Genomic DNA, 55,057 nt, shown 5'->3' with positions numbered 1-55,057 from the left:
ATTATGTCCAAATTTATTTAAGGATATTTCATTAAGGTAACTGAAAAAGACAAACAATAAAATAGGAAGTTTAAATTCATTTAAGCATATTTCATTAATGTAACTGAAAAGACAAGTAATAAATTAAGCAGTTTTATTTGTTTTAGGATATTTCATAAATGCAACTGAAAAAGACAATAAAAAAAAGGAAATTTAATTAATGAAGTACGAACATTTTCAAATGGATATTTCTCTTTTAATAATATAATATAGATAACATATAAAAGTATCGGTAACACGCAAATCTTATCAAGATCTTTCTCTTACACTTAGGTAACTGATAAATATTTGTATATCTTTTAGAAAGTTTGTGACATATCTGGTCTATTAAATAAGTATGTCCCTTTAGAAACTTACCAAGAACTATTTGCAAACAAATTTTGTACTTCTTCCGTACCATTTTAAGTGGTGTTTAAGCATTTTTATTTTGTTTTATAATAAGTGATGTTCTCAAATTTCTAAATAAAATTTAATGTCAATTTAAATTTGCAACCAATTACAAAATACTACATGTTTTTCTTATTGGTTAGACTGATTTTATTTAATGCAATTTTATGTAACCAAAACAAATTACATAAAAATTTATATTTTTTTAATCTTTGTGTAAAAACCTTAAACACCACTTAAAATAGGGAGTATATTTTGTCCATATAGGTGTGTAGCTTTTGCATTCATGTAATTATTGTACTTTTCTATTCTTTTAAATATGTTGGTTACTTTTCCTTGTTTCAAATAAATCAGTCCAAATACAATAACCAATAACCTCCGATTAAAAAAAATGCATATTTTAAAGAAAACTTTTATTTCAAAAAATACATTTTTATATTTTTAATGCAATTTTGTCAACTAATAATGAAAAATTGTGAAGTTCAAAAACATTTAATTGCATTTTTAAAGTTTTATTGGTTTAAAAATATAAGATATATAAACTTACAAAAAATTATGCATTTATAACTAAGTTTTAATATGATTTATTAAAAAGTGTAAATTTTTTAAAACAAGTATTATTTTGAAACAGAAAGTGTATATTATATTTTAGTATATCATACATTAGTATATTAGAAATATTTTTTTATCCTACGTGGTAACATATTACTCATTTTCAAACTCATTTTCGTTATTTATTTATTTTAACTTCTCGAAAATGGTTGTTTGATAATTTCAAATATATAAATAACAGCCAATAAAAAAATAAGTTTTAAACCAATATTTGATTATTTAAATTGTTAAACTATCCAAGATTTTCGAAATTCTAATAATATATAATATTTATATATCAAAATAAACAGGTGTTAAAAGTATACATTTAAATTTGACCATAAATTTATATAAATATCTTATCTAAGTTACCAAATTTTATAACAAAGAAATCAGATTTTGTCAAATATATATGTAATAATATATATTTAAATAAGTTTCTCAATTTAATAAAATAATAATAACTTTATACCAATAAATCAAATTTTTTGTGGTTTAGCAATCCTGTTTTTTTATTATATATCGTAAACAAAAATATTATACCATATAATTTACTTTATATTTTTCTAACAATAATTTAGTCAAAACTCTTATTTCTTATACAAAATAATTTTGTTTACGAAAATTTTATACCAAAACTATAACATTCGTTTGAGCCACCTTATTTTTAAAGGCAACTAAATTTAAAACAAATCAAAAATTTAATATTCTTATATTTTCACTTCACTTTTGAAAAAAAAATATATCACATATTGTTACAAAATATTTTAAAAAAAAATATTGTAGATATGCTATTTAAATCCACTAATTTTGTTAACTTTAATAGATTTCAAAACTCATTTAGAAGTTAGAATATTTCATACATTATATAATGCTATGTCATCTTACATTATATAGTTCCAAATATTTACGAAATCAAATTTAATAAAAACACTTACGAAAACCATTTGTAAGAAAGAAAATTATATATTTTACGTTAAATTGTTTTTTAATTAAAGGATTCAAAATAAAATTTGTTATTTAATATAAGCTTTAAAATTATTAAAAAACTTTGCAAATAATTAGCCAAAATGTACTAAGTAAATCTTTAGTCTCACGAGCTCAACAAATATAACTCTTATAAAATGCACACAAAACATAATGGGAGAGAGAAGGTATGGGCATCAAGTCTCCTGGTCGGGTACGAATCGGTCCTTTCAGGTCTAGGTTTTCGGATCCTAAACATTTGGACATAACTAGGTATTTAAAATCTTATGGTTCAAATTCGGGTCGATTCATGTGGGGTCCGGGTCCATGATTCAAATACCTATAAAATACCTATAATTTTTGGGTACGTAACTAGTATGAATTGGTTTGGGATTTTTAGGACTCGAAAAAGACATGAAATACCCAAAAACTCAAAAATACCGAAACACAAAAAATACCCGAAAACACAAACAAATACCTGAAAATATTCAAATTCCCAAAAAACACAAAATTCTACCATAAATCTGACATGAGGAACCGAAACTTCAAAAAATATTCATATTACTGAAAACACATTCGAATTACCGAATACATATCTGAAATACCCAAATATACTTAATATACACAAAATATTTCAGGTATTTGGGATACCCGATTTAGTGGTTGTGTGAATGTTATGGTGACGTTCTGGTCAAAAAAATGCATATCTCATGGGGGAGAAAAGCATGGTGTGGTATGGTGCACATCTCGTGGGGAGAAAAACACATTTAGTATGGAAGTTTCCAAGTGAGTAAATGTGGTTGTTGAACCAGAAGAGTGTTGTGATTGATCGGCACACAAAGCTAAAAGGGGGAGATTGAAGATGCAAGCATTAGCTTGTAGATGTCAATAGTCTGCCTTGAAGTACCTGCTGACGTAGTCGCTGAAGCAGATGACGTGTGAAGTGGTAGAGACCATGTGGAATCAAGAAGCTAAGTTGTATCGTGTAAACTTGGAGAGCAGGTGTTTATCTTAGAGAAAAGACAAGAGGAATCCCCAAATTTATGACTGATACACTAAAAATGGATCTTTGTCTACTGTCAAGTTAACAGTGTAGTTGTAATATCTTTAGATTCAATTCCAGAGGATCAGTTCACATTTTATCTTTATGGGATCAGAATTAAGCTAAAACAAAGTGGGGTGTTTTTAAAGAAGTCAATAACGTAAATAACAAGTAACAAGATGAAGTTGTTTTGAATTGATTTAAAGGCGCTAGTCTAGGGTTTCTTCATCAGGTATGGAAATCGCAAGCCACGCAATTCTTCAAGTTCAGTTTATAACAAATCTAAACTCGGATCGCTCAGGTTGAATCAACCCACTCTCGTGGTATTGATTCCTTTGCAAGTCGTTCTTGATGCCTAAACTCTCGTTTGGATCAAGACGCGCTAGCAAGCTTTAGAGATCAAGTCCGATATGTTCACAATACACCCTAATATCTACTCTCGCTGACTAGGGATGCAAAGCTCATTCAAATCATATCAAGTTATCAATTAACGGCTGGCTAAATTGATTAACCCTAATTTATGCACTAAGTGATCGGTTCAATGCAAGAAATAAGAACAGATATGAATGTAGACAATCTTAAGATGACTTGTTTATGCTTCAGCTCACGAATCCAAACCCTAGAACCCTAAACTAACTCGGCGACTACTCAGACATAACACAAGAACAGAGAAGCATGATTTCTGATAATAGAAATCAGTGGGTTCAGGGTAATCTTCTCTAGGAGATAGATGAGGCATTATCCCTTACAAGTAGCAATCGCCCAAAAATCAACGCTCTCTCAAGTATTTTCTTGCGTAAAAATTAAGGTAGGTCTAAAGTAATAAATAGGAGACTATATATATAGGAGTCACGGGCGACTATAGGGAAAAATAAGAAATCTAGGGCAAATCCCGAAATATTTGGAAACTTCCTTTTTTTATCTCTGCCGCTGGAGCAGACACTCAGGCTGCTCCGGTCGACTGTTCTGCGCGAAAGACTCCAATTCACACTCTTTTTCTCTTCTTTCCCTCCATCTCTCAAAAATGTCCATATTCATGGTTTCCTTGTAAAAATGGTTTGGAAACGTGGAGATTTCTACAAAGAGTCTGAGGGTCGTATGTATTCGACAGAGACACATAGACTGGTTTTACAGAGAGAGAAGTTTTTGGAAGTGTTCTTGGTCGTCTTGAAGCAGTCGTTGACGAATCAGGTGAGAGAGAGACAAGGTTGGGTAGATTAGGAATCCTTCAATAACGAGTGTTAATTAGGATGTTAACACTAGACGTGTAAAGCTAGATAAACAAGGTCTTGTAAGATTGTTTAAGGGTGATTTCTAATAATGCATATGTGTTTGATTGTACTCGCTTATCTCTTGATTTATCTTCTGCATTATTTAATTGTGGTTGCATCTTGCACTTACATGTTGAGTCTGGGCACAAGTGGCTGTAGCGCATAGTAGACAGTGCAAGATCCCGGGCCATAAGCCGACATTCACATAGGGGCTGAAGGGTGGGCATTGCATGTAGGCTAGAGGGACATGAGCGGATAGTGTGTCTAGAAGGCTAGGAAGTCTTGTTTGATGTCTGCTAAGTGATATTATCATATGAATTGTGTTTGCTATGTTATGTGGTTTGAGATGAGTTTCCGGATTCCTCAAACATGATCTCAATGTGTAATCCAAATTAAAAATCCATATTGCTTTCAGGTTTGTTTGAAGAGTTAATCATAAGAGTAAACTAGATACGGATCCGCGCTGTACGCGGATATTGTTCTCCCTAAATTTAATTTATATTTAGCGTTATATATTATATATATATATAATATATATATGTAATTGACATCTATATAATATAATTTATAAATATTTTGAATTGTGATGGTGTACTAAAATATGTCGTTCATGGTAGTGTTGTTTTTCTCTGTGCACAAATTTTCAATGCTGTACCTGATGTATTTTATTTTCTTTTAATTTTAGATGTTTTGTTGGTAATGCTATAGTTGACTATAGATGAGTAATATCGATTTATGAAACTATGTTAACAAATTAATATGAGGTCTTTCTAATTATTTTGGATGTACAGAGAAATAAAATATTTGGCCCAAACATTATATGGATTTAATTATAAGATAATAAGGATGGGTTAATAAATTCATTTATGGATCAAGCCCAATAATTAACAGAATACAATTTAATATATAAATATCTAATCTGTTTAGGCCCAAACGTGTAACAGAATTTAGTCCGGGAAAAAAATGTGTAAAGTGAACTACTTTTGTTTAACTAAAGATTTTTTTTGTCTGTGTAAAATTCGAGAACCTATCTTCTATTTTTTTTTCTATTTTCTCTCTGTTCTTCGATTACCTTCTAATGTTCTACCGAAATAATCTACGAATCAACTTTCTCACCAGGAATTTTTTTTTTATCAAGACAAAGATGAGGTTTAATCTATTGATCGGAGGAAAATCAAAGGTTATAATCTCTACCCTTATTCTTAAACTTAGACGGATATGAAACTTTAATATAATAGGGTTTGTTCATCTAATTGATTTTCTAGATATACAATTCCTGGTAGATCAGACGGTGAATTGAGAGATGGAGTATTAGAAAAGGTGTCACAGTTTTTTCAAACGACCAGAAGCAATATCAATCTGGGATATTTGCAACAACGATGTCATTTATCAAGTACATCGTTTTTAAGAAAAGATAAGTTTCTTGACCTTATTGAAACCTAAATTAATGTTGGTTTTCCAAAAATATCCAATCTGTTGTTCTTTGTACTGCCTTTTTGTGTCAATTAAATTATATTTTTCTTGTCTTGATCTTATTTTTCCTTTGTTGTCTGGTAACTGATATTTGTTTTGTTCAGTTAAAGCTAACATATGATAATATATATATATATATATATATATATATATATATATATATATATATAGGTAATTCCCAAGACATGATTAAAGAAAACAGTGGAAAACATAGCATTGGAACAACTCAAAAGAAAACAATTTCAGAGAACAAAGGTTAGTACTTTATCTAATGTACTTTATTGAGTAAGCGTGAACTAAAATCAGTAGACTCATTATAGGGATAGACGGGTTAGGATTGTACCAATACCTGGATTTAAATTTGAAACTGATTGGTGGTGAATAGAATATTATCTTGATCGTTGGTTGTTCTATGTATTGTTCAAATCTCTTATAGTTAAGTTTTATTTTGACTGGATTGGTATTGATCGGTAGACCTTTACACGAAAATATAGTTAGTTGATGATTGGTTTGACTTCAAACCTCTATTAGGAAGATAAAATTATCTGCAGTAGATTGTGTGTGCTAAATAGAATAACAAACTTGAATTTATTTAGTTGAAAAGTCGAAACAACTTTGAAAACTTGAAATCAAATGTATCTGAAGCAAAAATAAAACACAAAACACCAGTTGCACTCCGCTCACTGAAACAAACTCACTTTAAGACACGATCATTACTCCTCTCAGTTTTCAAGATTACTGAAAACTTCTTTGAAAACAAAATTAGTAGTTTTGCTTTGCGGCTTACCCTCTTTATCAACAATCAGAATTTTCAAACCTTTCTTGGACGTAACCCTTGAAATAGCAACATAAAGCTGTCCATGAGAAAACACTCCTCTAGGAAGGAATAGTCCCACTTCAGACAGTGATTGTCCTTGACTTTTGTTGATGGTTATTGCAAAAGCCACAGCTAAAGGCAGTTGTCTTCTACGCATCTTGAAAAGAAGAAGTCTTTTATCTGTTGGAGTAATCAACAATTTAGGAATATAAATGACTTTACCAACCTTGGCACCTGTTATGATTCTAGCTTCCACCATGAAATCCATAAGTTCAGTGATTTGCAGTCTTGTTCCATTCATTAAACCCTCATTAGGATTAATGTTCCTAAGCAACATAACAGGACAACCAATCTTCAATCTTAGACTATGATTTGGTAGACCAGAAACTTTAATGCAGTCTTGTTCCATTCATTAAACCCTCATTAGGATTAATGTTCCTAAGCAACATAACAGGACAACCAATCTTCAATCTTAGACTATGATTTGGTAGACCATAAACTTTAATGCTATTTAGGAAGTCAGAACTGAGGGCATCATTATTGACCGAAGCAGTAACAGATGGATCTATACTGTCAGATGAGGTGTAAATCATTTCTTCACCTGATGGAAATAAACAAATTTCAAAAAGGAGTCAGTGTGTATGCAATATAATGAAAAAATATAATAAATAAAACAAATGTCTTACCATCAAGCTTAGATAACATATGATCATTAATCATATTAACATCCTCATTAGTTGGACATAAGATTGCTCTCTGTTGGAAAAACTTAGGATCTTTCATCCCTCTCAGTGAATCAATGTCTCCATAAATGGCAAGACTTATAGTCTCTAAAGGATCGTCAGGATCCATAATTAGAAATTCTTCTGGAATATCAATTAAAGCCTCCCCATCATTAGGCTCTGATACTCACCCGTCCCCAACAGCCAAAATCCACTCTGAAAATTCTTTTAGATCTTTGGCCTCTTCATCCGCTAGATGATTTGAACACAGTCTCACATTCTTTGTAAGTTTCAGAACCTTGCAATGTTCCCATAGATATGATGAGTTCATGGAAGCCAACACAATCTCAGCCCTACCACCTCCTGTAATCACATGAAGTACTTGTCGAAAATCACCTCCAAACACAATAACCTTTCCACCAAAAGGTTTTTATCATGATTCCCCATCAGATCATTTAAACTTCTATCTAAAGATTCAAAACAATGTCTGCTCATTATTGGTGCTTCATCCCAGATAATTAGAGACGCCTCTTTTATCAAATTAGCCTTATCTGATCCATGAGACAATGAACATGTAGTGAACTCATCTGGATTGATTGGTATGCTAAAACGGGAATGAGCAGTCCTACCACCTGGTAACAACAGAGAAGCCATCCCGCTAGATGCAGTATTAAGAACTATATCTCCCCTACACCTCAACGCAGATGAAAAAAGTTTCCAAAGAAAGGTTTTTCGTGTGCCACCAAAACCGTAAACAAAGAACATTCCGCCTCTATCTTCAACAACTGCAGTAATGATCTAATCGTAGATTTTTCTTTGTTCATCAGTCATCTTTAGAAAATCAATATCATGAGTGGCCTGCAATTCTTCCAGATCGTAATCTAGTTCATCCAAGATCAAAACATTTTCGATCGGTTTGGCATTGTCAGGAAGCTTTGGCATAGACTCATATAGTGAAAGTGAACTCCCATTCCTTTTCATAAGCTTCTCAATCTCTATAAGAGCATACAATTTCTTGTCATTGTCGCTCAGTGTAAGTCCTGAAAACATAGTACGAACACCACAAATTTAGTCACGCTCTACATCATATATACTTACAGATGGTAGTATTGTACCTTCGTTTTTTACAAAAGATTTAGCAAACTGAAAACATCATTCGCATGGTTAGAAGATGGTAGAATTGTACCTGGCCTATTAAAACGAAGTCTGCGATTATACTCGATATCTTCTGATAAGAGCTCCCACGTTTTTTGCCAAACAACCTCTGGTTGAGTCAGAGTGTCTGACAGAAGCATTAGAACAGATCACGAACAACGGCTGCAGAACTATCATAACTACGCCTCACTAAGTCATCTATATACTCCTGGTCATCATCCAGTATTCCCCGAGCATAACATGCTTCTTTGTACCCCTCATAAAGCACACCATTATAGGTTTTAATATCATCAAAGCTGGTAGGACCTTTGACATAGTTCAACAACACTCTTAAATAATAAGAGCTTTCCTGTTTACGTGGGGCATAGTTGATTCTTCCAACGCTGAATCCTTGTTTCCTTCTACTGAACTTCTTCTGACTCTTCGAATATGTATAATAGTTGGGAATCTGAATATATGTAAGAGTCCGAGCGAAAGCATCAACTTTATTCAGCTCAAACCAAGCCAAAAACATTGTATTTTCTAGGAGTTTACGACCAACAACGTCCTGAACTTTGTCCTTCCCCTTAAAGATAATGATTTGTTTCCCTGGTAGATGAAATGTAAGCTTCTCCACTGCTGTGGATCTATAATGTATTGGAAACTTAAAAATCCTCCACGATCCTTCAAAAGTGGAAACATATCTACAATAATCACAACAATATAAGTTAGAATATCAGAATGAAGTCATACTAAACTGCAAAATAATTTGGATAGATGCCTAAGTAAATATTCAACCTGCAATCAAAGAGATCCTTAATTTCATTCTTTTTAATCTCCACAGCAGTGGAGTTCGCTGCTTCTGAGCTTGCTGCTGCTGAGGTCGATGTAGCTGAGTTCGCTGCTGATGAGTTCGTTGGAGATGAGCCCGCTGCTGCTTGTGGCCCTGGTGGTTCGACTACCACAGTTACACGGTCAGCTCCTTTATTAATGTATTTAAATAAATATTTAATAGAACCAACTTAGTTGCACCACTCCACATTAATGTGTGCTCGATAACGAAGTGAGAGTTTCTTGTTATAAGGGATGACCCATCTGTTATCACATTTCAAACCATTCTTCTTAACATAACTGGTAGCTTGCTCACGTCTCCTATAAACCGGAAATCCATCTTTTTCACTCTAGTATTTTCAGCGAATGGTTTAGGAAACATTTTCGAACACTGACCATTTTCCATACATGGTGAATTCATATTAGCAGCTCCACACGTACCATGAATCATGGATTCCTTAACAACATCGTAAAGATCTGGATCAGTTGATTTATCTGGAATCTCGGCTGATATGATTCTATCAATGTCTTCTGTTTTTGGAAATTTGGAGGATGGATGCATAAAGAGCAGAATGTGAGCATGCGGCAAACCTCTCTTTTGAAACTCAACAGTATACATAGCTGCAAATAGGAAAAACAGTAAAAAAATACTATAAACAAACAAAGACAGTATATAAATTAATCTGAGATTCTTATATTCCTCCATGAGTAAAATGACAAATAACTAAGTGTTGAAAACAAACTTACCTGAAGCTGTCTTCCCCAAAATGTTCTTCTTTGTCAAATCATTCATCAATGAATCGAGTTTCATCTTAAAGATCCGACAACTAATATCCGGCCTGTCATCTGAATTCAAGCCTCTCTTTTTCAGAAATCTTGTAAGTTCAGGCCATTTTGGATTGCATGTGAAGGTGATGAAAAGGTCTGGAAAACCAAAATATCTACAGATGGCCATAGCGTCTAAATACATATTCTTCATGTATCTTGGACCCCCTGTGAAAGTAGCTGGTAGAACAAATTGCTGACCTTGTTGATTCATGTCTGAGTAGCCAGTATTTTCTGACTCCTTGATAGAGGCGTAACTATCCGAACGCAAACATGTCTGGTTAAGCTACAAATATCTCAATCTGTTGGATTCGATGGTAGTATAGGCATCAACTATGAATTGTTGAAACAACCTTCTTGAATAAAGCAGAACATGTGACTCATTTTCTCGCTCTTGCATCCGGAAAGCAAAAAACTGCCTCATACTGATAGTATCCTTTTTGAGCTTCTTTGAAGCTTCCGTGACACCCTTTTTAATACCAACCCTGAATCCATCTTCACCATACACAAATAGTAGAGGATACTGAAGTGCTAGATAGGAAATATGGATCTCATCAATCCTTGTAAGTCGACCAAACTTGTGTTGTATAACAATATCCCGCTTATCCATTCCTAGATTAAAATCTCCAGGAATCAATGCAGCAACCTCAGATGATGTTGGTGTATTATATGTACGACCATCTTTGTCACTTCTACTGACAATTCGCATATGGAAAGTCTGATCAGGATTCATTCGAAATCTCTCTTTAGCTGATCGAAACTGCGCGACATAGGGATTAACAACATTCAACATATTCATCATAGGCTGAATAATATCTTTCTTCAACCCTTCTATTGTACTCTCCGTCTGCGTATTTTTGCCACTTCTGAAAACATTCAGTGAATAACAATCGTTTAGTAAGTATACAAAAGACTTTTTCCTAAATGTAACATAACTTATTGACAAAACCATATTAGTTACCTCAGAGCATTAGATCTGTTTTGAACCTCGTTCTCTGTGTCAACAATGTAAAGCTGTCCAAACTTGGCATAGCCCCCTTCAGGTGGGGTTAAACTCCCCATGAGATGATAATTTTCACCATGAAGCACCAACATTTGTGGGCCTCGTTCCTTTTTAACAGATTTATCTACTTTTCCACCAAGAGAAGTGAATGAGAAACCATATTATATGATTTGGTATTCTTCTGAAAATGTTTACTAAGCTTATCATTTCCTGTGAGAAGCTTCATTAGAACTTCAGGGGGTTTCTTTAAAAATGGCAGCTGGACTTTACCTTGCATGCAACACAATGTAAATATAGGTTTTCTTCTATATTTGCTCTTATTTATGCGTTCGCCTAACCACATGATAGCTCCACAATTAACACAACTGTAAGATGGGTCACCTTCATCAACATAATCTGTTTCATAAGATTATTGTAGGTTAGAAACACACATTACATATTTAAGTAATAAAATGAGAAATTTTTACTAACCATCTTCTTTGGATGACACTGCTTTCGCTTTTGTCTTCACCTCAGATAAGGTTTTCTTAAATAAAGCTGCTAGAAGATTAACTCGTCCAGATTGATCTACTTTCTCTGGTTCTTGTACAGTAGATTGTTCATCATCTGAAATTTCAGTATCAGAACTGTCCTGACTACTGGATTCAACTTCTAGATCATCACATTCATCTATGGAGCCTAGAAAATCTGTAAAATATACCCACCAAATAAATTATAAGACGTTTGTATTTTCATAAGTTAAATGATAATACAAACTTCCATTCATTCTCTGGTTGAAAAAAAAATACCTATGTTCTCTAGTTCAGAATTTTTTGAAATTCCTGAATATATTGTGGTTTCTCTGGTGCGTCATTTTAATGTTTGTCTTTGTTGTGTTTTGACTTCCAAATATGACCTGACTCAAACATGATCCTCTTATTGTACTTGAGATGGCTGCATAGTAAATTGAATTATCAGAGGATACTATATAATGAAAAAACAAAAATTTAGCTATCATTGCAGTATTTGCTATCATCACTAAATTAAGATATTAAACATACCTTCATGTATTCGACTCTTTTTAGTTTGTTTAGAGTTGTCATTATTTTCTTTGTCAAAACAAATTACAGAAAAACATGTACGATATGAGTCGAATGATAAAACAACTTAGTACATAACTTAGTATCAATATAAAATATAAACACCTCGTTTGTTTGTAGGATTTGACACTGTTACTTGTGTTTGGAACCTTGATGAAACCTTTCTATTGGTAACATCATGCAATAATCTTGCAAAAACAGTACTCAAAGGGACATCTTTATTCTTTTTATGATCTATTCTCTGTTTAGACTGAGGTTTTGAACACAACCGATGACCATCAGCTCCAAGGGGAGGTTGATACTTTCTTTTCATCCTGTCCATTATAAGAGTAATGTTAGCCGAAATATTTTTTATAAAACATCATGTGGATTAAAATATAGTTGTCTAATCAAGTACATGTTTCCATTATGAAGAATAGTATCCCTACCTTTACAACAGTTGTGATAGGTATAAAATTGCTCAATGACTGAAAACAGTTTTGATAATAGCAAAAGTTTTTTTCTTTGGTTAGATTCACGACTCCTTTCTAATTCGTAGTATAGGCGGGACAATGAAAAAATTAAAATGAGAAATAATGAAGTTAAGATTCTTTACATGTTATATCTTGCTTAATATCTGTTTAGATCACAACAATATCTCCTATAAAATTAGTTTTAGATTATATCTTAACCGATTAGTTTAATGTGTTCCTTTGTTTAAAATATAGATAGTTATTGTTTATAACAGCCTTTATAGGATGTATACTCCCAACTTAATTTGTTTTTATAGGATGTATATGGATTTGACGATACAATTTTGGGAAAGGTTTACAAAAGGAAGTCGAACTACAGCTTATTACAAGTAAGAATATCCACTATGCGCAAGTTGTGAGTATAGAGTACATTTCCATATGCGAATAGATTTAGTTAAGTGCGATGGATAACTATAATTTAATAGAGCAGATTTACACTTTTTATTATTTGGTCGTTAACTTAGAGAAATAATATGAGTGTGATATTTATTCAAATTCCTCTTTATTGATAAAAACCAAACAATAAGACATTGAAATAAAACAGATAATAGAAAATTAAGGAAAACATATTTTTGAAACTAAAACCAAAACCAAATAAAAACACACGCAGCAACTCAGTTTACTCTCCACAATTCTTTTCCACCTTGATTATCTTCGAGCATTGTTTCTTAGAAGTAGAAGAAAGGTCATCAATCTCATTGTTTCCTTTTCGTTTTGATAGTGGAGTTGAAGACAAACATGTGGTGTCTTCACTCTCAATGCTGATCAAAGATACCTTCAAAATCACAGAATATATATTAAAAATCATTGACATAAATATGCTTAATACAATATCTACTTAATATGAATAACGAAGTTTTGGCCAACCTGTCCTGATGAACGGTCTGATAAAGCAATGTTGGTCAATGTATCCTCAGTATTCTCATCGTCAGACTGAGATATGATATCATTAGCAGACCATATCTTTCCAATGTTAAATATATTGGCTCCATAGTCAACATTGTCTTTGCTCACATACACACGAAACTTGAAAGCTTTACCAATAAGATCATTAATAGCATCAGGCAAGTCTTCAGGATCCTCAATCTAAAGATGAACAAATAATACATTAAAAACGACTGCATATATAAAATATATAACAATGAAATGAAAACTTTTACATACCTCTTCTAGAGAACCATCTAAAAGCACTTCTGCACTTACTCCCAAAATGGGTTCAACAATACTATCAAGAAGCAGGACTCTAGTTTCACCAGTGTCATCCTTTATAAGTAGATGTAGTTTAAACCTAAAAATTAAAAAGTTGTAAGTTATATAGATCGGATACATATGTAATCTATTAAGATTGAGAAACACACTTAGGAGAAACATTGGTTATGGACTGATGGCATCCATCACAACGCCACAGATGTTTCACAGGTACCACATCCCTTTTGGTAATGTTGGTCACCTTTTTGAAATGGCACTTAACACAACCAAAATAATACCAAGCCCAGTCTGTATCAATTGCAAAAATCGTGCCCTTACAATGCACTTTTCAGTCTACAAATATAACATATGTATTAGTTTGTACAAATGTGTTGATTAATACAGTATATACATGATATAAGAATAGAAAACTTACCTCAGTGGCCATTATGATATCAAGTATTGATCTCTCTGGATAAGTAGACCATTTATCAGGTTGGCGTTTGTTTCCTTGAGTTTTTGCAACCTCATGACTACCGGTAGTGAGAGCAAGGTCATTATTTGGTAACCTGGATAGTAATTAAACCTTTGAGACAGCACATTTATGTATTATTGTTATACAAATATTTAGTATGTGAAACAAACAAAACGTACACTTGTAGATAGTCTTGGACGTCAAACCCGGGTGGATTTATTTCAATTGTGGAAGAATCAAATGCATTTGTTATCTGAACTTGTCCTGCAATAAAAGATGAGAATTTATAAAAGAGATCAAAGTCGTATTAAAATATATATATTTGTTAAGTGTAGTAGATATCTTACCCTTGTAAACATTGATTTTGGTAAATCTCAGTAAACAGAGAAAGTTTTGATTCACTTGAGCAACTTTTTTGATTCACTTGAGCAACTTTGGATGTATATAACATTTGTTCAGCAAACCGACCCCAAAGACAACATGCTACTTGCTGATCTCTAATAACAGAAGAAAAAAGCAAACATTAAGAAACACACGCATTGATAATATATGAAATGTAAATTTGCAAAAGGTCATTCACAGCTTACTCTGTATCTGTTAAAGTGAGTTCAAGCTTCTTTGTTTCTTTACCACCTTGCATAGGCACAACTTGGATATCTCCAATATCAATTGCTTGACCAATAACATCTATAACCATATTATTAAAATTTTTGAAGATTAGGGATGTCTCAACCGAAGCATATAAGGTTATAAGGAAAACACTTATGAGTTACCAATTAAAAAATTTGAATCAAGACTTCCGTTCATGATTTCTTTGAAAGAGGTTAATGATAGAAATTTATCATCATTTTTCAGGGAGGAATTGGTGACGTTGGAGTTACTTATGATGGACATCTTGTACTTATGACTCGTCGCTCGATACTTTCCAGCAGTTGCAGACAGTAAGAAATTCTCAATGAACCTCCATTGTCCAACCTGAAGTTTTTTAACACGACCATAGAAGAGTCTCTTGCAGGTACAATGAATCTTAACACCCTACATTCACAGATAAAATATCAGTTTAGATATTAGCATTACAACCATTTAAAACCATTACTCGAGTTAACAAATAGAAAAACTAACTCTCTTATCTGCTAGTATGAACTGAAGAGAGTCTCCACCAGAATAAGATGAATGTTGTGTCCATGAATGAAGAACTTTCACTTCAACCTTCCATGTTGTTTTGAATGGTTTGACATCGTTCAACAAAGTGATCGGGTCCGAGGTAACCATAGACATATTAGTATAAGTTTTTTTCTATATTCGGGTGTAGAAAGTATTAGTTGATGGATGATTATTTATAGTGATGTACTAACGATTAGGTTTAATGTGTGTCTCGAAGATATTTTGATATCCACTTTAAAAAGAATCGATAGCATATTCTATTTTTCATAGTTTGTTGGAGTTGTTACATGAAGTTAAGATATGAAAGATCATGAATGTAGATGGGAAGTTGAGTAATAGGGAGGTCGGATTATAAGGAGGAAAATCTTGTTCAAGTTTAGATATCAACTTTTCAAATATAACCGAATAATTTAATAACGAAATCATATTAAGTTGTTATGGTTATTTATTGTGCACGTCAAGTTAGTATAGATTTGATCAAATCTGTTCTGAATAATATCTTTCTAATTTTCTTTTAGATAAGGATATTATTTACATGATCAAATACATGATTGATTTTTATGTTGTGCTAAGACCAATTGAAGTTAATTTCACTCACAATATTGTGTTCATAATGGCAGGTTTCTCTAAATATAACAGAAAAGAAGGTGATTTCAAAAACAATTTTGAATAGAAGCAAATATGATAAAACATATTCATGTTCTTTGTGTGATTATGATATTTGTAATTTTAAAGAATCATTCAACTTAGAGCCAAGTTATATCTATACGAAAGTGAGGTCCGAAAAGTGTTGTTATTGCTAATCTAATTGGAGGTAACAATCGGTAGATTAAATGTTGGTTCAATTTTAGTTGGCCGGTTTTATTGACTTAGTATTAAGTTGATATATCCAAGGAACCAAACACATTTACATGTCCAAACACATACTATTCTAAAGGAAGTCTAAATTTAAATGACAACTTGTAAATGGTAGATAAAAATTAGGACCCTAAATTAATAGATTAGAAGTCTTGGTGTGGTGCCAAACCTTTAGGGATTGTGAATCAAAGGAGCTGTTGGTGGCTAATTTCAGATTTTGAATTACTATTGAACAGAAATAACCCCATAACTAATTAATACCAAACAATATTTTCACATTTCCAAGTCTGTCCACAAATTTTTCTTACCAAAATCAGACGACCACATAACTAATGTGTATAAGCTCACTCATGCCCAATCATACACTACTCTATATCATTTGCTTTGACGTATACGCTTTGATTAATTCTTTGAAAACTCAGGATCAGCTGGTTTATGAGGTATTGGGGGTAACATATGTGGAGATATGGAACAATTTGCTGCATTTTTCTGTCGATTTCGCAATGCTTTGGATACAAATCTCGACACATATAGAGCTGCTCCAAGATTGAGTTGTGGGCCTTGAGGAATATGATTATAGTCCCTTTTGGCGTGTAGGATCCTAGAAAGCTTCCTTTTGCAGTGTTCCCTCCAGGCTGCCTGTATGAAGCATGCCGCCCATAATCGCCAATGCGCTGAATAGAACCTGAAAAAAGGGAATTGCATGCTCACTTTGAAGGTAGTAACAAAGTAAAGAACCTGAACTTCTATATTAGTTTCGAAGCCTTGCCTGAACATGTGTCTGAGTCTACTGCTGTGAGAGCGATTGAAATGAGAAGCTACAAACTTAAGATCATCATGCAAGAGAATGAAGCCTTCAACATCTGTCAGAGTCAATACTGATCGGTCTGAGGTGGGGAGGCTAGAAGAAGAATGTGGATCAAGAACCCAAAAGAGAAGATCTCCACATATGTCACCTGCTTGGAGGTAAGATGAATCATAGTAGCCAGTTATATCACTAAACCCGATCATACTTTTCAGGCTGCCTTTAGTTATAATCAGCATTTCTGCAACCGGGTCACCCTCTTTCACTATATAGCTATTAGCTGAGTAGAACACAGACTTCACGCGGTCACACAGTGCTTCTAGCAACCAACTATCATCCATCATGTTGAGCCACGGAACCTGACAAGTCAAAAAACTATAAGTTAACAACTATAATAAATTCACAAATCAATCAATAAGAAAAAAAAATGGAGCTTACACTGTTTAAGAGAGTAAGGTAAAGATGTCGTTTGGTTTCGAGCCTGAGGTCTTTAGGAAGGCTATGAAGAAGAGCTTCCTCTTCGATGCCTCTAGTTTTTCGCCATTTGTAGTTCTCATATCTCCTAATGCGTTCCTTCAAATACTCTGGTAGCATCCGATTCGACATCCATTTTTCAGTGTCTCTCTTTTTCTCCTCCATTTCATCTAATCTTATTGTAGTTGATTGCAAATACTTCTACGATCACCCAAAAAAAAAAGAAAACCTTCTAAGCATCAGCTCTATGAGATAGAAAAAAACTATATGCCATTTATGTGCATTTTACCTGAATGTTTCCAATGAGTACAGCAAACAAGAGTAAACCAGAGACGCAGATTATGAGAGCAAAAACGATATCCCCTACAGAGTTGCTTGTCTTTAGATTTTGTCCTAAAGCACTGTAAATATTAAAGAACATGTTCAGCTATGAAACTTTAGATCTCACAAGAGATGGTTGAATTTTCACATACCTAATATTTCGTAGACCCCACCAAAAGCAGTAAAAAAACTTCCTTGGGAAATCCCTTGGCTTTGACTCTACGATTCCTGACCTCAATGCATCAGTGTACATACCAAAGTTGAAGACCGTAGACCCTATGATTTGGTCAGGGTCGATCAGTGGGCAAGTAGTATTCAGATAGCGACCGTTGTTTTGGCGACCTCGTGCACAATACTGATATCTGAGATTGCATCCGAATATCTTAGCACACTCTAGACGCCAGCATTTATTTTTCTTTTCTACTGAACTCACGTACCAGAAAGCCCCAAACACCTGACCCGTCATATATGCATATCACAATTGTAACAATTTTTGTTGCTTCATAACAAAAAAAAAAATAATAACAGTGGGAGCAAGCAAGAGAACAGACTTACATGACTGTGCAACATGTAGAGGAAAAGATTGAAAGCAGCACCAACCCACTTTGTTTCTGCTATTGTCCCAGAGGCTCTTGTCACTTCTTTTAAAAGCGGGTAGATACGGATGATTCTTGGTACATATTGAGTAAGTATAATCCATTTCAGTATTGCTTGTGACACCAGCGAGTCAGACCGGTGAATAAGAATGAGAACCACAACCTACAATATTTTCCATTCCACACCTCTAATCACGATAACAAGAAAACAGATATTGTTTTTTTTTAATATCAGGATGTTTGGAGCCGAAGCCAGTAATCCTCAAACCCCAAACTAAATCATGTAAAATTAGTTTGTTCCAGCCATGGTAAAAAACAGATTGCATGATGGAGACAGGAAGTGAACACACACCTGAGGGATGGGAATAACAGAACAAATATCAACAATGAAGTGAAAGAAGAAGAGTCTTTTCCTCGTAGCCTTAGAATGCACGATTAACTCGCCTCGTAAAGACACTTGAGAACGAGGGGCTATGAACTCGGTGATGAAATTAAAAATGATGTGAATCACATAGAATGTGTCGATAAAGGTGCGAATGGCCGAAACTACTGCTGCAAGCTTCTTGTCGAAAGTGAAGCAGAAGTTAGGAGAATCAATCACAGGGATGAAGAGAAACAAAGGATCAACACCCAAAGCAACAACGCAAACTAACAAGATTGCCTTCCTCCAGTTTTCAAGAGTATTTAGAGTTTTATAAACCTTCTTTAACTGTCCTCTAACACTCTTGATATTCTCATGTACAGATTGCATCGTTGAAGCTCTTTCCATTTTTTCAGTTATCAAACCTGCACCAACAAGGTGATACATATGTATATAATACAGTTTTGAATTCCGAGAGAGGCCGTAGAAGAAAATGAAAACTAAACTAGAAATCACTAGTTGACAAAAAAAAAAATTAGAAATGACTTTCCAACAGAGTACTTTGACTTTCAAATGAAACCAAAATAAAGTCATTCGTCTCTCTACCTTAAACTAATTCAATTCCATGTAAACTAGAACTAAATATGGACCGATCAGTAGTTTTGACTTTCAGAAGAAAACAAAAACTGGAACACTAGAGACTTGATACTCTCGATTAAGGTAGATCAGATAGATAGAGAAAATGAAACCTGGCTGTCTGTAAATGGGTGAGGCGGATGCATGATTCCTCCTTCAATTGTTGGAAAATGGATTAATGTTCAAAACTTTCCCAAGCTTCTTCTGAGATTTTTCAAAGCAGCAATCAGTTGGAGAGGACGAGGATGCATAATTTTCAACATCTCTAGTACGAAAACAAAAGAAAAGTCAAACTGAACGGTTTAATACAGGGGCCAACTTGAACCACCTCAATAAATTTATTTGTTTTTCTTTGTCGACCAATAAATATATTTGTTGATTACCCATCAATGCTATATATTAATTAAGAATTTTGGTTTATTATGATTGGATGAAATCAAGTTTTGATAAATCTATATATTAATACATTCTCCTTGCTTACTTTTTAGCTTACTTTTTAGTTTTGAAATGGATTAGCACATGGGCTTTGAAGCATGATCTACGGTTTTATTAATCTTGTTCATCTTCAAGTTTAAAGATATGGATTAGCACATGGGTTTAACTAATCAAGATGACTCGTGTCTTTTCGTAAGCGGTAATCCTAAACTAATAACCTGTACGGCAATGTGATGTCAGTGACCCATTCATAAAAAAAAATCATATCATCCTTAAAACGTAGATACTTTTTTTTTTGACATCGCTTACTTTAATTTTTTATTTAAACGATATCATTGGGATTTATTAAATCCATGTCCAACTCTATATTATCCGATTAGCACGATATTATCCACTTTGGACCTTAGGCAAGTCCGCATGGTTTTACTTTTGGTTTTTATCCCAAAAATTCTTGTATTATTAGAGTTGAATATCTCTTTATATATTAGACTTTCCTTTGTCTAAATTTAAATTTGGAATTTTGTTTGATATTTCACATTTTCCCTCTCAAACTAAAGACCACACTCATCTCGTGTGTTTCTTTCCTTTGAGAATGCGCCTCCCACAACTTTTCGATCCTTTGAGAATGTCATCACAGGTTCCATGATCATCTTGACTGTTTCTGCTGAACCTCCCTTATTCTTACTTGAAGGGTATTTTGGTTTTCTTGCAGATCTTCGTCAACCTGGCATATCAATGTTGGGATTTATTAAATCCATGTACAACTCTATATTATCCGATTAGTACGATATTGTCCACTTTGGGTCTTACACAAGCCCGCATGGTTTTACTTTTGGATCCCATCCAAAAGACCTCTCAGACATTTCTTTACATATTAGACTTTCATTTGTCTAATTTCCAATGGTTTAAGTATTGTTCCTCCAATGATAGTGGTACCAAGTACTTCTTGGCAAGAGTTCACCAAAAAACGAGGGCTAAGTAACTCGACTCATTCATGAACCAAGTATCTCCGCTTCTTCTACCCATTCTGCAATATTTCACAGATACGACGAAAATATTGGGAAAGAGGGAGCAACCTTACTTTAAACCTCAGGTATTGACAAAATACTTTTGTGACTAAGCTAACCATTTACCCACCGAAAACCAAGTTCAAGTTTATACAACTCGTTATCCAAGCTATGAATAGTATAAGCAAATCTTTTGTACGTAGTACCACAATAATTGCTTGCCGACAAATATCAAAGTTTTCTTTGTGACATGTACAACGAAGAGACATTAACTGTCTGTAACATAAATAAAACACTCTCAAGAAGAAAAAGCCTTGAACAAACAACGAAAATCAAGTGGCGGATAGTTTTACGAAAGCTCTTTATTCAAGTTGGACATTAAAACTTTCGTACACTAAACGGGGTATTGAGATGAGAGTTTGTGAATACTCTTATCCGAAAATGTTTGGTACGTGTTGGTTAATATCTTTGTATAAGTGATATACTCGGTTGAAATTATATTTGGAGATAAACATGTACGTAATATCTGGATATAAACATAGTTCGATAAGTTAGGATTATTTTACATGCATAAAAAGTGCATAGGGGCCTCATTATACAGCATCTTGAAAACAAAGCATTATCAGATCTTTTAGAAAATGAAAACAAAAGTACATGTTACAAAAAAAAAATATTAACAATTGTATGAATCATCTGGAAGATTCATATATCTATCCAAAAGATCATATATATTTTTTCCCCAAAAAAGGCTTAGACAAGACAAGTGGCCAGTACGTAGGCTGTAAGAAAGAAGAAAACACATTCGTAGGATAAGTTAAAACATAAACATAACTTAAGGTGGCGAGCTGAGACCAACAAAAAAAATCCAAAATTGAACAGAAATTAGAAGTTGCATAGATCTATATAGCATTTATTGACTAATAAGGAGCTGTTGTGGTTTGGTCCGTTTGCGGCTGAGCATAATGTCCCAACTCTTTAGCATTGTCCGAAATCATCATTCTCGCGTAATCCACTTTATCCGCTCCCATGGGATGTTTTCCGGTGATGTACCTATAGATCCACGATAAAGCCGTCGCTGCTGCCACCCCACATCCACCGGAAAATAAGAATCCCGCCGTCAAAAGGCACATCGTTATCACCGCAGGCACAAGCACGGGGCTAAAAAGAACCATCAACGGCGTCGCTACGACTAGGCCGATAACGGTTCCGGTGAGCGTTAATCCCGAGAGCACGAGCAGTGACATGCCGATCGTCGCCGCCGTTAGGAATCTCACGGTTTGTCTTGTCGATGGTGATGATGATGATTCGTGGAGATTTCTCGTCATTGGTTGCTGATGTTGATGAAGATCCGCCATTTTCTCTTTTTCTGTTTGTTTGTTTATGCTATTTTGCGATTTGTGAACAATGAGGGCTGAGGAATATATAATGGGGGAGGTAAAAGGAGACGCTTGGCGAACGATGAAGCGGGATATGTGCGCGTGTGAAGTGGACAGTTAGTCAATAGAGCAGAGTGTCACGCGGGCGTGTCAGCTCTGCATGGAGTTACCTTGACGAGGTACCGACACGTGCTTATTCCGTTTCGAATTAAATCAACGTTGGCAATTGGGCTACTAGTTGGGCCAATCTCGATGAGAGTAGAGAGTCGCATGCATTTGAAGAAGGGATCATGCAGGGTAAATATTATCAGTTTTTATTTTGTAAAGATAACCAGTATTTGAACCATTACATTCCATGCACTACTTTATAAATCGGTTATTTTATAAGAATTTTAATAAAAATTATAATGATCATTTTAATACAATAAAATAAGATTTTGGATAGTTTTAAAACAATAACTCTAAATAAATAAATTAATTAAATAAGAATTTATAGTGTAAACTGAGAAACCATAGTTTTAGTATTTTATGAAAACAAAAAAAACATAAAATAAACAGATATGTTTTAAAGAAGCTTAAAAATAATATGTTTGAATTTACATTATATTATTTCTAAGCTTACTTAAAAACATATTTTCTTAAGTAAGCCACTTAATCGAGATGAAAAACTATAATTTTTAAGTAAATCATTTTAAACAAGCAAGTTTAATTTCAAACTAGATCTCGACCCGTGCAACCGCCCATGTTTTTGTTTTCATTTATTTTTATATAAATATTTTGTTTTCAATTCTAAATTGGTATATATTAGAATATATATGTGTCTATCAATTTTTAAAACATAATAAGTTTACAGTATATTTTTTTCATTGAATAGATTGTTTCAAGCTTTCACATGTATTTGAATATTCTTCTATATATATTTTTTGGATTATTATTTCATTATTAAAATCGTAACTATATATATAAAGATTAGTAAAATATTTTTTATTGTCATATTCAAAGATATTGTAATATTTCACAAATTTAAAAAGTTTTTAAAAAATTAAACTTTTTGCTTCATAGATTTATATTATCGAGTAAATAATTAAACATTTAGTTTTTGTTTAATTTTTAAAATAAACTATATAGTTTAAAAAAAAATTTCATTGGTTTAAGGTAGTAAACATTAATCATCGTTAGATAATACTCTCTATGTTCCTAAAAGATCCATATTCTATATTTTTCACACATTTTAATAAAATACATTAAATTTGCATAATTTTTTGTGTTTATTTTTTTCCAATAACTGTAAGCCAATAAAAAATCAATTAGTGCAATTAAGTTTTTTGAAGTTTGCAATTAGTTAATAAAACATGCATTGAAAAAGTAAAAATGGATCTTTTTGAAACAATTTTTTTCTCTATAATATGTAACTTTAAGGAACGGATGGAGTATGCTTTTTGTTATTTTTAAAAAAATCTTTATAATTTTAAAAGTTAGCACCGACAAATATTTAGATATTTAACATATCGAGGTATAGTATTACAACATTAAGTTATATCTATTTAATTTATACTATCTATAAATCTAATGGATCATATATTGTTTAAATTCAATTATTGATAGCCTAGTAAAAGTTTCTGGTAGGCCCAAAATTTAAATTGTAAGATTAGAGATTAAATGTAACATAACTTTCTAGGAATAAGTCCACTAAGTCCATTTTTAAAAAAAATCACACATAAATCAAGGTTGTGACTTCTGTTTTAATATATAAGATTTTTTTTTCGTAAAGACGGCCCAACACAATATCCTTACAAAATAAAAAGGCCCACGGCCCGATTAGCTAAACCAACAACAGACTAAAAAAACAGGCTTAAAGCCCAAAAGTCCATCACCGACACTGCCCAGATCCAGCGGCACGTGTCGGCTTATCCTCTTCTTGTCTCATCCCGGCGGTTCCGCCGAACGGCTCAACACCGTCGAACTTGTCACGGAGAGCGTCATCGGACTAACCGAGAGCTCATCCCAATCATCACACGTCGCCTACTGGGCATTTTAAGCCCGAGACTCAAGACCTCAGCTTTCCTTCTCTTGTCATCGTCACCGATGATGGAGAGCTTCATCTTATACCGATATCTCATCCATTCTGACCCGAGCAACCACCCTGACGACAAGAGCCACCACGCAGTTTCCACCAAAACCAAACTAGTAACCAAACCCCAAAAGACTATGGGTCCAAAACCGACAGCGTAGAGCTATGTGAGCCTCTACCCTCCGGAACCAAAACCGACAGCGTAGAGCTATGTGAGCCTCTACCCTCCGGAGCCAAAACCGGCGAAGACAGAGCAAAGAATACCTCTCCTTCCCGGGAAATTGAACCGGCGGCAGCGAAGCTGAGGAAGCCTCCACCTCCCGGAGAAAAGCCGGCGTCGACGGATCTGTGATAGCCTCCATCTCCCGGAATCACCACTTGAGCATGCAAACCTATCTTCTCACGCCATGGGCCTCCACGCGAGCGCGTCTTCCCTCCAAGCGAGGAACCACCTTTGGAAGATGGCTCCAATCCAGAGCTCCGACAAGACGTTCGGTGATAGGCGACGGAGAAGAAGCAAAAGGAACCTCTTTGACGGTAGGAGAAAGGTTCCGACGCCGGCACGGACGCTCACGTGCCGGCCGTACGCCGGATCCGATCTCAGATCGCAGGAACTCTTCTTCTCTCTTCAATATTTTCCCGGGTGATTCGATAATATATAAGATTTTAAACTAGAATAAAAAAGTTTTATATTTGTGTTAACCAAGTTATTTTGATCTCGTTCTGTTAAATATAACTAATGACACTAAATGGCTTGATTAATAAATTTATCAGTTTTATTAATGTTTGATCAAAATGTTAAGATTAAAACGACGTTGTTAATTAAAAAAATTTAGTTTATTTTTGAAAGCAGAAGATTATTTTATCAATTTTTCATGTGTATTCTTGTCTTTAGTCGTAGTCCTAATCATACTCTAATAAATTGCTTAAAACAGGTCTCTGCCATAAATCAATTTCCCAATAAGAATAGAACAATGTTTCTTTTTTCTATCAGGAGAATAATCTAAATGAAATTTGGCATCTCTTGTTGTAATAGCTGGAGTCGAGTGTGAAATTGTGGTGGTGTGGGTAGAACTCAGAAGGCATATCGGTAAATGGCATCAGCAACACCGTCTTCGTCGTTGCTCATACCAATCACATCAGCCACGGCCTTTGTCTTTTCTGCACCGTTGCTCATAACGACTCCCAACGACGCTAGTTCCAGCATCTCCATGTCATTTTCCCCATCCCCTATCGCCATTATCTGATACAATAAAATCCCATTTGCCTCATCAGCTACCTTTACTTGATTAACAAATATATCAGACAAATCCAGTCTAATATTGACTTTTTACAAATCTCTACGGAACTAGAACCAAATAGACACTTCAGGTCTAGTTCGTTTTGAGTAAGATTCATTTATTTCTAGTTTTCTGTTTTTACCTCATTCGGTGAAACGCCCAAATGATTGAGAAGCATTTTTACACCGTTGCCTTTGGAGGTTCCGGGTGGGACGATTTCTAACATGTCTGATTGAGCTTGAACGACACTGGCACGGTCTCCCGTTGCTTCTGACCAATACGGACGGATAACAGATGAGACCCCCTCGGTGGTGTCCATAAATATCACTTTCTTCGGATACACAAAGAGAACCGAACTTCAGTACATAGGCTTATACAAGAAACCAAAATCAAATTTCTGACTCCACGAGTTACCTGAATGTCAGCTTCAGCTATAAGTTGATCAACGGAAGATATGATCTCGGCCTGTTAGAGATTGTGTAAGAACCCAACACGGAATCAAACTAGAAGGGAACGGTTTCACGAACCTACCTTTGGTTCATTGTAAGTTGTGTGAAGAGAGTCGACAAGAGGATGGTCAAACAATGTCAAGCAGCGATCCTGGCTGAATGCAATGAGAGGAATCCCATGCTCCAGAGAATAAAGACACGTCTGCATATCACAAACCAACATTCCTAAATATCTGAAATAGTATAATGAATGTTGTGAACTAAACCGAGGGTGTGACAATTAAATATGTGCTATAGTACAAATCATTAGTGGATTACCTCTCTGCAGACATCCCGGTCCAAGTTTCCTCTATACACTTCTTTCCCCTGTCTACCATAAACAAGTAACCCCTGTAATCAATCAGAGATTCCGTGAGATATAGAAAATCAGAGATATATAATTAGAAATGTGCATGTCACTACTGGTCAAGGAAAATAAGAGACCTGAACGAATACGCCTGGAGAGGACTCTGAAACAATGCCATCGCGTCCAGCTAGATCAGCCATTTTCAAGATTCTCATCGCACCTGGGCGAGACTGTGACAAATAAAGGATGTTAGCCATAGCCAACTCCAAAACATTCAGAGGGAGAACAAGTAACAGAAAAGAAAGGGGAAGAGTGTTATCAGATGGATATACTGTTCTCTTCTCACCTTCCCCGTAGCTATCACGACTTTAAGTCCCCTCAGCGTGGCTTCTTTTAAAGCTTTCGCATTAGCTTCTGAAATCTGACTTTTGCTGTTAAGCAGTGTGCCTAACATTCACATTATGATCCGATGAGATAAGAGAAGAAAACCAAAAAAAAGCAACAACTACAGATTGTTGAATAGGTAAACCTTACCATCCATATCACAGAATATATAGGAAAACTTGGGTCTGTAGAATCTTAGGCCGTCCCCTTTCTTCCTGTCTTTTAACACTAGTCTTAGCACAAACAAGCAGAACAGTAACCAGGAAGAGAAATGTAAAAGGAGGAAAATTACCATCTGCTTTCTCCGGCTGAGGCTTAGCTGTTTTCTCAATGTCATATGCACTCTGAATGAGCCCTTTCCCTTTCCACCCAAGGCTCTTTAGCAGCAACTCCTCTTCCTCCTCCATTTCTTTCTCAGCCTCGTCGCTGATCTCATGATCAAACCCCAGTAGGTGTAACATCCCATGTATCTTTTAAGATAAAACATAAAAGGTAAATCAGCAAAAAGAGGCTGCAACACAAATCACATCAAGAATATATAAAAAAGGATCCTTCCCTTCTTATACTTTCTAGAGATTATTGAAACACAGCACTGACTTCTTACATGGTAATAACAAAGATCAAGAACTATAGTTCTAAGAAAAAGAAATCAAATTTATCCAAACAAAACTCTTAGTAATATTCACATTTCACTTGTATATTTCACAACAACAGTAACATTACCACAAGAATGCGTATCTCATCAAGAAGAGAGTGACCTCTCTCAGCAGCCTGCCTTGCAGCAGTCTCAACAGAAATGACGATATCTCCCATCATAAGCTACACCACCAACAATGTATAGATAAGTTTTATCCCTATTTGGTAACCATACTGAGTGAATGAAAACATAACAACTCTCTCTCTCTCTCTCTGACTTACAACAGGAAGCTTCAGTTCAGGGACGTGCTGCGACATGGAAAGCACATCTGTAGGATGATCTTCACCCCTCCACTCTTTGTTGAGTTTACAGATGAACTCATCGTTGCAAAGCATCAAAGATAACTCAACGGTTTCAAACCCACCAACGTCTTCTATATCAGTTTCTCTCGTTTTATACTTGGAATCTTTCAAACCGTTGAACGCCAGCTTCATCGCCATGGGAACATTAACACGAAGCATCTCCGCAATATTCTACAAAAAGAATGATTATAACAAGCTAAATCTGAATTTTCGAGTAGCGTCAAAGACTAAGAGATAGAGATAAAAACCTGAATCTCGGTATCGTCAGGAAGCTGCTCTTCGATGCAGATGCTGACGCTGAGCTCGAGTTCTTGCTTTCTCTTGGGCGCTCTCTTCCTCATCTTCCTGTACTCTCTCCTCTCCGCGAACACGCGACCCGCTGCCGGCTTTGGAAGCTTCCAATCTCCTCCTCCGATATTGCGTACGGCGTGGAATCTCCGGTGGAACATGGAAGAGGAATCGGAGGAGGAAACATTGAGAAGATTCGCGGTGGTCGCAAGGGCGATTCTCGGAGAAGAGCGAACGAGTAGGGGCTGGAGGACACGGGCGTGGTGGTAGAGAGTGGCGCGTGTCATTGCACGCGCTTCTGCGGAGAAGAGACGGTTATGGCGGAGGATTGGGGAGAGACGAGAGAGCATGGAGGAGAGAGATACGAGGGAGGGAGGCGTCTCGCAGTAGTCTCCAATTTTGCTAAATGTGTGGAGAGACTACAAACCGAATCGAACCGGAGTTATTCGAATTTAAACCGAATTGAGAGATTTTTATCGAATTGAGTTCTATCATGAACCGAACAGTAACCAGGCCTCGTGGTCTGGTGGTAAAGGAACCTCGGCTGAGGTGTCCACCATCACGACTTCGAGCCCCGGCCACAGCGGATTTAACATCCTTTCCGCTGGGGCGCTGGACCCCTTACGGGAGATAGTTGGGACTGTGGCTGCCCAGATACCAGAGTTATAAAAAAAATGAACCAAACAGTAAACAATTGTTTTTGTATCCTCTTTCATCGAAACTAGGGTAGCCTTAACTTCTGTTCGTCTGTGTTTATTCCAATTGATGCCTCTGGATTTAGAACCGAACCGAAATTTCGATTAGTTCGATGAGAAGTTTGGTTCGATTCGAGAGGTTTATAAAATATTTTGGTTTTCGGTTAATTGGTTAGTTTATTTAAAAAAAATAAAAAATTGTTAACCAAATTTTGAACAGAACTAATCAAATTTTTGAACCGAAATTACTTGAATTTAACCAAAATATAATCGAAACAAAAAGATTCAGTCATTTTGGTAAAAATAAAAAATTAAACCGGACTAACAAAATACTGAACCGAACCGACCCAAACTTTTTTCCGATTTAATTCGGTGAAATTTTGGTCAAACCGAAATATCCAAATTCTGAACTACCCTACCTGAATTACTTAAACTGCTCGAACCCACATGCCTAGGCTCACCTTTGAGTGTACTTTGAATAGCTCAAATAAGGTTAGACCATGAGACATTTGGTGAACACAAATTAAATTATACGCATACGTGATACGCCATGCATAGCCAGTATGGTTTAGTTTCGTTTTAAATACATGTTCGGATATGTAGATTATATAGGGGGTTGCAAAATGAATTATCCCGTTCAATTCAGCTCACCTTATGATGAGTTCAAATCTTTCATAGCTCAAAAGTTTCATGAAGGCGTTGTGGAAAAAATATTTATTATTAGTTTTAACTCTTCCTATATTTCTTTGATCAAGCATAATTGAGTCTTTGTGATTGTACTGTTTACATTGGGGTCCTCGCGTTCGTGGCTTGGGGTCCTCGCGTCTCTAGGCCATTGACCGGTTCGGCGCTCTCCAAGTCTGTATAGCGGGTTTTGGATCGGTTTTCAATGGTTTGTGTTCTAAATCCTTTCTTCGATAGCGTTTGTGTGTTACGGAGGTGACGATTATAAGTTTCGAGGAGATCATCGAGACCTAGCTACTCCAGAGACGACACGGGAACTCCCGGCATCCGAGACGACAAGGAGAACCTCAGTTTTTCATGATCATCGTTGACGGTTGAGAACAGGAATCGATTTCTTATGTTTGCTAAAAACAGACTAGCGGAATGTGCCGGGTTTAGTGGGTGGGCGAAGCTAGTGTTGTAATTGGTAGACTAGGAAGCTTTTGTTTGAATCGAGGCTGTAACCGAAACCTATTCTTGTCTATCGGGCTGATTTATAATATATTTCTTCAAAAAAAAAAAAAATTTGAGTCTTCGCGATTGTACTGTTTACATTTTTGTTATTCTTCTCTTTTGTGGAATATGTTAGCTTGCAGTTTGGTTTTAGACAAGACATATGAACTTTCCAGTAAAACAACCAAAAATGTATAAAAACCGAGAATTCAACACAAAAGACTTTTCACCCACCCTTTCCAACTTCAAGAAGACTTGGTAGAAAAACTATTAGTGAGTCAACTTGATTGAATTTATCTTTATGCAATATATTATACAATTATGTATATATAAATAGATGGTCATGCAAGTATGCAACCATAATACCATCTCAAATTTTCATCTCTGCTTTTTCATTGTTAATATTCAGCCAAACTATCATACATAGAAAAAAAAAATGAAAGGCTCTTGGAATTCAAGGAGTATCATTCATATTACTCTTCCTTTTCTTCTCTTTTTCATTTATAATTTCACGGCCGTGTTTACAGCTCCTGCTCGACACTTGTGTCATCCTGTACAAAGAGATGAACTTCTCAAGTTCAAGAACGAGTTTGAGATAAAGAAACCTTGTTTGGACGGCATTCGTCTTAAGACGGAGTCATGGGCAATTAATAGTGACTGTTGCGATTGGGATGGTATCACATGTGATACCAAGTCTTGGGAAGTGATCGAGCTAGACCTTAGTCGCAGCTGCCTCCATGGTCGGCTTCATTCCAATAGCAGTCTTTATAAGGTTAAAAACCTAACCACTCTCGACCTCTCATATAATTATTTTAGTGGTCACATCTCACCTTCTATTGGAAATTTTTCTCATCTTACCATTCTCGACCTTTCTAAAAATTATTTTAGTGGTTGGATCCCTTCTTCAGTTGGAAATCTTTCACATCTTACCATTCTTGATCTTTCTGGTAATGATTTCATTGGTGAGTTGCCATCTTTTGGCAGTATGAACCAGTTGAACCTCTTAAGCGTTGAATTCAATAAACTTGGTGGCAACTTCCCACATTCCCTTCTCAATCTTGAAATGTTGTCGGATTTATATCTCTCCCACAATCAATTTACTGGCACACTTCCTTCTAACATGAGTTCACTCTACAACTTGGAGTACTTTCAGGCATGGGACAACTCTTTTAGTGGAACTCTCTCTTCTTCTCTATTCACTATTCCTTCTTTGACTTATGTTGATTTGAGAGATAACCAACTCAATGGTACTCTTGAATTTGGCAATATATCTTCACCATCTAAACTAACAACGTTAGACCTTGGCAATAACAACTTCATAGGACCAATCCCAAAATCCATTTCCAAATTAGTAAACCTTCAAGACCTTGACCTTTCTCGTTTGAACACTCAAGGCCCGGTCGACTTTAGTATCTTCTCAAATCTCAAGTTGCTCCAACTTCTTAACCTATCCCATTTAAACACCACCACTACCTTTGACTTGAATGCAATCTTAAGGTCGAATCTCCAGTCAATCTTTTTATTGGATCTCTCTGGGAACCATGTTTCAACCACAAACAAAAGTTCAGGTGTGAATCATCATTTGCAAATGATAAGCCAGTTGTACATGTCAGGATGCGGTATCACCGAGTTTCCTGGGCTCTTAAGAACCCAAAACAAATTGACGAATCTTGACATTTCCAACAACAAAATCAAAGGTCATGTTCCTGGATGGCTATGGACACTACCAACTTTGAATTTTGTGGATCTTTCCCACAACATGTTCATTGGTTTTGAAAGATCAACGAAACTTGGACTATCTATGCAGTACTTGGTTGGCTCCAATAACAATTTCACGGGCGAGCTTCCCTCTTTCATATGTGATATGCGCTCTCTAATCACTCTTGATTTGTCTAGCAATAACCTCAATGGTGCCATCCCTCATTGTATGGGAAACCTCAAGAGCAATCTTTCATTTTTAAACCTTCGTCAGAATCATCTTAGTGGAGATCTTCCAAATAACACATTTGCAAGTCTAAGGTCGCTTGATGTCGGGCATAACCAACTCACGGGTAAGCTTCCAAGATCTTTGATCCATTTCTCAACTCTTGAAGTTTTGAATGTGGAAAGCAACAGAATCAGTGACACCTTCCCTGTCTGGTTGAGTTCCCTAAAACATCTTCAAGTTCTTGTCTTACGCTCCAATGAATTTCATGGACCGGTACATCAAGCCTCATTTCCTACGTTGAGAATCATCGACGTATCAGATAATCACTTCAATGGTACGCCTTTTACGATTATGAAAATTATTTTTGTAAAAGGAAATAGGATTTTGAGACTATTATAAATAAATACGGAAAATATTGTAAATTTATTCATTCGTATAATCGATATGCAAAAATCCTAAACGGGCATTTGTCTCAATTCGTTTTTTTGCTCTTAAGTTTCCTAAATTAATTAGCTTTTGTTCTCAACAGGAACTTTGCCTTCAAATTACTTTGTGAACTGGAGTGCCATGTCATCACTTAAGGCTAACAAAGATCGGTCTAAAGAAAAGTACATGGGAGATTTTTTTGGCTATTATCATGACTCAATGGTTTTGACGAATAAAGGTATAGAGATGGAGCTAGTACGTATTCTTAAGATCTACACCGCACTCGACTTCTCCGGAAACAAGCTTGAAGGAGAGATTCCACGGTCCATCGGTACACTAAAAGAGGTTCATGTGCTCAACTTATCATACAACGCTTTCACCCATCACATCCCATCATCTATGGGAAACTTGACAGCTCTCGAGTCACTGGACGTTTCCCAAAACAAGCTTTCCGGAGAAATTCCACAAGAGCTAGGGAACCTCTCGTATCTTTCCTACATGAACTTCTCTCACAATCAGCTTGTTGGTCTAGTACCAGGAGGCACTCAGTTTCGGAGACAAAAGTGCTCTTCGTTCGAGGAGAACTCTGGACTCTTTGGTCCGGCTCTCGATGAAGTTTGCAGAGATATCCACGCGCCTGCACCACAGCAGCATGAAAAGTCGAAACCAGAGGAAGAAAAAGAAGAGGTGTTGAGTTGGGTGGCAGCTGCGATAGGACTTGGACCAGGTATTGTTTTTGGATTGACGATTGGGTGCATATTGTTCTCCTGCAAACAAGAGTGGTTCATGAACGTTTTTGGTCGAAACGAACGCAGAAGCTCCACAATGGTGGTAAAGGCTAAAAGGTAATGTTCTGAATTTGAAAGAATACAAAAACTCTATTTATAATAATGAAATGGTCTGGAGAAATCATCTAAATTAAATGAAACTAACGTATCGAGTTATATTTATTATAGCCGTTTTAAAACCCAAGCTGCTCGAAGAGGACAATGAATCAACCAAACCAAGTAAATTGAAGAGAAAGAAGCTTGCGGAGAAAGCAACCTAGCTCCTAATATTCTGGTTTTTTTTGTTGATAAAAATATTCTGGTTTTGTATGTAGTTTGGTTTATCATGGTCTTAGTTTCCGGCTTCGCTTAGTGAGTTTCTTTTTATGTTTGTCTCTCTATATTATGGCAAAAACCTGTTGATTCAGAACAACACCCACATGTGTGTGTTTACTTCATCTGTTGTCAGATAAACATCCCTAAATTCGCCATTGATCCAATATAGCTAGGTGGTAATCAAAATAGATATTTGCTGTATAGACCAAAAAAGCACCCTAGTCAAGAACCTGAATTTTTGTGATTTTTTTTTTTAATTGAATTGAATATAAGACCTATTATGCAGACCAAAAACGTTTTTGCCATAATATGCTTCTATTTTTTATGTAGTACATGTGTGCATTAGTGCCGTCATATAGGCTTCCTGATGGAGGTCTCGTGGCGAACCACTCTTGTACATTACTTGCTTTGGACGACAGCTTCCACAAGTCGACACTATTGCAAGTAATTGTGACTATCATTTGATATATCAAGTAACCAAACGAATTGTTAATTTGATAAATTGTTGAACTAATTCAAGAATCAAAAACTGAGCAGCATTTGACTGAACTAATTCAAGAATAAAGAATCGTACTCTCTTTTAAAAACTTGGAACTCACTATTCCTCATATATAGAACCCCATCGCTTGTTTTAAATTGCGAATTGTGACTTCTGCTATCTCCGTGGCTTTGTCCGCACCTTCTGTCAATACTTTATCCAAATACGCTGACTCTGCTGTTATCTCTTGATAACGGACCTGCATAGGAAAACATATACCAAACCAAATAACACATTACGCGGATGAACTTAAACTTGAAGGTAATTGATTGAGTTAATAAGTTTTGACTTTGCAGAGACCTGGATTGGACTAAGATGCTCGACCACAGCATCCTTAAGCAGAGGCTTAAATGTGCCCCAGCTCATATCTTTGCATTCCTCCATCACTTCCTGCAAAAATGTTCCCGGATCAATAGGCTTGCATTTTTTACATCTCAAGTGATTATGATTATGACTAAAAGAGAAAGTAAAGCAATCTTTTAAGATTCAAACCAATTATTTCTTTTCTTCATACCTCTTTTGTCTTGCCTGAGACAATCTGATATACAGAGAGGAGATTGTTGCACTCAGGCCTCTCCGCATTGTCATATTCAAGGCTGTTGGAACGACAGGAAACATGAACTTTTCAATATAGATATCTCAATTTTTACTAAAGGAGGAAACAAAACTTTTGCACTGCATGGAAATTTAATTAGCACTCACTCTACAAATGAGTCTGTCTTGCACCGTTTTATTTTATCCGCAATCAACTACATAATTTTTGAGACGATGGATTTAGTAGCAGACGCAACTTCACATACAACCAACATGACACAGAACTCTACAAGAATATGTTGTGTACATTAATTTTACTTACATCTTTTGAGTCAAGGAGATTGATCCGGGACTGATCAGAAGGTGCAGACTTGGACATCTACAAGATTACAATGACCGTAAGAAATTCCTCTAAAATTATCTGACAATTCTGAAGTCATGTAAACTGTATCCGGACCACATGTAAGGACGCAAGTAAAAGAAGTGTTAAGTCATTACAACTTAGCAAAAAGACTACCTAGTATCAAAAGTTTCTTTGGTATTAAAGAATACAAAGAGTTAACCTCAACATATTTCCAATAGGATATGTTTAAAATTTGATTTATTTCTTTGACACTCAGACCAACAGTGACGCATAAACTTTAGATTAGAACATTTCTACCTTGGAACGACCATCCGTAAGAGACATAACTCGAGCTCCAACTTGTGGTATGAGTGGTTCTGGTATCTACAAACATGATAATATATTAAACCGATTAACAATCTGTGATAATCCTATAAAGCTACACAATGTGCATAGACGAAGCATTTGGAAAGTCTCACCTTAAATACCGAACCACCACGCCTAAAGGAAATTAAGCCATTAGGAATCATGTAAAAAGCATAGATCATCAGCAATTGAATTGAACGGTATACTTAATATTCTAAAATGAAGAAAGCAAGATTTATATACCCTCCAAGCTTCTTCCACTTCCTTCCACCATATAAATTATTCACACGCTGTGCCAGGTCGCGGGCAAGCTCTAGGTGCTGCTTCTGGTCCTCACCCACAGGGACAAAATCCGACTGCAAAAAAGCATTTCTTTAATTTTACTAGTGTTCTTTCTTTACTACACTAATTTTCAGATGACACTCGACTCTTCTAAAGCATCACCTTATACAAGAGGATATCAGCAGCCATCAGAACTGGATATGTTAACAAAGACACAGAAGCATTCTCACCCCCCTGCCAAGCAAAAAAAGAAGAAGATCAAAATCAAAATGGAATCAGTAAACAGAATCCTGTATGTATACAATCACATAACATGAGGATATAAAAACATATAACGCACCTCCTTGCGTGATTTTTCTTTGAACTGAGTCATTTTCTGTAGCCAACCAATAGGTGTGGATGAACTCAAAAGCCACATTAAGTCCACATGAGCACGGACGTGAGATTGCACAAACACCGAAGCCTACAAGGACACTCTTTGATAAGTTATTTCAGATCTTCACATAAAGAGCTAAAATAAAAAAAAAAAACGAACCTTAGAAATGTCAACACCACATGCTAGATAGAGCGCTGCGGTATCCCTAGTTGCCTTTCTCAGTTCTTGCGGGTCATATGGTAGTGTTATCTACATTGGTCAAGACAGATAAACTAAACAAAAGGAAATATTACCTATACTTAAAAACTTTTGAAAGGTTTTGATTGATACATACCGCATGAAGGTCTACAATGAAAAAGAGTGTTTCATATGTATCCTGCAGACATATAAACACATAAAGCCTGAAACAAAAGAGAGATGAATATTTGTAGCAACAAAAAAAAAACGCATTCCATTAAAACCTTGAACTTTAGAACAACAGTGGAGGTACGTACCTGAAGGGCGACCCAGTTCTTGATAGCGCCTAGATAGTTTCCAAGGTGAATTGAGCCTGTAGGCTGGACTCCAGAGACCACACGTTTCCTGCTAAAACTACATGGAATCAAAAGGTGGGGAGAGAATGCAACTAACAAGGAGAAGCCAGAGACAATAAATTTTACCTTACAGAAGGAGAAGTCTGGTCGGAACAGTAACATCGGAATCTTTGTCTGGTTAGGGGAAGAGAAAGAGGGTTTGCGTGTCTGAGAAATCTGGTGCTGTAGCCGAGACGAGAGAACCTGGAAGCAGCAGAATCAAAAATGGAATCCAAGTGCATTTGAAGAGTGAGGGAGGGAGGGAGGTAAAACCTGGAGGAAGAGAGGATGAGGGAGTGAGAGAGAGTCGCGTGCGCCATTCTTTAGCTTCTTCTCTCTCTTTCTGATGGCACGACAGAGAGAGAGAGAGAGAGAGTCAAACCATGTATGTGTCTCCCTTCCCCTTTGGATATTAAACCAATTCTATCGCTTGTGAACCGAACCAAAATGCTCAAACCGAATTGCATTCGACTTAAAATTTCTACAACACACAACGGATACTTGACTTGGCTTTGTCGGAGTAATTTTTTTTAGGACCATACTTGACTTGCTTGAAGTAAAAAAAAATTGATATTTTCGAGTAATTTATTTTGCCCCGTTAGTTGCTAAACCAAGTAATTGTCTCTTGATTACGTAAAAAAATACATATTCTAAAATTTCAACATCCAAAAAAGACACATGAATTTTCAAAGAAGCAGACAAAAATGAAAATAAACATTTGAAATATTGAAAGATCATATGAAACTCATTGTTCCTTCATTTTATTTCGATGTTCCAAAAAAAGATTTTTGTCTACTTCTTAGTCATGTTTTGCTCCTGGAAGAAAAAAAAAACGTTTTGTTCCTGCAAAAAAAGTTCTTAAATGCAAACCAAACAAACGTGATAATATGATCAATCTTATATTGTAAGTAACAATTATTATTTAGCAAGTAACGAATATTTTATAAAACCAATAATTTATAAAACGAGTAATAATTAACGAGTAACGAGACAAATATCAAAAAATGAAACAATACTTAATATTTGCTCTTGCCTTGCTAACGGCAAGTACTCAGTTTTTCAAGGCGAATACAGGTCAAATCACGAGTATAAAGCGAATATCGAATAACGATGTCCAACCTTACACGCAACGGAACCCATCCTAAATTTTATTAAACCAAATGAAATTAACTATACTAATTGAACTAACCAAACTTCATTAAAAATATAAAATCTTCTTAAATAAGTTACTTTTTACCAAAAAGTAGCACTAATAACAAAATGTCCCAAACATATTAAATTTATGATTTTGATTTTCAGTACTATAATTATTATAATTATTTTTATAACTAATATTTTTGGATATATATATATATATATATATATATATTGAATATATTGGAATATGTTTTTAGAAAATATCATTTAAATCACCAAACTTCAAAACTGATTGAAAAAATTGCATGAACTTTCTTGTGGACCATTTAAAACCTCAATTTATAATGTCGTTTTGAAAATGACTTAGTCAAAATATGTTAAAGGTTAACACGGTTAGTTAAGATAAATTTAAATGATTCACGAAAAAAATTATGTTATTTTCAATCAAATTTGGAAGTTGATGATTTACCTTTTTTTTTTTTTTTTTTGCAGGGGTTAGATTCAATACTAAAATTTTGAATCGGTTCTTAGGGTGCGGATATTTTGCGCATAATTATTACGGTATTTAACAAAAATTACAGAAATTTCAAGTAAACATTAAAAAAAAAACGTTTTGATTATTCAATGATATAATTTTGGTTTTCACCTAATAAATATCTAGACGAATATAGACGTCTCTCCTTCCCTCTCGTGTGCCCTTTGCGTCTCCATCTCTCCATCTCTCTCATCCTCCTAAGAACCAGTCAAAATTGATTGTAACCTCCTCGTCCTTCTCTCTTTGACTCCCCTTTGAAATTCTAGTCATCGATTTAGGGCTTCCGAGCTTTTCTCGCCACTTCCCCCCTTCTTCTTTCGGTTTCCTTTTCCGTCTCCAGTTTTCGAAATTTGAATCCCCTTTCCTAATTAGATTTCGAAATCATCATGATCTCTGCTTTGATCGGATCTTAAAAGATATATATATATATAATAATTATCTAGCTATATAGATATATTTTGTGGTTGGATCGGCTTAGGGTTTACCATCATGGTGGGAACTCAAGCTCTTAAAAGCTATGGAATCACGAAGCCGCTTTCTGTTTCTGGTCCTTCCGCGGCTGATTTGAAGCGTAATTTGGAGCTGGAGAAGGTAATCAATCTCCTTTTCTGCATTTTGCTGTGCTGATTTTGACTTACGGTTTTGCTGATTTTGTTTTGGTATCCGAAGTTTCTGGTTGATGAGGGGCTGTACGAGAGCAAGGAGGAAACCATGCGGCGAGAGGAAGTTCTTGGACGCATTGACCAGGTTCAAAATTGGCTCAACCTTTGCATATTTGTGCGTCAATTTGATTGCTGTTTTAAGCTCTTATCTTTACCATTCATGTATAGATTGTAAAAGACTGGGTGAAAGAGTTGACTCATCAGAGGGGATATTCAGATCAGATGACGGAGGACGCTAACGCTCTCATTTTCACTTTTGGATCTTACCGCCTTGGAGTAAGTTGCAACTCTTTGTGATCTGTTTCCCTAAACGTTATGGTTTTTTAGCCTGATTTTTATTTTAATTGAACTTGCAGGTGCACGGACCTGGGGCTGATATTGATACTTTATGTGTTGGCCCATCTTATGTCAACCGAGAGGTGACACTTTGTACGCATCTTTTACTGATGCGTATTTTTTTAAGTTTTCTAACGGGTTTATTCTTGCAGGAGGATTTCTTCATCATCTTGCGTGATATATTGGCTGAGATGGAAGAGGTGACTGACCTTCAACCTGTTACCGATGCCCATGTCCCTGTCATGAAATTTAAGTTCCAAGGAATATCGATTGATCTTCTCTATGCTAGCATATCACTTCTTGTTGTGCCACAGGTAATTTCAGTCTAGCCTCTTTCTGTTTCCGCTCAAACTTAGGGGTGATTAGTTTGGTGGTTTTCGTGCTTCTGTTGCGTGTTAATGGTCACATATAGTGTCATACTCTTCGGCCTAGGTCTGAGATATAAAAGAAACTTATTTTCGGAAATTTTTGGCCTTAGTAAACACTTAGATGTTGGGTTGCCATTTTTTGAACCTTCAGGCATGATTTATACATGTACTAAGCTGAATTCTCGCCAAAGTTTATATTTTTCTTGCTGAGTCAGATCCCTTGTTTCTAACAGGATCTGGATATCTCAAACTCTTCTGTGCTTTCTGATGTTGATGAGCAAACTGTCCGCAGTCTCAATGGTTGTAGGGTTGCTGATCAAATTCTTAAACTCGTTCCAAATTTTGAGGTAAGATAAGTTGAATGTCAGTTTTTTTGGGTAAATAGACTAAGACATTTTGTAAGCCAGATATTTATTTACAAATGTAGCACTTCCGGACAACATTAAGATGCATGAAGTACTGGGCTAAGAGGCGTGGGGTCTATTCAAATGTAATGTGTTTTCTTTCTGAATGTTACATCTGTTGACAAAAAATGTTCAAGCTCTTGACATCTATCTCTATTATTTTGAGCAGGTTACTGGATTTCTTGGTGGCGTAAACTGGGCGCTTCTGGTTGCACGCCTGTGCCAGCTTTATCCAAATGCTATTCCCAGTATGTTGGTTTCTCGATTCTTTAGAGTGTATACACAATGGCGTTGGCCGAATCCAGTCATGCTTTGTGCAATAGAAGAGGATGAGCTTGGGATTCCTGTCTGGGATCCACGAAAGTATCACCGTGACCGCTATCATCTTATGCCAATAATAACTCCTGCTTACCCATGCATGAATTCTAGTTACAATGTCTCCCAGAGCACTCTTCGTGTTATGATGGAGCAATTCCAGTATGGTAACAAGATCTGTCAGGTGAGGGAGCCGATTTTGTTTATGCACAGTATCCTCTGATCCTGTTGCTAAGCGCCATTTTGTCTGCAGGATATTGAGTTAAACAAACAACACTGGAGTTCCTTATTTGAGCAATATATGTTCTTCGAGGCATATAAAAATTACCTTCAGGTTGATGTACTAGCAGCAGATGCAGAAGATTTATTGGCTTGGAAGGGTTGGGTGGAGTCAAGGTTCCGGCAGCTGACCTTGAAGGTATATAGCCGTATGTTCGTTTGATGTTTAGGAGTACTCCTTTAGTGTCTTCAATGTGCTCTCTAATTTTTACCAGTAAAAATTTCAATAACTAAAGGGTTTGTGTTCTGTTTTTTATCCAATAACGCAGATAGAACGAGACACAAATGGGATGTTAATGTGCCATCCTCAACCAAATGAGTATGTGGACACTTCCAAGCAGTTTCGGCATTGTGCTTTTTTCATGGGCTTGCAAAGGGCAGAAGGATTTGGTGGCCAAGAGTGTCAACAGTTTGATATACGTGGAACCGTGGATGAGTTCAGGCAAGACGTAAACATGTATATGTTTTGGAGACCTGGGATGGACGTATTTGTTTCTCATGTTCGTAGACGGCAGCTCCCACCTTTTGTTTTCCCAAACGGATATAAAAGGTTTCGGCAATCCAAGCCCCAGAATCAACAAGGCGGAGAACCTGGTGAGCCGGTTGAATCTTTATCCGCCAATGTTGAGAGACATGCCAAGAGAAAAAACGACAATGAATTGATGGATACAAGACCAGAGAAACCTGAGAAGCGTGCATCTGTTAGTCCACCTAGTGTAGATGTAGTTTCTCCTGAATGTAGTGCTATCACAACTGGTGGGACTCCCCCAATTGGCATTGTTTCAGGTCCTAGAGCCGAATGCTTAGTAATTAGTGATATTGGTTGCTCCATCCCTAATGTGGAAGTTGAGGCTGAAAAATTGATCAATAACAGCACTGAAATTATAAATGTTTCTCAAAATGAGCATAACTCTGGTAGCAAGCAAAACGTGGAAGTGGATAATAGGTCTCTAGTTCAAGGCTGCCGTGATCCTAGTGTTGTGGTAACATGTGAAGGTGGGCAGAATAAAGAAAAAGGTCGTGTTGTGGGCTCTGAATCCATCAATGACACTGACAAGCAACGTCTTCCAAGGAGACCAAATCTGAAAGAGGATGTTGATAGAGTTGAGAGGGAATCCATGTTAGGAGAAATTGCTGATGGTGTTTTGCAGAATGGATTATGTGGGCGGAACCTTGATCATGAGGTGAGTTTTCTTATCCGATGATTATAGTATTAAATTCGTAACAAATTGGGAAAAAATGTCTTGAACGTACTAGTCTTTGTCTTCATGGGTCCTTGGATTGTTACAGGGTTTTTTGGCTGCTGCAAGTTTGGATTCATCTGGGGAACATAGAAACTTGCATTCAGATGGATTGTTGAAAAGTGGTTTGTCAGAAGAACTTCAGGTTTTTTATCCTAACTCTTGTCATTTGGCATTAGGTTTATTCTCCTGTAGAGTTTCCGCGCTTGGTAGCTTGTTTAAGTTTTATTATCTAGGATTTTATGTTTGATAGATTGTGTATGTCACCACCCAGTGCATGACATGTTGAAGGGTGATACTCATCGTACTTTTGTTTTAGAATAAATAAACATATGATGTACTAGCTTAAAATAGAATGCTGTGCATCCTAACTAGTGCATATATATGTCATTGACAGATCCCTTACTTCCATGCTTTATTATGTTATGTAGCATTTACTTGAAAACTTTATATATTTTTTCACTGCTCTACTTGCTTATAAATTTCCTTTTCTCGTGTCTTAGAGAAATAATTTACTCATGGGGATGGGGAGGCCGGAAGACGGAGCTAGGTCAGAATCTTTGCAGAATTCACTGATGAGGCATGTACTTTTGCAACCCATTGTTAATTTATGCAAATCATGATCTCTTTATGCTCTTGTGTTTTGGTGTTTTCTTGCTACTTTTTTGTAGCAGCAACAGGTTGGGCTTGAAGTCGATAGTGTGAGAGTCTCAGCAATCGTAATGAGAGCCTGCAAATAAAGAAAAGGATAAAGACCAAAAAACAAAAAAAATAAATAAGAAGAATCAGAGCAACTAACTGTTGCTTTGGTGGATTGGACTACAGCTTCCAGAATTCGACACTCATTGGTAAGCACAACTAAATTTGAAAAAAAGAAAAGCTTAAAAAGGAGGAAAAAATGATTTAAAAAAATCCAAAAAGATGGAAGGATAAAAAAAGGAAAAAAAAAAAAGAGAACTTTCAAATGATTTTGTTTGTTTGGTGGGATATGGGCGAGTATCCAAACACTGGGGTGAGCGAGCTTGAATAACTGTGTTTGGGACGTAAAGGCCATGCCTTGTTCAGTGCTCCAGAAGGAGGTGTGAAGCTTGGTGCTGGTCCATTGCTTTTTGTCTGAGAATTGCAAATTGCAGAGAAGAGAATCAGTGAGGTCGCCATGAAAGAAGGCAAGTGAGGTGTATCTGTTTATCTGTTTGCCTTTTTGCAGGGTATTTCAGATTCTTCTTTTATGTATTTTGTATGCTTTCAATGTTATATTGTTTTCTGCATGAAAACTGTCTGTTGCTACTCGCTTCTTTCATGATAGGCACATTCCTAATCACCATTTGTCATCTCAATCACCTATCAACTTATTCATTTGTTGACGCTGGCACTGTGTCTTTGGTTTTAGAATGTTCGAAACAAACCTACGCCTAGGATATATATATATATAGAACCTATTGTATGACCCTCGGAGTCTACTTAGTACACCCACCAAAGTGTTACAGCAAAATTCAATTGAAAACAACTATTTCAGTATCTGTTATTCCCTTTTCGTTGGATTGAGCGGTCTTCAAGCCGACAAACACATATTGGGTTCCTCACTCGACAGAACCTTTGTAAACCAAAAGAACCCAAATCCTATAATGTTATTGGGTCGGAACCAAGGCTTGGATTTTAGGAATCGGATACGATCGTTGTTTACCTCAGCTCCCTCTCTTCTCAATCAATCCATCTCTATCCATCGAACAATGGTGTCGTCCCACTGCACGATGAGAGGTGCTGTTGGAGGACTCCTCCTCAGATTCTCCGATGGCGTCGTCTCTTCCAGATCCATTCTCAACTCCGGAAACCATCATCGTCGTCTTCTTCTCACCATCCCCAAGTCTCTCTCGTCTCTCTCCTCAATCTCCACTCACACTACTTCCAACTTCACACATGAGCAGAAGAACTGCACCAATCGTCAAGTCAGAAAGATTTGGATATCTTCTCCTCTTTGTATGGGTCGTCGCTCTTCCAAAATCGCTGGCCGAAAGGTCCGTCTTAAGAGTCTCAATTTTGAATGATTACACAAGTGCTTTACTACTGAATCCTGATTGTAAATAGTTTCAGGAATAATCAGTTTCGAAGTTGTTTCTAGAGACGCCCACCACTTGTTTGATGAAATGTCTTTAAGTAGGTTCATAGGTGTTGTACAAAATTAAGATCGTGTCTTATCGAATTACTGCAAAACGCAACAAGAAAGCTCCTTTTGAGACAGAAGTTGTGTTTCAGAAACTTGAAACTTGAAGTTTGTGGTGAATACAGGGGGCTCAAGATTCAAAGAAGGCGAAGCTATACTGTAGGATTGGCAAGGAGGTTGTTTCTGCGTAAGTGTCTTTAACCCTTTTTCTGCATCTTTCTGTGTTTAGTTTGTTGGGTTCAAGTCAACTTCTTGTGTGTGAGTTTATGACAAAGAGGATCATTTTTTTTTTTTTTTTTTTTTTTTTTTTTTTTCATCATTCAGTGTCAGGAAAGGGGGTCCAAACCCAGTGTCCAATACAGTTCTAGCTACCATCCTTGAGAAAGCAAAAGACCTGGATGTACCCAAGGACATTGTGGAGCGTAATATTAAAAGGGCTTCTGAGAAGGGCCAAGAAGACTTTATCGAGAAGATCTATGAGGTTTATGTCAACTCTAGTTTTTATGTTTTCAAGTGGGTCCAATTATAATTTTTGATGACTCTGAAATAAACCCTTTTTTTTAGGTATATGGGTATGGTGGAGTTAGTATGGTAGTCGAGGTCTTAACAGACAAAATTAATCGTTCAGTGGCAGCTGTTAGATCAGTTGTTAAGGATTACGGAGGCAAAATGGCTGATTCAGGATCTGTCATGTTTAAGTTTAGACGAGTTAGGGTCGTCAACATAAAGGTCACCGAGGCTGACAAAGACCAGCTCTTTATTATTGCTCTAGATGCTGGAGCTGAGGATGTTATTGATCCCCCTAGTTATGAAGATGATACTGATGAAGATAGGGAAGAAAGGTATACACTTTTACTGTCACTGTTTTGTTTCTTCGAGATGATTCTCACAAGTACATTTTTGTAATGTTTTTTTGTTTTGTTTTGTTTCATCTGTTTCTTGTCTCTCAGGTACTACAAAATTGTAACTTCTAATGAGAACTACTCGACAGTGTTGTCCAAGCTACGTGATGAAGGAGTGAACTTTGAGCCTGACAATGGCTCTGAACTTCTCCCTCTGACTACAGTTGAGGTAGCGAACCTTTGCTCTGTTCTGTTTCTTCTGTGCCATAACCTTTTCCTCATGTCTAATACTGATAGATTTACACCCCCAAGATATGATCCCTTGGACTTCCATTTAAACTTGTCTTTCCCTCAAATAAAAGTCACTCTTATCATTATTCATCAGTTCATTCGCTGGGAAAATGTGATTACTGGGGTTGTTGCAGGTGGATGATGAGGCCATGGAACTGAACAAAGAGCTTATGCAGAAACTACTTGAACTTGATGATGTTGACGCTGTTTATATCGACCAGAAATGAACAATACATTACAGGAAGTTTCACTTCAGGTCAATCTCAGGAACTGGTTTTTGTTCAAGTCTGCATATATTGTGAAGAAGGAACGATGATGGTTCTGGAACACACTTACGCTTCACTTCTTCTAGTTTCCATTTTGAAGCTACAAAATCAGAGATGTTACCTTGTAATTCTTAATAATTTTTCTTTTGATCATAGACTGTTAGACAATTTATTTATAATCATCATCACAACAGTATTTGTTGGGTTTACTGTTGTATGTATAGGTTAACCTATACATCAGAGCTATGAGCCTAATGCAAGCTGTGCAGGAACTCGAACTAATCATGAAAAGTTCACATAGCTTCCTCTGTAGTCACTCTAACTGATGGAATGGCTCCTTACAAAGCTTTAGCTTCGTATGAGGTTATACTAGCACAGATCAAGTTCAGTCCCCCCCCACCTGTTACCGTTTTGCGTTAGAACTAAGAAAATCACTAACACAAAATAGTCTTTATATTCTCACCTTTTGCTCATCTTCTGGTATCTCCCTCTTAGTTTAAATTTGTTTAAAAAAACTCGGTAAATAAAACTTGAAATAGTAAAACACTTGAGAGAAAATTTTATTTACACAAATATCCATTTTTTGAGTTTTAATTGATTTTGTGAATATATATCCGTATTTCTAGCCCTAAAAATCCGACTTTCTTTTCTATTAGTAAAGTTTTTCTAAACTAAAAAGAATCCAATTTCCTTTTCTAGTATGTATGGCATGGATGGAGTGAAAAAACATAGAATACAGCTCGTAAGGGAGAGTGGAGTAAAAAGAAACAGATGAGAAGATGAAAGAGAACTAGAAAATGGAATTAAAAAGGTGAAAAGTAGTTAGGATGTAGACTTAATTACGTCATAAACAAAAATAATGCAATAATAACTAAAGTATATTAAATCATACTCTTTTCCTATACAAATGCATGTTTTAGCTTTTTTTTCTTCTGTACAAAAGACTGGCGTTCTACTTTTAATTAATACATTTTGTTTTAAAAATAAAATATAAATCAAATGTAAAAATGTAAATGCTTGAATTATATTGAAAATCAAATAAAACTTTAAACTAATTAAAAGTAAAACTAAAAAGTAATCGACAATAATAAATATTTATTTTTTCTTAATATCGTGTGAACAACCGTAAACATAATATACTTGTATCGAGAGGGAGTATTTAAGCATCGCCGACACAAACACAACGGTGCAAAAACAAGCACACTTAACACATGGTGCAACTCTCCCTTCACGATTTCGTTGTCAAATAATTTATCGCTGCAAGAAAAGGAATGGATCAACGTGCTCGAACAAAAGGAAAGCTGTAGTAATTTGATTGGTCTTGCATGGCAATCATGACGAAATCAGTACCAACTTGTAAATTATAGGCATTTTGAACGCCCAATATATATATTTTTTTTTGACAACGAAACATTTACAAACTCATATTAACTCTGTAAACCAGATAGGCAATTCCGCATCCATATAAACGACCAAAGACGGTTGTTTCCTAGCACTACGTGCCAAGCTATCCGCCCGTAGGTTCTCCATTCGGGATACATAGATGATATCTGAGTTGTGGAAGCTTCTTCGTAAAAGCTTAATATCTTCCGGATAGCTTTCAAATGCTGGCAATTCTTCTGGTTCCAAAACTATCTTCACCAATTGAGAACAATCCGTTGCAAACGTAACCTGAAACTGTCGTAATTTCTTCATACATTCCATTGCCCAAATCAACGCCTCCACCTCCGAGTGAAGAGACGATAGACACGCCCTTACATTCCTTACCCCTAATAAACCATCAAAACCAGGTAAGGTACTATACCATCTTTGTCCCGAAAAGTTCCTTTTCTTTCCATGAACCATCTATAAAACACCAACGTCTTGTAGTTTCTAATGTGTGTCTGGTCGGTACTTGGCTCTCCCTTTTTTGATCAGTGACAATCTGTGCTTCAGCCCAAAGTACCGATTCTAATTCTGCTAATCGAAGTATTTCCCTTGGATCAATATCCAGATTACTAAACACCTAAATGTTTCAACCTTTCCATATATACCATAATATCCACACGAATTGGTGATCGTCCATCTTTGGAGTAATTCTCCAAAAGAGATGATCCATGTTACCAAAAAACAAACAAGTAGGAAAAAGGTTCGGATTTGATGGTATCTTAGATAGTGCCCATACTTGACGTGCTGGAGGGCATTCAAAAAATACATGATTTATTGATTCCTCCGGGTCCCCACATCGAGTACAACAAATATCTCCTTGTATTCCTCTCCCCTGAAGATTCTTCATTACCGTTATACAGCCTGAAAGGAGTTGCCATAAGAAATGCCTTAACTTCGGCGGGCACCACACTTCCCAACAGAAAGCTTTTAACGTATCCACTGTAGGTCCATAAAATTTTGGTGGTTTTTCCTTATCAGGATAAACCCGTTCCGCTTGATATCCTGATTTGACCGAATATTTTCCATTATTAGTGAAATGCCATCCATTCCTATCGTCCATCTGATTTCTACTTAAGGGAATACTTTCAATAATTTGTGCATCATGAGGATCCACCAAAGCCCTAATTTCTTCAAGATTCCAAGTTCGGGATTCCAAATTAATGAGGGAATCCACTGTGAGATCCGGGTAACTATTGTGAAGATTTTTGTTTGCTGGTCTCGGGCGAGTGGCTGGGACCCAAGGATCATTCCATACTGAAATATATGAATCTGTTCCCACCCATTTAATTAGTCATTTACAAACCAGAGATCTAGCAGAGGTCATACTTCTGCAGCCATATGACGGAGAATAAGATCGGATCGGTTCAAGGGGTGAAGCATTCCTATAGTACTGTCCTTTAAAACTCTCGAGAAAAGAGTGTTTGGTTTCTCAATCAGCCTCCACAGTTGCTTTCCAAGCATTGCCGTGTTAAAATCCATAAGATCCTTAAGACCTAAACCACCATTATCCTTAGGGAGACATAACTTATCCCATGATTTCCAATGAATACCCTTTGTGCTCTCTCCTGGACTCCACCAAAATTGAGCTATTGCACTCGTTAATTTTTTAACCGTAGCTTTTGGTAATCGATAAACAGACATGACATGATTTGGCAGAGCCGTAACCACCGACTTAATGATCACCTCCTTTCCCCTTTTAGTAAAATATCTAAAAGTCCATCCACTAACCCTATTTTTCAAACGTTATTGAACAAATCCAAACACTTGAACTTTAGATCCCCAAGGTTTTCGGGTAACCCAAGATAAGATCTCATTCCTCCTAGATTCTGAATACCCAAAATATCTCTCAACTTTTGCCGACTGAACTCTACAATCTTGTGTCCAAATTGAATGCTCGATATTTTTTTATATATATACGATTTAATTAGTCATTTACTATTGTTTTACGTTTTGTAATTTCTAAATTGTTTGTCAAGAGTTTTGCATAGAATCATAAATCATTGCAACTATTGTATCAACTCGCCAAAAAACCTAGTAAACAAAAATAATTATTATCTGTGGATACTAGGTAACTAACTAAAACTAAACAAATTTGATATACAAATTTGATTTTACTGTCGTTATTTATAAGCAATTTAATATACTAGGTATGATAAATTAAACACTAGACAGCCTTATTAACAAATACAAATAAAAGGTGTATATTTTAAAAATATACAGCCTTATAAGAATAAATGAATGTGCCCATGATTAAAAATATGTTGGATACCAAATTTCTTCGTCTTCTTTTCTTTGACGGCGATGAATAGAGCGTGATCCAAGAGAAAAACCTGTTCCAGATAAAACTAAACATCTATATATTTTCCAGACGACTTCATTTGAACAATAAATCTTTTTTTTAATATATTTTCTAAATAGCAATTGACTTCAGATTTGTACGCTTCTCTATCGAACCTAACCCAAAGATACCGTCTCACACAAATTTGTTCATCTCTACTAAAATTTGATTGGCTAAATGAGGTTATGGAAGCCGTCGATAAGAAACAAAATAATAACGATGTAGGTGAGGTAGTTTTTGAGGTGAAACACGGCATAAAATTTATATACATGAAGTAAATTTGTCGATCCAAACTATGCAGGATAAACTCAAACAATGAACATTTTTTTTTTGACAGCAAACAAAACATTTACAGACTCATATTGACTCTGTAAACCAATTTGGTAACTTCGCATCCATGTGAACGATGAAACACGGTTGTTTCCTAGCACTACGTGCTAAGCTATCCGCCCGTAGGTTCTCCGTCCGTGGTACATGAACGATGTCTGAGTTGAGAAAACTTCTTTTTAAAAGCTTAATGTCTTCCAGATAACTTTCAAATGCTGACCATTCTTCTGGTTCCGAAACCATCTTTACCAATTGAGAACAATCCGTTGCAAACGTCACCTGAAACTGTCTTAAATTATTCATACATTCCATTGCCCAAATTAAAGCCTCCACCTCCGAATGAAGGGGTGAGAGACATGCCCTTACATTCCTTGCCCCTAATAAACCATCGAAACCCGGCAAAGTGCTATACCAGCCTTGCCCTGAAAATAAATCTTTATCTTTCCATGATCCATCTATGAAACACCATCGTCATGACGTTGCTAATGCGGAAGTGGTATGTACCTGATGCCCCCTCCTTGAATCATTTACTACCTGTGCCTCAGCCAAGAGTGATGACTCCAATTCCGCTCATTTGAGTGTTTCCCTCGGATCAATATCCAGATTGCTAAAAACTTTGTTATTCCGGCCTTTCCATATATACCATAATATCCATGCAAATTGGGGGTCATACATCTTTGGATTAACTCTCCAAAAAAGATGATCCATATTAGCAAAAAAATAACTGATAGGAAAAATATTGGGATGCGATGATATCTTAGATAAAGCCCATACTTGACGTGCTGGAGGACATTCAAAAAACACATGATTTATTGATTCCTCCGGATCTCCGCATCGGGCACAACATATATCCCCTTGTATCCCTCTTGATTTTGGATTTTCATTACCGCTATACATCCTGAAAGGAGTTGCCATAAGAAATGTTTTATTTTCGGAGGGCACCGCACTTTCCAGCAGAAAGCTTTTAATGTATCCACCGTGGGACCATAAAAAACTGGTGGTTTTTCCTTATCAGGATAGGCCCTTTCCACTTGATAACCTGATTGAACCGAATATTTTTCATTGTTGGTAAAATGCCATCCATTTCTATCCTCCATCTGATTACGACTTAATGGAATATCTCCAATAATTTTTACATCATGAGGATCCATCAAAGCCATGATTGCATGTAAATTCTATGTTCGGAATTCCTGATTAATGAGGGAATCCACTGTGAGATCCCGGTAACTGTTTGGAAGGTTTATAAGTTTTATAAATGAACAAGTATAAGAAATAAATATAAGATTCTTCTAACTAATTTTTAATTCAATTTTGTAAAATACTTTAAAAATCGTATAAAACCAAATTTGAAGAGTTTTTTTGATGACTCATAATATACTTTTTATGTGAAATTTATAAGAGTCTGTAATACCGTTCGCGATCTCATTAACGCTGCGTGGTTCAAGCAATTGGACGCGACTTATTAATTTAGGCATCTAAATTACTTATTAATTTAGGCATCTAAATTATAAACTACATTCAGATATATTGTATCATAATTTGAAAAAAAAAATTAAGCGAGGATTGAAAATGACATGAAAGAGAATTGTGGTGTTAGTTGTAGCAGGGGGCACGCTCCTGAGTGAGATAATCCGACCAATCAAAATTTCGAATGCGTCTATGTAAAGTCTTTGTCTTTATTTTCTTTCCAAACTTAGAAAAAGCAAAATAATAGTTAGACAAAAAAGGAAGAAAAATAATTACAGTAATGCATACGTGACGTTGCCTTTTACAAATTTTGTAACCCACTAATAAAACCCAAATAGGAAAATACTGTTGAATAAGATCCCTAGAATTTCGGTTAGATGGTTTTCTAGGAAAATACTGTTCAATAAAATCAGTTTTTTTTTTTTTTTTTTTTTTTTTTTTTTTTTATATAAAGTCAGTTTTGATAGAGTGGAAATCTCTTCGATCGGGTTGCTTTTTTTTTAATTTTTCTTACTGATGAACATACACGTGATGGTTTTGGAATATACCAATGTGGTGTTTTCCAATAATTTTTGAACGCTGAACGCAGACAAAACCAACATGATTTGATTGGTTCCCAAATATAGTCAACAAAGAGTGAAAACAGATCTGAGATACCTTACAGCTGATTTGTATTGTTACCAACTTTTGCGTTAGTTTACTTCAAATGTCGACCATGGGAATCCCAATGTAAAAGAATGTATTGTCGAGCTTGTACTCTTCTGATCTATTTTTAATCTTTCATTTACCGGTGTTTTAGGTGTATTGATCTTTCTCTACTAGCACGTACAAGCAATATAAATAACTTTTTTTTTGAAACACTTTTTTTTTTTTGAAACACTGCGATATAAATAACTTAGCATTGCTTTCAGTAAACCCCTACTACGTACATCCTCATTACATTTAAATGACTAAACCACCCAAAAATATTAATAATGCAAGATAAAAAAAAAAGAAACAAGGAAAGCTTGTGTTGTTTACACTTTACATAATTCCGTTAGCGGGAAGTATTTACAAATCTAAGTAAATTATGGGTATGGATATTTGGTGAAAAGGAGAGGAGGAAACAAAATATTATTTTCTTTTCCAAGAAAATCTTACTAATGATTCCACAACAAGCTTTCTTGGAAAAGTGGGTCAAACAGTACTGGATCCTCTCCATACGAATCTAGCCATGGAGGCATCCCGACCAACCCTTCCAACGAGTCGAACAACGCAAGATCTTTACTTAACTCGTTGTCTAGAGTCGGCAACTCCACGATTTCTCCTAGCTCCTCTGAGAGCGTAGACGTAGTGGGTGAGGATGACGCCTTTCCGCTCGTCTCAGTCTCACATCTAGTTTGAGATGGCGTTTGATCCTCGAGATGAAGCGATGGTGTTTTGAATTCCATAAATGCGGCCTTTGTTGCTGCGGCCTGGATGTCGGCTGGGCTGAGCGAGACAGGTCGTGGCAGAGAGTTAGTGAGCTCTGGAAAGTTAAGGATTGCCGAGCTTCCTTTTATACTCAGCGCCGCAACATCGTGCGCACGAGCTGCCATCTCCGCCGTGGGGAAAGACCCGAGCCAGATTCTTGATTTCTTACGAGGCTCCCGAATCTCGGAGACCCATTTGCCCCAGCTTCTCATGCGTGCCCCGCGATATACCACTGCGGAGGTCTCCTTTTTCTTTTTGGTGGAGGAACTTTCGGTGTCCTCACCATGAGAAGCCACCATTTTCTCTTGGTTTTGATGTGAGAATGTTGTACGAATTATGTACAATAAGAATTAGTTGAAAGGCAGGAATGGTTGAGACAATAGTGAGTGTCGGTTGTTTGAACTGTGATATGAACGACTCATTTTTGTTATGTTTCTTGTCTCCAATTACTTCAACTACTATATAGAGTTATCATGTGTCTGTGTGGGCTCGCATAAGAGAGGTAATGTGGGGGTATTGATTGCGAGTTATATAATTATTTATACGCTGTAAATTTTGGATGAACTTTAATTTACTGTTTTGACGATATGAAATATTGAAATTAACATCTGTGTAAATCTGCGGAAAGAAAACATACGTGTATAGAGTTGTTTACATGGATATACCCCTGTTCGGGAACGCGCTAGGCGCTAGTCGGGCGGTCGGGTTGGGCCTAGCGCCTAAAGAGAAAATCGGAGATTAATCGGAAATTATGCGGGGCGGAATTTTTAGATGGTTTACTAAGTTATAAAACATGTTAATCTTTAATTGTGTATAACATTAATACATTTTCATGTTTAAGATTGTATAAAACACACAAATAGAATATATAAACTTAATATAGTGTAATTTTCATCAAAATTATGAATATAAATGATATTTATAAAATTTTAGATCAAATAAATAAATAAAAATATTATTAAAAATAAAAAAATAAAAAAATAAAATAAAAAATAAATAAAAAAATAGATTAGGCGGGCGCCTAGGCGGCTAAGCGGTCATTTAGGCGGTCTAGGCGAAAAAAAATCGGATATCCGATTTTTTAAACCGATTTGGCATAAATCGGGGCGGAAAAGTGACGCGTAACGCCTAGACGGCCGCCTAGGCGGCTAGGCGGCCGAGTTTTAGAACAGAGGGGTATACACATCTGCATAAATAGTTATCTTATCAGTTGCGTACAGGTGTTTGTCTCTGCATCATGTATGTACGATAATAAAAATTTTAATTTTAAATTATATTTAAAAATAAAATTATATTATTATTTTAGATTTTATTATTTTTTAACAATATTTTAAGATAAATTTTGATTTGATTGAACATAAAACTAAGATAAAATAAATTTTGTTTATTTTAAATTATATTTTAAAAATATATGTATATATTTAAAATTATAGTCTTAGATAAATTTTTATCTATTTCTTTTGGACAAAGTATACGAAATTGTTATAAATCAATTGGTGGATGTGCATAACCGGCCCGGTCCATACACTTAGAGAGAGACGACTCAACCCTAGAGAGAGAGAGGCGGCCGCGAGACTTGGAGATGAGAGAGAGGCGGCTACAACTTGCATATTTCCTAATTCGTTTATGTTTATAATTTGTATTTTTTCCTATTATTGTATTTTCATTTATCTCTTGTAACCCCTATATAAATGAAACATTTATTCATTAATAATATACAAAAACTTATAGCTCTAAATCCTAAATTTCACAACACGTTATCAGCACGACAGCCTCTAACACCCTGAGCCTAAAACCAAATCGCTAAAACCCTAAAACCCTAAAACCCTAAACGAAAAGGAATCTACCTCGGAATTTCGAAGAGACCGTTCTCCCAAACCGTGAGGACCCAGAAAACGATCAAGATATCAAATCGAAGCCCTGGCCGAGACGAATCAGTCAGTGCAAACCGCTTGTCGATCTGACCACCAACGCGTCCTCACGCATAGATACAGTGCGCGCCGATTTGCTTTGGAACCCTAATCCGAACCCGGCGAACCTTAATCCGTCCCCGCGTCTGTTCCAGCTCGTATCCACCTGATCAGCTCCAGCCCCAAGGCGTTCCTGATCCTAGACGAACTCAGCTCCATCTTGATCCAGGACAGCTCGCGTTCCAGACAGCAAAGCTTCCCGTTCGCATCAGAGCCGCTCGCAATCCCGACTGCAACAGCTCCCGTTCGACGATCAGCTGCTCGCATCTCCAACCCTAATCCGTTCGTGACTCCGTCCCATCTCGCGTCCAAGACAGCTCGTGTCCAGCTCGCATCCTAGCCAGCTCGCGTCCCGATCATGTCTAAGCTCGAGGTTCATTCTAGGTGGTCCGGTTTCTACAAACAACTAAACTAAAGGTATTTCGAATTCTAAGAACATAATGAATCGAATTTGGTTGATTGTAAAGACCCTAAAAGATAATCTCTAAAACTAAAAGCCATAGGTTAAATAGATCAATCCCCTATGAGTAAATCGAAGCTCTATAAGTTCGATCTAAACCTAAGAACGAGATTGATCCATTGATTAATTAAAATCAGAACCTTAAAAGTTTTGAATCTCAAATCAAATCCCTTTGATCATTGATCAAATTTTCGAAGTCCCTAAACCCTAATTCGAAAACTATTGATTAATTAAA

General features: G+C 36.0%; 8 protein-coding genes and 1 pseudogene across 14 annotated transcripts; 3 read left to right on the top strand and 6 right to left on the bottom strand.

Annotated features, from left to right (window-relative positions):
• Positions 1 to 6,368: 6,368 nt before the first annotated feature.
• On the bottom strand, positions 6,369 to 11,545 carry LOC106339341 (annotated as a pseudogene).
• Positions 11,546 to 16,605: 5,060 nt separating this feature from the next.
• Positions 16,606 to 19,854, bottom strand: LOC106336663 (probable cyclic nucleotide-gated ion channel 12). 2 transcript variants are annotated; one of them, XM_013775564.1, is made up of 9 exons: positions 19,684 to 19,854; positions 18,926 to 19,359; positions 18,533 to 18,736; positions 18,130 to 18,431; positions 17,946 to 18,057; positions 17,621 to 17,857; positions 17,334 to 17,541; positions 17,147 to 17,240; positions 16,606 to 17,062 (listed from the first exon to the last, which is right to left on the bottom strand). In XM_013775564.1, exons 2-9 carry the CDS (start codon positions 19,340 to 19,342, stop codon positions 16,780 to 16,782), a joined length of 1,857 nt encoding a protein of 618 aa, XP_013631018.1. In that variant the 5' UTR covers positions 19,343 to 19,359; positions 19,684 to 19,854; the 3' UTR covers positions 16,606 to 16,779. The 2 variants fall into 2 exon arrangements, with proteins under 2 accessions (XP_013631018.1, XP_013631017.1); XM_013775563.1 differs by having other exon boundaries at positions 17,147 to 17,541.
• A 1,972-nt stretch (positions 19,855 to 21,826) lies between these two features.
• LOC106340888 (oleosin 1) lies at positions 21,827 to 22,389 on the bottom strand. The gene has a single exon (XM_013779723.1). It carries the CDS (start codon positions 22,365 to 22,367, stop codon positions 21,930 to 21,932), a length of 438 nt encoding a protein of 145 aa, XP_013635177.1. The 5' UTR covers positions 22,368 to 22,389; the 3' UTR covers positions 21,827 to 21,929.
• Positions 22,390 to 25,381: 2,992 nt separating this feature from the next.
• Positions 25,382 to 28,622, bottom strand: LOC106343008. The gene is made up of 12 exons (XM_013782105.1): positions 28,166 to 28,622; positions 27,837 to 28,088; positions 27,642 to 27,737; positions 27,211 to 27,388; positions 27,069 to 27,137; positions 26,881 to 26,981; positions 26,672 to 26,764; positions 26,507 to 26,578; positions 26,271 to 26,390; positions 26,154 to 26,204; positions 25,882 to 26,070; positions 25,382 to 25,702 (listed from the first exon to the last, which is right to left on the bottom strand). Exons 1-12 carry the CDS (start codon positions 28,553 to 28,555, stop codon positions 25,535 to 25,537), a joined length of 1,779 nt encoding a protein of 592 aa, XP_013637559.1. The 5' UTR covers positions 28,556 to 28,622; the 3' UTR covers positions 25,382 to 25,534.
• A 1,834-nt stretch (positions 28,623 to 30,456) lies between these two features.
• Positions 30,457 to 33,680, top strand: LOC106341743 (receptor-like protein 12). The gene is made up of 3 exons (XM_013780447.1): positions 30,457 to 32,337; positions 32,533 to 33,274; positions 33,386 to 33,680. The coding sequence occupies exons 1-3, from the start codon at positions 30,513 to 30,515 to the stop codon at positions 33,420 to 33,422; spliced, it is 2,604 nt and encodes an 867-aa protein (XP_013635901.1). The 5' UTR covers positions 30,457 to 30,512; the 3' UTR covers positions 33,423 to 33,680.
• A 326-nt stretch (positions 33,681 to 34,006) lies between these two features.
• Positions 34,007 to 36,939, bottom strand: LOC106341745 (tryptophan--tRNA ligase, chloroplastic/mitochondrial). 2 transcript variants are annotated; one of them, XM_013780454.1, is made up of 15 exons: positions 36,817 to 36,939; positions 36,631 to 36,747; positions 36,466 to 36,553; positions 36,306 to 36,347; positions 36,131 to 36,220; positions 35,936 to 36,058; positions 35,758 to 35,829; positions 35,557 to 35,669; positions 35,427 to 35,448; positions 35,266 to 35,331; positions 34,927 to 34,983; positions 34,774 to 34,819; positions 34,585 to 34,670; positions 34,371 to 34,460; positions 34,007 to 34,269 (listed from the first exon to the last, which is right to left on the bottom strand). In XM_013780454.1, the coding sequence occupies exons 1-15, from the start codon at positions 36,861 to 36,863 to the stop codon at positions 34,138 to 34,140; spliced, it is 1,191 nt and encodes a 396-aa protein (XP_013635908.1). In that variant the 5' UTR covers positions 36,864 to 36,939; the 3' UTR covers positions 34,007 to 34,137. The 2 variants fall into 2 exon arrangements, with proteins under 2 accessions (XP_013635908.1, XP_013635909.1); XM_013780455.1 differs by having other exon boundaries at positions 34,585 to 34,666; positions 34,773 to 34,819; positions 36,817 to 36,928.
• Positions 36,940 to 38,324: 1,385 nt separating this feature from the next.
• On the top strand, positions 38,325 to 42,991 carry LOC106341744 (nuclear poly(A) polymerase 2). 5 transcript variants are annotated; one of them, XM_013780452.1, is made up of 13 exons: positions 38,325 to 38,806; positions 38,885 to 38,962; positions 39,046 to 39,153; positions 39,234 to 39,296; positions 39,366 to 39,527; positions 39,815 to 39,928; positions 40,009 to 40,071; positions 40,155 to 40,484; positions 40,554 to 40,718; positions 40,849 to 41,763; positions 41,870 to 41,965; positions 42,324 to 42,370; positions 42,495 to 42,991. In XM_013780452.1, exons 1-13 carry the CDS (start codon positions 38,705 to 38,707, stop codon positions 42,523 to 42,525), a joined length of 2,274 nt encoding a protein of 757 aa, XP_013635906.1. In that variant the 5' UTR covers positions 38,325 to 38,704; the 3' UTR covers positions 42,526 to 42,991. The 5 variants fall into 5 exon arrangements, with proteins under 5 accessions (XP_013635906.1, XP_013635905.1, XP_013635904.1 ...); XM_013780451.1 differs by having other exon boundaries at positions 42,492 to 42,991; XM_013780450.1 differs by having other exon boundaries at positions 42,324 to 42,400.
• A 337-nt stretch (positions 42,992 to 43,328) lies between these two features.
• Positions 43,329 to 45,615, top strand: LOC106341746 (probable transcriptional regulatory protein At2g25830). The gene is made up of 6 exons (XM_013780456.1): positions 43,329 to 43,835; positions 44,107 to 44,168; positions 44,306 to 44,462; positions 44,546 to 44,823; positions 44,932 to 45,052; positions 45,249 to 45,615. The coding sequence occupies exons 1-6, from the start codon at positions 43,446 to 43,448 to the stop codon at positions 45,339 to 45,341; spliced, it is 1,101 nt and encodes a 366-aa protein (XP_013635910.1). The 5' UTR covers positions 43,329 to 43,445; the 3' UTR covers positions 45,342 to 45,615.
• A 6,276-nt stretch (positions 45,616 to 51,891) lies between these two features.
• On the bottom strand, positions 51,892 to 52,839 carry LOC106340671 (ethylene-responsive transcription factor ERF042). The gene has a single exon (XM_013779515.1). The coding sequence runs from the start codon at positions 52,689 to 52,691 to the stop codon at positions 52,080 to 52,082; it is 612 nt and encodes a 203-aa protein (XP_013634969.1). The 5' UTR covers positions 52,692 to 52,839; the 3' UTR covers positions 51,892 to 52,079.
• Between the last annotated feature and the right edge of the window lie 2,218 nt (positions 52,840 to 55,057).

The sequence above is a fragment of the Brassica oleracea genome, chromosome C4 (assembly GCF_000695525.1).
Source record: "Brassica oleracea var. oleracea cultivar TO1000 chromosome C4, BOL, whole genome shotgun sequence".
NCBI classification, from domain to species: Eukaryota; Viridiplantae; Streptophyta; class Magnoliopsida; order Brassicales; family Brassicaceae; genus Brassica; species Brassica oleracea.
Note: the sequence above shows the minus strand (reverse complement) of the source record. Positions and strands in the feature narration are given on the sequence as shown.

Coding starts and splice junctions, on each gene's coding strand:
- LOC106336663 (XM_013775563.1), bottom strand. CDS start 19,342: ATGGAAAGAGCTTCAACGATGCAATCTGTACATGAGAATATCAAGAGT. Junction 18,737..18,925: donor CTGTTATTCCCATCCCTCAG/GTGTGTGTTCAC, acceptor AAAATATTGTAG/GTTGTGGTTCTCATTCTTAT. Junction 17,858..17,945: donor TACTCATTGGAAACATTCAG/GTAAAATGCACA, acceptor GGGTGATCGTAG/AAGTATTTGCAATCAACTAC.
- LOC106341745 (XM_013780454.1), bottom strand. CDS start 36,863: ATGGCGCACGCGACTCTCTCTCACTCCCTCATCCTCTCTTCCTCCAG. Junction 36,059..36,130: donor GTGGTGTTGACATTTCTAAG/GTTCGTTTTTTT, acceptor GTGTCCTTGTAG/GCTTCGGTGTTTGTGCAATC. Junction 35,332..35,426: donor GTGGTGGTTCGGTATTTAAG/GTGAGACTTTCC, acceptor TCATGTTTGTAG/ATACCAGAACCACTCATACC.
- LOC106341743 (XM_013780447.1), top strand. CDS start 30,513: ATGAAAGGCTCTTGGAATTCAAGGAGTATCATTCATATTACTCTTCCT. Junction 32,338..32,532: donor ATCAGATAATCACTTCAATG/GTACGCCTTTTA, acceptor TGTTCTCAACAG/GAACTTTGCCTTCAAATTAC. Junction 33,275..33,385: donor ATGGTGGTAAAGGCTAAAAG/GTAATGTTCTGA, acceptor TATTTATTATAG/CCGTTTTAAAACCCAAGCTG.
- LOC106343008 (XM_013782105.1), bottom strand. CDS start 28,555: ATGCTCTCTCGTCTCTCCCCAATCCTCCGCCATAACCGTCTCTTCTCC. Junction 27,138..27,210: donor TCAGCCGGAGAAAGCAGATG/GTAATTTTCCTC, acceptor TAGTGTTAAAAG/ACAGGAAGAAAGGGGACGGC. Junction 26,765..26,880: donor TCGTGATAGCTACGGGGAAG/GTGAGAAGAGAA, acceptor TATTTGTCACAG/TCTCGCCCAGGTGCGATGAG.
- LOC106340671 (XM_013779515.1), bottom strand. CDS start 52,691: ATGGTGGCTTCTCATGGTGAGGACACCGAAAGTTCCTCCACCAAAAAG.
- LOC106340888 (XM_013779723.1), bottom strand. CDS start 22,367: ATGGCGGATCTTCATCAACATCAGCAACCAATGACGAGAAATCTCCAC.
- LOC106341744 (XM_013780448.1), top strand. CDS start 38,705: ATGGTGGGAACTCAAGCTCTTAAAAGCTATGGAATCACGAAGCCGCTT. Junction 39,154..39,233: donor TTGGATCTTACCGCCTTGGA/GTAAGTTGCAAC, acceptor TTGAACTTGCAG/GTGCACGGACCTGGGGCTGA. Junction 41,966..42,323: donor GTTTGTCAGAAGAACTTCAG/GTTTTTTATCCT, acceptor CTCGTGTCTTAG/AGAAATAATTTACTCATGGG.
- LOC106341746 (XM_013780456.1), top strand. CDS start 43,446: ATGTTATTGGGTCGGAACCAAGGCTTGGATTTTAGGAATCGGATACGA. Junction 44,824..44,931: donor GATGAAGATAGGGAAGAAAG/GTATACACTTTT, acceptor CTTGTCTCTCAG/GTACTACAAAATTGTAACTT. Junction 45,053..45,248: donor TCCCTCTGACTACAGTTGAG/GTAGCGAACCTT, acceptor GGGTTGTTGCAG/GTGGATGATGAGGCCATGGA.